The 72089-nt window shown below is 31.6% G+C and overlaps 2 protein-coding genes across 2 annotated transcripts in view; one reads left to right on the top strand and one right to left on the bottom strand.

Annotated features, from left to right (window-relative positions):
* LOC134708402 (caspase-3-like) overlaps nucleotides 1–2700 on the top strand; it is a 22291-nt gene extending 19591 nt beyond the window's left edge. The window contains exon 9 of the mRNA XM_063568903.1: nucleotides 1915–2700. Coding sequence (XP_063424973.1) covers nucleotides 1915–2046 — 132 coding nt within the window. The 3' untranslated portion in view covers nucleotides 2047–2700. The remainder of the gene's footprint in view (nucleotides 1–1914) is intronic.
* A 38805-nt stretch (nucleotides 2701–41505) lies between these two features.
* Nucleotides 41506–71795, bottom strand: LOC134708395 (universal stress protein YxiE-like). Its single transcript, XM_063568890.1, has 4 exons — nucleotides 71433–71795; nucleotides 44844–44939; nucleotides 42591–42697; nucleotides 41506–42069 (listed from the first exon to the last, which is right to left on the bottom strand). Exons 1-4 carry the CDS (start codon nucleotides 71518–71520, stop codon nucleotides 41863–41865), a joined length of 498 nt encoding a protein of 165 aa, XP_063424960.1. The 5' UTR covers nucleotides 71521–71795; the 3' UTR covers nucleotides 41506–41862.
* Between the last annotated feature and the right edge of the window lie 294 nt (nucleotides 71796–72089).

Below are 72089 nucleotides of genomic sequence, written 5' to 3'. Positions count from 1 at the left end.
ACTGCTGGTGGACGTTTCGTCCCCGAGGGTATCACCAACCCAGTAGTCAGCACTTCGGTGTTGACATGAATATCAATTGTGTGGTCATTTTTATAAATTTCCTGAATATGAAACTTTGAATTTTTGAAAAACTAAGGATTTTCTTATCCCAGGAATAGACTACCTTAGCCGTATTTGGCACAACGTTTTTGGAATTTTGGATCCTCAATGCTCTTCAACTTTGTATTTGTTTGGCTTTATAAATATTTTGATATGAGCGTCACTGATGAGTCTTATGTAGACGAAACGCGCGTCTGGCGTACTAAATTATAATCCTGGTACCTTTGATAACTATTTACACCACTGGGTCGATGCCACTGCTGGTAGACGTTTGGTCCCCGAGGGTATCACCAGCCCAGTAGTCAGCACTTCGGCGTTGACATGAATATCAATTATGTGGTCATTTTTATAAATTTCCTGAATATAAAACTTTGAATTTTCGAAAAACTAACGATTTTCTTATCCATGGAATAGATTACCTTAGCCGTTTTTGGCACAACATTTTTGGAATTTTGGATCCTCAATGCTCTTCAACTTCGTATTTGTTTGGCTTTATAAATATTTTGATATGAGCGTCACTGATGAGTCTTATGTAGACGAAACGCGCGTCTGGCGTAATAAATTATAATCCTGGTACCTGTGATAACTATTTACACCACTAGGTCGATGCCACTGCTGGTGGACGTTTCGTCCCCGAGGGTATCACCAGCCCAGTAGTCAGCACTTTGGTGTTGACTTGAATATCAATTATGTGGTCATTTTTATAAATTTCCTGAATATAAAACTTTGAATTTTCGAAAAACTTAGGATTTTCTTATCCCAGGAATAGATTACCTTAGCCGTATTTGGCACAACTGTTTTGGAATTTTGGATCCTCAATGCTCTTCAACTTCGTATTTGTTTGGCTATATAAATATTTTGATATGAGCGTCACTGATGAGTCTGATGTAGACGAAACGCGCGTCTGGTGTACTAAATTATAATCCTGGTACCTTTGATAACTATTAACCCCGCCGCATGTTTGCGCCTGTCCCAAGTCAGTTTTCACGATTATATCCAGTTATTATTGATGTTCAAACTACCCATTACACCTGTGTTATTTGTCACATATGTTTTGCCTTTAAAACCAAAGATGTAGATTTGAACGGACATGTTCTTTTTGTCCAATTGCAATAATCACAATCTCGTCGTTTTTATACAATTATGACATTCAAAATATAAAAGTTTCCAGCTTAATTTATAAAATTTAAACTTGAGAAAGGAAATGGGGAATGTGTCAAAGCGACAACAACCCGACCATAGTAAATTACTTTACAAATGTTTTTAAAAACATTTCCAAACAGTGTTTATTATGTTGACTTTTGTTATCGTCAATATAAAACTATAGCATGCTGCTGTATTATCTCTCCCTCTGTTGAGGCATATGTTAAAAGATTTCATATCGGATGTGCTACATTTTGCGTCCGACATCCGTAAACTTTTCACTTTTGAACTTCTACGTGAGAACCACTAAAATGGATCAATATATTTAACTGCTATTTTTCTCTTTTGTTGAAGAATATGATAAAAAGATCATAGCAGATGTATTATCAGCCCTATGAAAAGATGATGTTTTGATATCCCGTATTAAGCTTGTTAAGAAATCTGCGATACATTCTATGTTATAGAACATTTCTATATAAAAATGCAAATTATAGAATGTTTATAATTGTTTATGATTTGACACAATTGCTAAAACTATTTTCTATTCACTCAATTAGTTGCCTTATAGACATGATAAACTAAATTAATGATATAAGGGATTTAACAAGGATTTTGCTGTAAATTTATTAATATCTGTATTTTTGGATTAAATGTCTTTATTTTTGTAAAAAGGTAAACCGATTAGTTGGAAAGGGATCTACACTAAAGAAAGAAATGACTGTTGCTGAAGTGAAATCCAATCTCAGGAAAAAGTTCTTCTTTTTCCCAGGAATACATAGCAAAGAGCCAACACTTTTTCAATAGAAAACTAAGTATTTAATGCTTTCAGATTGTGATTGTGACGTCAACAATACGTTTATGCAATGAAAATAAATATCATATCTTGAAAACAATATATTTTGTAAAATATCACAATGAACAGGTTCTTCCTTATAGAGATTGTTGTTGATGACAACGTATGACTGTGATTATTTGGTCATAAAGCTTCTCATATACATGAGTAATCAATTATCAATTGCTTTAAAATATTTGGTTTTGCGATTTTCTGACAAATGTAAATACAGTAAAGCGCTCATTTTTGCTAATGTGCTTCGTCTTTGTGCCTTGTTGTGTTTCTTTGATACATATGACGTGGCTCTGTACTTCTACATCCCGTTGTTGTGCTAATATATAACAGTTTTGTATTCTTATCTTTCGTTTTGATAATGTGCTTTGTCTATATAAAATTGAGAAAGGAAATTGGGAATGTGTCAAAGCGACAACAACCCGACCATAGAGTATACAACAGCCATGCCTTTTTATGTTTCTTTGATACATACATGACGTGGCTCTATACTGGTACATCCCGTCATTGTGTTTTTGTAATGTAATCAATTTGTTAATAATTTCTTTAATGTTTGCTAACATGCTTGGTTTATATACTATTTTGTGCTGCTTTGTTACATATTGTTTTGTTTTTATATTGATGAAGATTATTACTTATTGTTTTGTTTTATATTGATGAAGATAATTACACAATGTTGACTGGTTTACCCCTATTTTGGACATTTCTATGGAACTCCATGACTGCCTTATGTTAATGATCAGCATTATATGCAGTGCTCACAACATTATATGCAGGGCTCACACCATTATATGCAGTGCTCACACCATTATATGCAGTGCTCACAACATTATATTAAGTGCTCACAACATTATATTAAGTGCTCACAACATTATACGCAGTGGTCCAAACATTATATGCAGTGGTCACAACATTATATGAAGTGGTCACAATATTATATGAAGTGCTCACAACATTATATGAAGTGGTCACAACATTATACGTTTTTTGTTGTATGATGAGATTAGTGTATGATGAGATTGGTGTATGATGAGATCATTCGGTAAACTTCGTTTTTTAGCGGATATTACCGAATCCATAATTGGTAAATTACGGTAGTGCCCAGCAAACAAATTTAAACAGTTATTAAAGTCATGTTATCATAAGGCAGTATACAATATTTAAAACTGATTGAAATAAGTAAGGAAAAGATGAAACTAAGAGGTGAATGATTGAAGTAGTTCTGTTCGTCGTAGGAGATACGAATGGCAAAATGTAAGTTAAATAATAAAATGTTTATTTAATGAAATATCGAAGGAAAATTTGTATGATATATTCCTCGAGTTCATTTCCTACTGAAGAACTTTAGCAAGTAGGTGCCACTTTATAGTACGTACTCAGTTTTAATAAGCTTAATTACCTTTTAAATAAAACAGTCATCTTTCTATAACAAATAAGTGCCATATGACGCTAGCTTATATATGTCATGATAGAGTCATTTTTGGCATCGATTTTCAGAATTTGGCATTTTTACATGAATAAGTATCTAACAGATATGGCAAATGCAGTTTAAAGCATTTCATTGTGTGTTTAACATAACTTTACATCAATTATTCTATTTTTTTACAAACTTTTTAGCACGCCAAGTAGTTTGTCTTCTAAGTATGATCAGCAGTCTTATATAGAAATATAAACTTTCATAAGAAAAATTTACCCTTTCAAGACCCAGTTTAAAATCTTCATTTAAAGTTTATCATCTCTTATGAAAACTGAGTTTGTGGGGATGAATAAAACGTTTACTACGTTTGTTCGTCAGTTTGCACGGTTAATATATATAAAAAAAAAAGTGGTATGCTTGCCAATGAAACAACTTTCCACAAGAGACAAACTGACATCACAGAAATTAACAACTAAACGGCCACAGTACGGCCTTCAACAATGAGCAAAGCCCATACCGCATAGTCAGCTATAGAAGGCCCCGGAATGATAAACGTAAAACATTCCTAATTTATGTACAAACAAACGATAAAAAAACTAACAAGTATATAACACATTAACAAACGACAACCACTCAAATAAAGGCTCCTCCTGACTTGGGACAGCCACATATATACAGAATGTGCGGCGGGTTTTAACATGTTAGCGGGATACCAACCCTCCCTCTAACCTGGGACAGTGGCGCAAGAGAACAACATAAGAACGAACTATGAAAATCAGTTGTAAAAGGCTTAACTCATCAGATGGGTACAAATATAAATACATCTAACAAAAAAATAGAGTGGACGTGGGCCGGTATTTGTATATCCCAACAACAAAAAGACACTATAAGTACTGATCTGAGAGTACTCACAGTTACTGACAGCTAGTTCAAAGCCACTAACAACTAATAAAAAAAAACATGCATCTAAGTTATGCATTTAGGTAAAGATTGAAACAAACTGTGAGTAAAAAAGAATGATTTACTTTTATTGGATAATAACGATTGTCCATGAAAAGTAAATCATTTTCAATGCTCTTCAACTTTGTACTTGTTTGGATTTATAAATATTTTGATATGAGCGTCACTGATGAGTCTTATGTAGACGAAACGAGTATCTGGCGTACTAAATTATAATCCTGGTACCTTTGATAACTACTTGACCTAAATTAATTCTTGTTAAGGTACATTAAGATACAAATATAATCAACTACAAGTCATAGAAGAATAATATCTTTTAGATCGCACTTCTTTGATAACAATGGACCTCGAAAAAAGATTCAAATTTTTGTTAAGGTCCAGATGATAGCAGCAACACATAAAAGAGGAATGCTATTTGTTGCTGAGCACTTCTTTGATTTTATTTTAAGTCCACACAATTTATTTTGTAACAGAAGCACAAAAAAAAACGATACTCGTTATTATGTCAATATATAATTGTAATATAATTATATTAATGGAAAACTTTTAGTATTGTTTTACTGTGAATTCTTCTCGGTAAGGGATATAAGCCGATAACAGTCCATTCTGTAAAATATTGGACAGGTCTGAGGCCGCAGGCCGAAGACCTGTTCAATATTTTACAGAATGGACTGTTAGAGGCTTATATCTTACTTAAAACATTGTTTAACACGTCGATAAAAGGTAAAATAAAAACTAAAAGCAAGCAAAGATTTTTTTTCATCAAGTATGAAAATTGTTTTGTGAATAAACTTTCTTTAAATTACATAAAAATATATCCTAAATGTTGGCCCCTTTAAACAATAACTTAACGTAAAACAAATAGACAAAAAGAAAGTACAGCTGAAGGTAAACAACATGTATTGCTACATGAAGAATAAGACACAGGGTATGCGTATCATGATTTTTGCGTGCGCAAGGACTACTCACATTTTCTGCTCATAGTTTTCGTGAATATCTTTACATACGGTTTGTGTTTCTAAATGGATAAAGTGATGAAAGTCTATTAATTTAAATGCAAATACGAAGAAAAAGATGTCGTTGCATGTATTAGTGAATGTGTTGTTTCAAACTTTGGATTAAAATCAAATGTGTATTCAGAATCTATTCAGATACATTATTTCAGTGTGGATTACAAAGAGGATATAGTCAAAGCAGCTAATAATGGTAAGTTATATATATATTATATTTCATAATGCAGTGCTCTTCTATTAGTTTCTTGTTTCTTCTTGGGTTTTATTTTAACGAAGTGATTGAGAAAATAAAAATAATAGGATATGAAAACAGGTTCTTGTCGAACCATATCGAGTGCACCGCAGTCGATTTTATTACAGTAAATATTAACAAATGATAAAATAGCAACATGCAATCAGTTATATTCTTTTGTCGGAATTTTCAAGAGACTGTACCCAAACGGTACCACCTAATACCCCCCCCCCCCCCCCCACCCACCCTATTTCTTTTTTTTTCTTTCTGCAAGATCGTGTCGCTCTTTTTTCATTTAATTGTTTATTGAGTCCCTTGTGGTTTATAAATGTTACCGAAATATATTCTTATCTCGATTTTCTTTTGAACAAAAATCTCTCATAAAACGATCACTGCAAAAAAGTGCGAATCGGAAACACGATTGGTTTGTTTGACAGATAAAATGCGGTAATGTTTTCCTATAAAATTCTTCTTCCCATATTCATCGTCGTTCATGAGCGAAGTGTAGCATTATATTCATATTTAAGCAATAATACCAGACTTACAAAAACAAGAACCTCTAAATCAATTTAGAAACTTGAAAATTATAAAAACTATTATAGTCCCCTAGTTCATGAAGGAAGTTCAAGATTCGCACTTTGTACACAGGAGATAAGGTTTATGTTGTTCATTGCCCTTGTTTTGTTGCATGATCAATCAAATTTAAGGAGGATTACTTCATTGCTTTTTTTCATTTTAATTCTAGTTGAAAATGATGTTAGAAAGAATAAGAGCAACACCAGAGGTCAATTTTGATAGTCTAAAGACGGATGAGGATAAAGTTACTCTTTTGAAAAAAGAAATTCATAAAAGCCAAAAAACAAGACTTACAACGAGCATAATCAACTTATTGAATTAGTTTTAAAAGAGACAACCCCAAAACATGAGAAAATGGCTGTGATATAAGTATTGGATGTATTAAAAATCAATTTAAAAGTGATTTTTTCCTCAAGAAACCGTTTTGATGAGTGACAAGTTATTGTATTTAAAAGTGACTTCAATAAAAATGTTGTTTTTTAATTGTCATTTGTTTTTTGTTTGTATTTTTGTTTACATGATGAAACAATTGGGGTAATTAATATTTTTATTTATTTCAGTGATTTAACTATCATTTACCTGTAAGAATCAGTTATGCTACCTTTAGCTATCCAATATTTTTAAAAAAGAGGAGGGCTATTCTTAAAAATATTGGACAGCTAAAGGTGACATAATGGTTTCTTACAGGTGAATGGTAGTCCAATCACTATAATAAAAAAACAGGTAAAACAATAGAATGACGTCACAACAATGTTTTAATTGTTGTTATTGGCGTTCTAATTCTTCTCACATACAAGCTTGTCTATAGTCTGGGGATTTCTCTTATTTTTGCTACTAATTTTTTTTCCATATCCCATGTTAGGATCAATGTAAAAGGTTGAAAATTTCATATCTGAATATTTTTTTCGTTATCTGGAAAGTTACTTTTGACGGCAGATCTTGATTGTTTCTGTGGGGCTTCTTTCTCATGGATATGGATCACTCACGGCGGAAAAAATGGAAAATTGTCGAAACTAATTTGACTTTTATGTATAGCATAGTCCGAATTATATTCTTAAAAGAATTTAAATTCACAAACTTGTTATTTTGCACCAAACATTGCTGTGACATGCCTTTTTAAAATATGATGGAAAATCGTAAATGTTTAAGTAAAATTCTATTTGCAATTGCTGACCAACATTGATAAAAAAAAATGCAATGAACAGTATACTTCTGACAGATATTTGGTTCTCCTTGAAAATACTGGGTCATAACATATCTTAATTACAATCCCGAGTAATCTGAATATATTTATTCAGAAATGAACAATATATGTGTATAAATCTACATGTTTAAATACGACTGCAAGAATAAATGAAAAAAAGAATTGGTCGTATACTGCTATCAGGTCGTCGTCGTCAGCGTCGCCGAAGACAGATGTTTTCCGGATAATAACTTTTGTTTAGGTAAATAGAAATCAATCAAATTTTAACACAAGGTTTATAACCACTAAAGAAAGGTTGGGATTGATTTGGGGGGGGGGGGGGTATTGTCTTAACTGTTTAGGTATTAGGAGCCAAAAAGGGGGTCGAAATAAACATTTTTGTAGTTTCCAGTCATTAAGTGTATGAATCTCTCTGAAATTATACCACAAGTTTCCAAACTACAAAAGGGATGGTTATGATTTGCTCGGAGGGGTAGGTGGGGGGAGGTGTTATGGCTCAAATCGTTTAGGAATTAGAGGCAAAAAAGAGTGGAAAACAAGGGTTTCTTAGTTAATGGTCAATTAAGACGATTTGAAACCAGTGTAAGGAAGGTAATCCAAATATATTAAGGTAATCCAGACATGTTTGATTACCTCCCTTACACTGCTTTAAAATTATGTGTAAAGATTTTTTTTCCCATATCAGATTTCAGAAATTAAAAAGAAAAAAAGTGGGGGATCCATTTTTTTTTCTTGAGGTTGGGGTCAGTATGCAACAGCATAATATATTGCACAAAACAACCAAAAAAGGAGGGTATTTTTTAAATTTTTGGAGGAGGTGTGGTAATTTGCAACAGCGTAGTGCAAAAGCAAAAAATTAAGTATAAATTCAAATTATGTAACCATTTTTTAGTTCTTTGACTACAGTTATTCTGTGTCAGAAACCTATAATGTGTCAAATATTTAATTACATTCCAAATTCAGACCTGAATCAAGAGTGAATAGTGTGTCCATTTTTGTCCGAATGGTTCAGGGTTGGACCTCTGCGGTCGTATCCAGCTGCGTTCGGCGAAGCAATTTAATAAAGACTTAAATATAATTTTATATACATATGAAGTTGTAAATATGGTGAAACTGATCCTCAAAATAAGTTTAAATTGCCTCGGTGTGGAACAAATTTGTGTTAAATTGATCATACTTCTTAATTTACTTATTTCAATCAGTTTTAAATATTGTATACTGCCTTAATGATAACATATATAATAATAACTGTTGAAATTTGTTTGCTGGGCATTAATTTACCGTAATTTACCAATTATGGATTCGGTAATTTCCGCTAAAAAACGAAGTTTACCGAATGATCTCATCATACATCAATCTCATCATACAACAAAAAACGTATAATGTTGTGAGCACTTCATATAATGTTTTGACCACTTCATATAATGTTGTGACCACTGCATATAATGTTTTGACCACTGCGTATAATGTTGTGAGCACTTAATATAATGTTGTGAGCACTTAATATAATGTTGTGAGCACTGCTTATAATGGTGTGAGCACTGCATATAATGGTGTGAGCACTGCATATAATGGTGTGAGCACTTAATATAATGTTGTGAGCACTTAATATAATGTTGTGAGCACTGCATATAATGTCGTGAGCACTGCATATAATGATGTGAGCACTGCATATAATGATGTTAGCACTGCATATAATGTTGTGAGCACTTAATATAATGTTGTGAGCACTTAATATAATGTTGTGAGCACTTTATATAATGTTGTGAGCACTGCATATAATGGTATGAGCACTGCATAAAGTGTTGTGAGCACTGAATATAATGCTGATCATTAACATAAGGCAGTCATGGCGTTCCATACATTTCACCTGATAGTATTATGTCTGTTTGTTTTGTTCACATATCGTCAACATAATAGAATTTGATGCGACTGTCATACAAGTGAGAGGTTGAGCTAACTCTAAAACCAGGTTTAATCCACCATTTGCAACATAACAAAATACTTGTACCAAGTGAGGAATATGTCAGTTGTTGTTGAATCGTTTGATGTGTTTGAACTTTTGATTTTGCCATTTGATTAGGGACTTTCCTTTTTTAATTTTCCTCGGAGTTCAGTATTTTTGTGATTTTTTTTTTAGCGTTCCTTACAAAGAAAAATACAGAGAGCACATCGGACGCACAAAATTTATTAAGAGTTATTTTCATTTTTAATCCCTTTACTTTCATCTAGATTTGTCCTCGAATTTGGACTATCAAATAAGACGTATCACGTGGATTGTATTTAAATAGGCTATACGACGACTTTCATGTTAACAGCAAGCTTTGTATATCATTGAGGACAACCTGATCTTACTCCAGGTTTTTGGTTTGGTTCGTGATGCCCAGGTTTTCAATGTTTAAGCTTTGGAAACTGATTTTGTATTTTTTGTATTTTTTTTTTGTCATGGTTTTTGTCATGGTATTGTTGGATTGATTTTGCCCTATTTGCGTGAATATTTATTTGGTTTCTTTCGCCTCTCAGTTATATAATTACATAGCGTTCATAAATAATCATAACTTTGACCTTGTTTACAGTTGTTGAATAAATGATGGAGTTAAACGCTGGATGTATAGTATAACAGATTTGCATTCTCATATGAGAGCAACACTGAAATCAATTGTAAAGGTGTAACATGGAATCTATAAAACATCCAAACAAACTCAATACTCTTTACATGATAGGGAGACTTATAATGTTTTATTCTTTTTCAAACTAAGTAATATCCAATGTATTTGTGTTCTATTTCTTTTCTTTGAATAAAATGCTTACGATTTAAACACTGTTACCAAGCTTTCTTTTGCAGACATAAATTATTTTACCTCTAAATGCCGTTATTAGGATGGGTTACGTTTGATTTGAGCTATTACAAGTTAACTAAGCGAAAATAATAATGATGTTCCTGACATTATGTATCTACACGAGTAGAAACCAAAAAAATCAGACACATCAGTATCAGTTAGTGAGAGAATAACTGAGCTTGTAACCTAATACAAAACTGTCAAACTCAATCTATTTAGTTTAAAACGTTGCATACTACTCGGAATTCAAAACGCAAAATCATTAAATTGATAGGAAAAAATCAAGCATGGTCCTTTTTGGGACAACGCATGGGAATGCAGGGCGAATCAATATCGAACAACGATTGCTGTGTCTATGATGTTTGTTGGTTTATCTTGGTAAATATAATATACCTATAAATGTTTCTACGGAAGTTCGTAGCAGAATTGTGGAATATTTATCTATGCATCGCTATTAAATAATGAGATTTGCAAATTAAACAACTCTCTACCAAAGATCAAAGTACAAAGATTAAACAATTTAAAGTCACATGTATCACATTTATCAAGGATAACAAATATTTGATTTAACATTTTGATCAGATATCATCTTCAGGAGGTTTATAAATACCAAAAATAAATAACAGTCAGGTTTATAAATACCAAAAATAAATATCGGTCAAGACCAGATAAAATGTCCTGAATCGTCACGCACGTTGACAACTATCCACCCTAGGCTCTGTTTATGATTAGAATTTGTGAAGTTAAGTTAAACATTCGAATATGAATATCAGTCCCACTTAAAAAAAAATGGAATAATATGAATACAATCTATCTGAAAAGGGGGAAATGCATGAACAATATATTACATATTAACCAATTAAAGTCGAAGACACTTATAAAAGACGTAAAAAACATACAATGGTACTAGTCCGATGATATAAGAACTTCGCTTATCTCTACACAATAAACCAATATCACGTGATCATCATGTCGATGTACATGGCTTGCGTACCCTGTAAATAAATGTGTCAAATATAGAATAAAACTAAATTGATATTGGCAAATAAAAATCAACAGAATAAAAAAAAAAAATTCCCTTGTAATAATTTGAGAGTATATAAGGCTATACAAACTAAACTGTTTTCCTCGATATTTTTAAAAAGCGTTTCAATTATTCGACATTTTAACATGATCGTATATTTATTTATTTTCACACTGTGCACTAAACGACGCAAGATAGTTGCTGTACTTACTTACGTATGTAATGATTGTATTGACGTTTAATAGAGTCAATAATCATATGAATATTATGAATGGTCAAGTATGACGTTAAGAACATTCATATGACATCACGGTGATATCACATACGACATTACTGCAATCAAATTCCCAGACTAATCAACTATCATCAATCATCAATTGAAAGCTAGATTATTACATACTGGTTTTAAGCATTACTATGATATTCAATGAGTATTGTTGCTTATGAAAACATTTCTACAGTAGCTTTCGAAAGAGTAGATATATTTAACCGGTTTTTTTTGGCTTCTAATAAATTATCTAGTTCAAATATCGATATTTAATAAAGCAGATAACGTATGTTTTTAAAATAATTTGGTAGCATGTCTTTGCACTATTAATGACTTGATTGCTTTAAACTTCATCATAACAATGAAAACTCTGATATCATGAAAGAGCTTAGTGTTAATACTGCTTAAGACCAAGAAAGATTAGTAAACAAATCAGTATGAACGCTACTTTAAAGCAACTTTATTTTAGCTTATGAAAATTGAAATCAGTGCAAAAATCAAAACTGTTTGGAATTAGGGTTAATACAGAAATAAATCAACAGAATTTACAAATATATGAGTCATCTTGCATACTGCGTTCGTGGTGAGGACATTTTATTTTAGAATCATATTCAAAACAGTGTAGCTGTAGCCATTGATTGACGAGCTTACATTATCCCGTTGACTGTTACAGATTATGTGAAAGTTTGTTTGTAACGACCACTGCTCACTACTTACTTATTATATAATTTAAACTGTGGGGTCACCAAAGGTTACTTAACGCCTTTGATTAAAAATAATTCGAAAAATTAATCAGGAATAACCTTTATGTTTTGATTTATATAATTGATATAAAACAAAACATCGTGGTATTCCTGATTAATTTTTCGAATTACTTTATTTAGGTGTTAAGAACCTTTGGTGACCCCACAGTTTAAGTGTCTTTAACAAGTACTGAGCAGCGGTCGTTACAGACAAACGTTCACATAATCTGTCCCAGTCAATGAGATAATTTAGGTCGTCAATCAATGGCCACAGCTACACTGTTTTGAATATGATTCTAAACTGATATCATCACATTTCATTTTGGCTCTTCATTGTGGTAAATTTAAGCCATATCTTAATCAATAAAATACAACTCTTTGAAAAAATAAGATATAATGATATCACATACTAAAGTGTCATGATTATAACATTAATATATGCATTTTGTCAAAAACTATAAATAAGGGCAACAATAGTAAACCGCTGTTCGAAAGTCATAAATCGATTGCGACAAAAACAAATCCGGGTTACAAACTAGAACCGAGGGAAACACATCAACTATAAGAGAAAAACAACGAAGCAACAGGCACACTGAAGTGAACGAAAAAAACAAACGATAATGCAACACACTCAGATAACAACTGCCATTTTCCTGACTTGGTACAGATCATTTAAAGAAAAAAGGGTGGTTTGGTGTTGTTGCTAACCAAACCTCGCACTTTTATTGCAATGTTAAATATAACACTTAAATGACACCATTTCATAACAGATATACAAAATGTGTTTGTACTCGTTTTAAAGCACGAAAAAAAGATATTCCTGTTTAACGAAGACTGTTGTTATATAGCAACGACAACTAGACGAGGGTACAAACATCTATGTGTCACTGTACGGATCTCTCCGATGAGCAAAACTTATACCGTTATATTAATTTCATGCAAGAAAACTAACGGTTTGGTATATACTAAAACAATGCACGAACAATAAACGAACAACAAATGTGACAGGCAGAAACCAACAACAACTACTCACTTACAGACTCCGGTATACAATGACGAAGCATATCGACAGGATGTTCATTTACAAGCATTGATAACTGTATAACAGTATAAAAAAAAATTGTTATCTTGTTTAAATCTAACATTTATCATTGTATCTAATTATTCATATTTACATATCAAATATTGGCTGAATAATGGATGACCGTCTGACAAATTGTTTAAGGTATTAACTACACAGTGTTCCAATAACAGAACAACCAACATGCTTATTAGAAATGAGTTAACCAACGTTGAATATAATTCAATATTTACTCTGTCTGAGGACAAATGAATGTTACGCAATATCTATTATTTGCAGTTGGATTGAAACTGCAGCTATATTTTGACGTCTTGATCATCTGATTATACAGAGAATAAAATGGTTGAGAGTGACAGATAAACAATTATTGATGACAGAAAACACGCTAGATAATACTTTGTTTTATTTATAACTTGTAATTGACAATGTGTATCAACGCGTATAATGCAATGATTTATTTCAAAGAAACAGATTATGAGAGACCGTGCTAAATAGCTTTTGATAAAATACATAGTAAAGATGTTTTAAAATAAATAAGACTTTTATAGAAGGAAAACGTTAAACTTTACGGTTTTGAGTATCAGATATCTCGAGCTTAAGAATCACTGGTAAGACATAAATTTTCTAATTGCGTTTCTTGTGCTGTATACAAAGCACCGTGTCAATGTTATAACTAAGGGCCGATTTATATACGACTTGTGAAGGGGACCACCAGCTCAGTATGGATATTTTGTTATTTTTAATTTCCAGGGTTAAAAAGTAAAATCACAAAAATACTGAACTCAGAGGAAAATCAATTTGGAAAGTCCATAATCACATGGCAAAATCAAAAAACAAAACGCATCAAAAACGAATGGACAAGAACTGTCATATTCCTGACTTGGTACAGGCATTTTCAAATGAAGAAAATGGTGGATTAAACCTGGTTCTATAGCGCTAACCCTCTCACTTTAATAACAGTCTCATCAAATTCCGTTACATTTACATGATGCGTTAAATAAACAGTCACAATCAATAAAATAGTCAAAATATGGGAACATCAGTCATCATCGTATAACAATTTAACAGGACACAACAACATCTACTATCTACGAACACATGGATTGATTTAAAAAAGCATACACTATAAATATTTGATTTTTTCTGGTTTGGCAATAATATGATCTTTTTCGTTTATTATTATAATCCCAGGATATTTGAGTACCTTTTTAATGTTTGAGATTTTTTTATTTTTAGATATTTAGTCCTTCAGCATCACGGAAGAGACATGATATGCGTTTCATTCCTTGTTACTGGCAAGAATAATAACAGTAATTTATTCAAGGAATTAGAATTCATAAACATAAAAACTGTATAAATTTATAATTTCTGATATTATGTACTTTCAAATTATATTTACTTTTTACTTTCAATAAAAATAGATCTTGTTATACAGCTTTGTACAGAATCCCTTATATATTAAGAAGTCTGGAACAAGCTACAATCCCCTTCCCTTTCATGAATGTAACCTACCGAATTTGACTATTTACCGGATTTGTTATCACATAAGCAGCACGACGGGTGCCACATGTGGAGCAGGATCTGCTTACCCTTCCGGAGCACCTGAGATCACCCCTAGTTTTTGCTGGGGTTCGTGTTGTTTATTCTTTAGTTTTCTATGTTGTGTTATGTGTACTATTGTTTGTCTCTTTCATTTTTAGCCATGGCGTTGTCAGTTAATTTTAGATTTATGAGTTTGCCTGTCCCTTTGGTATCTTTCGTCCCTCTTTTAAGAAGGTAGTTTTGCATCCGGTGAGAGATGTTAGATGTCTAAAACGTCTAGTTTGTATCCGTCAGATATTTGTATATATATATTGATAGACTGGAAAATTACCATAAATGCATATATAAGACTTCGAATGAGGCATTTTCATCCCTTTTTATGTCAATTATATGCATTTGATAGCAAAACGACAACTCTAATCCGAATAAAGATCATTATTGAAAATATACATTTATTTTTTTCTGGTGTGTATGTTTTTTAGCTCACCTGGCCCGAAGGGCCAAGTGAGCTTTTCCCATCACTTTGCGTCCGTCGTCCGTCGTCCGTCGTCTGTCGTCGTCCGTCGTCGTCCGTCGTCGTTAACTTTTACAAAAATCTTCTCTGAAACTACTGGGCCAAATCAAGCCAAACTTGGCCACAATCATCATTGGGGTATCTAGTTTAAAAAATGTGTGGCGTGACCCGGTCATCCAACCAAGATGGCCGCCACGGCTAAAAATAGAACATAGGGGTAAAATGCAGTTTTTGGCTTATAACTCAAAAACCAAAGCATTTAGAGGAAATCTGACAAGAGGTAAAAATGTTTATCAGGTCAAGATCTATCTGCCCTGAAATTTTCAGATGAATCAGTTAACCTGTTGTTGGGTTGCTGCCCCTGAATTGGTAATTTTGAGGAAATTTTGCTGTTTTTGGTTATTATCTTGAATATTATTATAGATAGAGATAAACTGTAAACAGTAATAATGTTCAGCAAAGTTAGATTTACAAATAAGTCAACATGACCGAAATGGTCAGTTGACCCATTTAGGAGTTATTGCCCTTTATAGTCAATTTTTAACCATTTTTCATAAATCGAAGTAATCTTTTACAAAAATCTTCTCCTCTGAAACTACTGAGCCAAATTAATCCAAACTTGGCCACAATCATCTTTGGGGTATCTAATTTAAAAATTGTGTGGCGTGACCCGGTCAACCAACCAAGATGGCTGCCATGGCTAAAAATAGAACATAGGGGTAAAATGCAGTTTTTGGCTTATAACTCAAAAACCAAAGCATTTTGAGGAAATTTGACATGGGATAAAAATGTTTATCAGGTCAATATATATCTGCCCTGCAATTTTCAGATGAATTGGACAATCGGTTGTTGGCTTGCTGCCCTCCAATTGGTAATTTTTAAAGAAATTTTGCCGTTTTTGGTTATTATCTTGAATACTATTATAGATAGAGATAAACTGTAAACAGCAATAATGTTCAGCAAAGTAAGATCTACAAATAAGTCAACATGACCTAAATGGTCAATTGACCCCTTAAGGAGTTATTGCCCTTTATAGTCAATTTTTTACAATTTTCATTAATTCGGTAAATTTATGTAAATTTTTACCAAATATTTTTCTCTGTTACTAATGGGCAAGGTTCATTATAGATATAATTGTAAGAAGCAAGAACGTTCAGAAAAGTAAGAACTTCCAACACATCACCATCACCAAAATACAATTTTGTCATGAATCCATTTGTGTCCTTTAATATGCACATAGACCAAGGTGAGCGACACAGGCTCTTTAGAGCCTCTAGTTTCTCTTTACTTTCGAAAATTTCCTTGACAACCAATGCGACAAAATTTGTAAGTTGACAAAAAACTTAAGTGTACATCAAATTATGCTCAATTATATAGTATCTTTTAAAATAGAACTGTCATGTTCATGTAAAGATCGTGTTGATGCCCTGTGAACACATTAATTAGTTTTTTAATAGATAAATTGACAGAGTGTCATCCATACCAGGTCTTCCATTTCCATGATTGAAATAATTAGGTAACAAACTTGCTTTGATAATTTTGACGAAGGAGAACCCTGACTGCATAACAATCTTTATCATCAGAAGACACAGGAAGAAAGTCATCAAGTTTCAAAATCGATATATACTATTGGATAAATGTTCGTAGCAAACACGAACATTTTTTTCAAAGACTTATTTCTATAAAAAGAAATTTGTATTGAACAATTTAGACCCATAAAAATACACGAAAAGACTCATTTTCTCCACTAAAGGTTAGCAGTTTCTTCTCCATAAACCATCTTGATAAACAGTATTTCCATTGTCATGAACGCGTAAGGAAGGTTTGGATTTATGCTTCGTTATGATGAATGTTGAAACATAAAAATTAGAAGTTTCCAATTTGAAATTGAAGGCATTTCTAGTTTTACTACAAGATCAAAATGATGCGCATGTACAAATTGTTCTTTTACACAAGCAAGACAAATACTTGTGTTTTGCGTGACTCTTATCGTGTATGTTAGTAAATAAACTCATTTTAGATACAAGGATCAACATTTTGTACGGTAAGCACACTTCGAATTTGGGTAATGACAAACTTTAAGTTTGAATATCGTGTTTGTTAGTAAATAAACTCATTTTAGATACCAGGATCAACATTGTGTACGGTAAGCACACTTCGAATTTGGGTAATAACAAACTATCAGTTTAAATATTGTGTATGTTAGTAAATAAACTCATTTTAGATACCAGAAGCAACATTTTGTACCTCAGACGCACGGTGTTGCCTTAAAAATGCTCATAAATGACGCTCGAATCAATTAAGTTAAAAAATAAATGAATAAAGTAGGCAGTTGAACTTAATTAATGACCAAAACTTCCTTTAAAGCCTTTTAAAATACAATATAAACTGCATTTTCAAAGACCCTTTTAATAAATTCCCGCCTATTAACTAATGAGACAGCATTTTTATTCTTATACTAGTAAGGTTAATCTTTGGGGGAATAATATTACGACAAATGTTTAGGGTACAAATATGTATGCATTTGCTGGAACATAAAATAGAGCCTTAGTCTTAGATAACTGATTTAGTTTTCATACATGCTGCATTAAATTATTTTTTTAAAACTGTCTAAATGGAAGATATTTAGTCTTGGAAAATTGAATGCCATTAACTAAGAATTTGATTAATGCAAATTTGACCCTCAGACATTGTAGTAACATTTTAGTTTCTATGAAATTCAAATGAACGTCAAATGTGGACCCATGGGACAACATAAGCATATTTCTTATATGTTTTAGACTTAAATATTTTCAAGGAAAACAGTTCACAAATTATCACGATTACCATTAGTACCGTTAAGCTTTTCCAAAACTTAATGACGTGACAATTTGACACGACTGTTTGTTATATGAGAAAACAAATAAAGATAAATTAAATTATGTCAACTCCCCCGAATGATTTGGAAGATTTATAAATATCAGTCAATGACCTCTTCATACAAATTTGACGAAACTTATTTAAAACATTATTCAAAATGTCATTTGAATGTACCTTCACTAGGTACGACCTAACCCAAGAAACTGAAAGCCAATCAGAAGGATGCTTAATCATATTCATCATTGAGAAATTTTCTTTCAACTGTAACCTTTACGAACCATCGTACATGAACATTACACGAGGGAGTTCTTGCCAAAGTTTCTTTGTAATCTTTAATTTCATCAACAAGAGATGACATCTGATTTTACCTTGAATGTGATATGGATATCTTTCCAATGTTTGTATAATTTATGGAATGAAAGAGCACTTTACAGTCAACGAGAAAACAACAAAAAGTAATTTGCGTTTCGAAGGAGCTCTTACGAATCAATCTTAATTTTAATGGGGAAACTATTCTGTTTCTTTAAATTACTAGTTTCTATTGACCCTGAAAAGGACGTTGAGTGTGTTGTCAAAACTAGTTGGCGTGACAATGAAAAAACATATACATAAACAATTGGAACACTTGACATTCAAATCGAAGGAGCGCTTAATTAATATAAAAAAATGACAAGAAGATAAAGAAAATCAAAGACGAAACATAGGAGAATGGAATTGTTTACATGTTTTGCTCCATTATTGCCAATTGTCGTATTCCCCTAAAAAAAATCAGTATGACATCTCATTTGAAACTCTTGAAGTTTGAATATCCCATCCGAATCCAAACCAAAATCACAACAAATATAGTCATTCACCATTCCTATTGAACTTGTCTAAATATCTTTCGATTTGAGTGGTATATTCAATCATGAAGAGGATTTACAGAAACGGAATATCAGTGTTCATGTTTAGAAAACATGTTAAGAAACGTTGTTCACTAAAGTTTATTTCATTATAATCATTGTTTGTTTGTCGTTTTTACTAAGGGACGATAAGTTATGTTAACCAACTCTTTAAAAAAAATCAAAGTTGAGTCATATCAGATTACAAAATTATAAATTCTAAAAGTGTTGCATGGGTTTTCGATATTTCATTATCGTTTCAATAATATTTCATGTCAGCATGTGTCAAATTCTACATGTTAAAGACGTCCGAGTTTCTCACTGTTGTTGGGTTTTTTCTGAAATGAAGTGTTTAGATTAAAAAATGCCATTCATAATTCATTAAAACGAACATAATAGTCCTATTTTTGCAATTTCTAGGATCAAGTATTTAGCCTTCCTATACATCTTTCTTAATGACGCTGATTCTTCTATGTAATGCATTCTTTTAAAAAGATAAATACAATAATTACTAATGACGGAAACATTAAATCAGTTCAGTACTTTTATATATTGCGTTATGTTCTAATTCGTAAACTCAACCGAACATAAAACATTTATCAATATAATACAAAACTCTCACATGGGAGTAGCCACCTGCAAAAGTCAAGTGCATTTTATTCAGGTAATAAGTACACGTAATTCATTTTATATCAATGAAAATTATGAAAATTGTCTGCCTCTAACTAGCACTGCAACATCAGTATTTGCGACTCTTCTTGGACTATCAACCTGTAAATCAATAATTTTCATAATTATTTATTTGGAAAAAAGCATCTACAGCACTTGACTGCAATGACTCGAATGACTTTAACTACTATCAAACCACCCGTGCATACATTTTTCCCCGCATACTTTATATATCCAATCAAACAGACCTTTCTATAAATAGCATAAACACATGTTCCTTACCAAACTAAACAAACTGTATCGATATATGTACAACTTTGATAAATATAATTATGTTCTAATTCGTAAACTCAACCGAACATAAAACATTTATCAATATAATACAAAACTCTCACATGGGAGTAGCCACTTGCAAAAGTCAAGTGCATTTTCGAAAAAACAAATATCGGGCATATGTATGATTAGTCTAATATAATTAAATACCTAAATTCTGAGATACAGAAAATTGAGTAATAATGTTTCCTTCACATATACATCTTTAGCATATTCGGATAAATCTATCTTTCATCATTTCACCATCTATGCGCCAAGCTTAGAAACCATAATTATAAAATAATTCATCCGTATAAAGAAGCCATATCCAAAATATTCTAGCTTAGTACTAAAGTGTGAAGTGTAAATCTTTTGAAGTAAATTAATGGCATATTATAGACATTCGACATGTAGCATTCAGGTACATTATATTGACATTGAACAAGCAGTGCCATGAAGCCCAGCGATATTGATTCAACGTACATGTTGTTTTTCTGTCCAAGTGGTATTTTTATTTTTGTATTATAATCAATCAACGTACCTTATAAACAATCAACATACCTTCAATGGTATTCTGGCTAGTGGTAATCCATATTATTATTCTAGCCTAGTGGCAACATGTATTGTTATTTTGCCAAGCGGCAATCTGCTTAGTTATTATAGCCCAGTGGCAATCTGTATATTGTTATTCTAGCTATGCGTCATCTCTTAAACGTTACTCTAGCCAAGCAACAAAGCGTTACTCTAGCCAAGCGACAAAGCGTTACTCTAGCCAAGCGACAAAGCGTTACTCTAGCCAAGCGACGAAGCGTTACTCTAGCCAAGCGACAAAGCGTTACTCTAGCCAAGCGACAAAGCGTTACTCTAGCCAAGCGGCAAAGCGTTACTCTAGCCAAGCGACAAAGCGTTACTCTAGCCAAGCGACAAAGCGTTCCTCTAGTCAAGCGGCAATCGGTATTATAATTTAAACCAAGCGGCAATCTATATAGTTATTATAGTCAAGCGGCATATCTTAAGCGTTACCCTGTCCAAGAGGCATTCTATATTGTTATTTAAGCCAAGCGGCAATCTATATATAGTTATCATAGCCAAACGGCAATCTGTATTGTTATTCTAGCCATGCGACATATCGTAAGCGTTACTTTAGTCAAGCAACAATCTGTATTGTTATTCTAACCATGCTGCATATCTAACTCTGGCCAGCGGTAATCTGTATTGTTTTTTAAGCCAAGTAACAATTTTAATTGTTATTCTAGCCATGCGGCATATCTCATAAAACGTTACTCTAGCCGAACGATAATCTGTTTTGTTATCCTAGCCATGCAGCATATCTTAAGCGTTACTCTTGCCAGGCGGCAATCTGTATTTGTATCTAAGCCAAACGACGATCGGTATTTATGTCTAAGCCAAGCGGCAATCTGTTTTTTATACTAGCCAAGCGGCATTCTGTATTGGTATTCTAGCCAATCGGCAATCTGTATTGTTATTCTAGCCAAGCGGCATTCTGTATTGTTATTCTAGCCAAGCGGCAATCTTTATTGTTATTCAAGCCAAGCGGCAATCTATATTGATATTTCAGCCAAGCGGCCACTTGTAAATATTGTCATTCTAGCCAAGCGGCAACCTGTAAATATTGTCATTCTAGCCAAGCGGCAACCTGTAAATATTGTCATTTTAGCCAAGCGGCAATCTGTTATGTTGTTCTAGCCAAGCGGCTATATATCTTGAATGTTATCTAAGCCAAGCAACAATTTATATTGTTATTTTAGCCAAGCGGCCACCCGTAAATATTGTCATTCCAGCCAAACGGCATATTTATAATGTTAATCTAGCCAACTGGCATCTCTATAATGTTATACTAGACAAGTAGAAAATACATAAACCATTACAAACTACACAAAGTAAAGAAGATTTATCATTTTTCAAAACCAATCAATTATATCAATATTAGATCACAATGGGTACAGCAATTACAGTGCCTTTCAAATCATTTGAACCAGACAATAATTTCTTTCAAGAACCATGAATAAAAATGAACAATAAATAAAACTGTCTTTAGTATCACTGAATTCAAGCATCTCGGCCACACAATGTTGGCATAACAAATTATTCTGATATGACAAGGGCAAAATTGTCGCAATATAATGTTTAATAACTATATACATACAAAATGTATAGGGGGAACAACCAAATGTTGTCATCCTTCCAGTCAAAGCAAAACTCAATCACACCTGATTAACTAGTGTATAACATCTAGAATAAAATAATTTAATTTTCTTGTTATCACTGTCAGCGGACCTATCAACTGAATGAGGTCCATACATATAATCTATAAATTTAAAAAGAAAACTCAACACTGACGCCCCAATCATCAAAATCAAAAAACCTTACTAATAGCATCTGCTTAGACATTTTTATCTCTAGGTATCCATTTATTATCTAAATTAATAGAATACTTTACACAACTAGAAAATATTGACATCGCAAACAATGTAGTTGCGTTTTTACCACTACCTAACTCCACTATATCCACACAATTCTGACTGTCGTAAACCACTTCAAGACATCCCCGCATGGATAACTGACCTTGAACAATATCTATACATTATTCTATAGCCTTCCTTTCTCTCCATATCAAACTTAATCCTGTCCCTCAACCAGTCAACATTTAAAAAAAAAATCTGATTCTCTAATAGACATATATAAGCTCCATAAGCAAAACTGCTAGCATCCGAATACACAATTTTAGAAGGAATCTTTATGCTAGAAAAATTATATCCCCTTGACCACTGACCCTTTCCTCGTGCATTTGAACTACTATTATTTATGTTTCTTTAATCACTCTGTAATGTTCTGCTCATATTGGGCCCTTTAATTTTAAAATAAAATATTGTATTGTATACTCTGAAAAACATTCCGAATTTTAAGGCAACATTTTATGTTTCCAAACTGTAACTCACTTATGACCTCTTGTTCCCTCAGTCAATATAAAACTATAGTGCCATGAAACACTTGACTCAATCAATCTTTACAATAACCGACATTTAGTTATTAATCTGGTTAACTTTAAATTACATGACATAGAAATTATTCAGCCGGCTACACCGGTTAAATGCATGCACTAATAAAAGGGAAAGCATATGTCGAAATTGTTAACGTATTTAAAACAGGAGGTCTGGTTTTAACTTCATCAATACAACCATTAACCAAAAGATCAGCAATAGCTCGAGATATAATTTTTGCATTATCAATAGCATTTTTTTTTTTTTTTTTTTTTTTTTTTTTTTTTTTTTACTGAAAGGAATAGGATATCCGTGTCAAATAATGTCTACCACATATGAATTTGGTTCTATCATTGTTCAATAATCGAAATATGTTTTCCGTCTACCTTGCACAGATTATGTACTAATTGATAATAGATTGCTCATATTCATGTGAATTCAGTTGTAAAGTGTTTAACTGCTCTCTTAAATAACGTTTATCACTGCCAACAAAATCAAAATAATACTTATCATTCATATCTTCGTCCGCAACTTGTTGGTTTGATAAACTTTGAACAGTTTCGTCTCCAGTGAGCCATCGTCTGGCAACCAAAAAAGAAGTCTGTAGATTTAAGACCATTGTTGTTTTTCTAGTAGACACCAAAACTACGATCAGTAGCACTAGTAGCAGTTGCATTGGTATTCTCTACGGGTATAAGGATTGGAATAGTCTCTTCATTTTCAGAATTTCCCATACTAAGTTGAATGTAGTACATTGTAAGAATTCGAAAAAAGCATCTAGAGCACTTGACTGAAATGACTCGAATGACTTTAACTACTATCAAACCACTCGTGCATAAATTTTTCCCCGCATACTTTATATATCCAAACAAACAGACCTTTCTATAAATAGCATAAACACATGTTCCTTACCAAACTAAACAAACTGTATCGATATATGTACAACTTTGATAAATATAATTAAATGGACACAGAAGGATGATAAAGAGTGATATGTAGTATGACACAAACAAGTATTCCGCAATGTAATAGTACTGTATCAATTTTTAATTAGCAATATAGCTATTTTGAACGACAAGCATACACATTTTTGAGTATCTTCTATGTAATACATGCTTTCAAAGATATAAATACAATAATAACGAATGACGAAAGTATTAAATCAAACAAATCGAAGTTCAGTTATTTTACATATTGCGGTTATAGGACACAGAATGATCATAAAGGGTCCTCTGTAGTATGACACAAACAAGTATTTTTCAATGTAATAGTACTGTATCAATTTTAATAAGCAGAATAGCTAATTTGTACGACAAGCATTCACATGTTTGAGTATCTTCTATGTAATAAATGCTTTCAAAGATATAAATACAATAATTACGAATGATGAAACTATAAAATCAAACAAATCGAAGTTCAGTTGTTTTATATATATTGCGGTAAGAGAACACAGAATGATCATCAAGGGTCCTCTGTAGTGTGACACAATCAAGTATTCTGCAATGTAATAGTACTTTATCAATTCTGTATAAGCAGTATAGCTATTTTGTACGACAAGGATACACATTTATGAGTATCTTCTATGTAATACATGCTTTTAAAGATATGAATACAAGAATTAGTATTGACGCAATTATCAAATCAAACAAATCTAAGTTAGTAATTTTCATATATTGCGTTAAGTGGTTGCAGATTGATCATTAAGGGTCCTCTGCAGTATGACACAAACAGGTTATTGCAATGTTTTTATTGTATCCATTTGTAGTAAGCGGTAAACCTATTATGTTCGACGGAACATAAATAGTTTAAGTAACTAATGGCTTTATATCGTATTTTCTGAAATGCTGAATATGATGGAAGTGAATTATTGGCCTTGATCTGTACATAATAAAGGAAATAATACCTCATTATGGTTCCAAGTGCTATTGTAGAGCCGTTTCACAGTTATTGGCCTGGTTTGAACGGGTTTGATCGACTTGGAGACTACAATGGGTTACGAACCCGAATGCTGTAGGCAAACAGATCAGTCTGAAAGTTAAACGACAACTGTTTACCGAGAATCATGTTTTGAATTGTTTTGTTTTACCTGCACCTAATCAAATGTCTTATATTCTTTATTACATTTGTTATGACTGATTAAATATCTATCGTTTGCCATGTTTTTTTAGCCTCTGTTCGACTTTTAATTGGATATCTCAGTCTTTAGTTTCTTCTTCTTCATTTTATACAGGTCATTGAATATCCAACATCTCCCATGGGCGTTTACTTAATTAGTCAATAATGTTTTATGCTGACTTGTTGCGAACAATGAAAGTTTTAAAAACACTGTGATGTAATATTTAAGATGGTGGTCATGTTAGTTGTACAAAAAAAACATATAATGCATTGTGTATGCTATTTTATTTCAGTCTCCTTTAAATGTTTGCATGGATACGTTTAACTAAGGACCAGAAAGACAGCTCTATGATAAGAAGTACAATGAACAGATGTGGTGGAATTCAAATCCAATCAAAGTTGATTTTAATAATGAATTGTGATAGAATCAATTAAAAGTAGTTGGTTTACTTACTCATAAATGTTGGCCCTAAAAATCTTAATATTTTGTCACTGAAGAAATATAGGGAAAATTTGAATAAAACGTTTGCTAAAATGTCCCATAGTTTCGCAGCTAACAAGGATCTTCACCAATTTTATCATTAGTGATGTATTTGTGACGTCATAGTATAGGTGAATTACGTAAAATCTTGATTGTTTGCAGAAAATTGCAAAATTTATGACAGGTTTTTTTTTTGAGAAAAAAAACCCACTTTGACGCCACCCTTCATTCCTAAATATTTCTTTATATACAATATTCTTTACTTTCCATAAAAAAAATAATGGAAGAGGAGTGGCGCCACAAGTAAAACCATTTATATATTATATGTGTCGAAAGTTAATTGCCCGGGCGAAGACAAGTTGCTATTGTTCTTGTGTACTTTGTGTACTTCATATGTACCTGCTTTACCATACCTGTCTTAACTAAATTGATAATCAATATATTTGAACAACTGGCGATTAACAAAAAAAAATTAATCTTTTTAAAAAAATGCATTACTTTTCCGTTTGTTCATTCTCATGTTCGGTAAACATGTGTTGATATATCTTCAAAGTATCCAAAATTTCAATAAGCTTCCATATTTCATTTCAACAATCAATTATTTGTGATAAAGTATAGGAATATGACACTTTGCCTGTTCGTGCCATAAAACAGCAATACCATTTACACAAATCGTTATATTTCCCTTGTGTGATATTTTTAATTTTCATTACGATGTTAAAATTAATGGTTAAGTATTATTACGAATAAACAACATATGCTAATATTTTCTCTGTCGTTATTTATTTTAAAACATTTGGTGAATTGTTAACAACAAACTTTGGTTATACTGTGATTGACCATGCATCAAAAGAACGGTAGCATTTAATTGACATGGTCTTTTTGTAATGGTTACCAGATAGTCTAAGAATTCGAACCTTATAAGTCTTCGAACAATTGTCATGGTTGTCCTTGATACAAACTCAATTCTTGAAGCAATATGTGTCATGTTATCAAGATGATACAAATAGCCAATATTACACAAACGAAATGTCGTAATGTCAGCAAATTTATCTTGTTGTTATGTTGCTAGTACAGACAAGCTTAATAGTACGGTGACCAAAGCCAATATTTTTTAGATTTAATCGTCAAACATACTGTATGGCTATATTATATGTCATTGGATTCGGGAAAATGAGTACTATTGAAATATCGATGTCGTCAAAAAGAAATGTGGTAACAGTTTTGCATAAAATGAGGTCAAAGATCAAATTCTGTTTTAATTTTTTTCTTCCATACTTTCAAAATTTGAAGAAATATATCGTAGCAATTTAGATTAAATTATAGATACAGACATTTTCTTATGTCAATTATCAATGAATTATCTCGAAAATGTAAAACAAATGAAAAAGAAATCGATTTTTTCTAGAAATTGGCGTTTTTCAAATACTTGTTCTATTACACAAGATCAACACATATTCTGTTAAAATAACAACAGTTACCTTGCCGGCTGACATTCAACCTCATCAATAAATGATACCTGCATCTCACTGTCCTGAAGGCATATTTTGCATAAGATCATTCATGAAATTCATTAAAACTAAAAAGCATTCAATACTTCGAAAATAGTTATAATTCAACATTCCAATCAAAGAGATTCACACAACAGAATTATATCTTCTGGTTAATTGTCAAGGAACATGGTTTGAAATTTTCTTCGTAATTTTGACCCTTTACAGGATCAAAGCCCCGGACATGTAAGGTTTTGTAGTGAACAAACACATGACTCTTTCACATGCAGATTTTCCTTTCAATGAAGACACAAGATCCTGCAAGAATTCTGCTGAAGTATGCCCTTTAAAATACACGGGGTGTAATGCATCATTTTATCCTCGCCAATCGTATTCTAAAGGTGACCGGATAGGGGTTTAGCAATGTGTAATGCGGTCCAAATTTTTAGTTTGAAACGAAGTACGTAAAACATACTGTTTCAGTGCCGTCTCGCAGGAAGGTAACCTGACTAAACTTACATCTTTACTAGTGGCAAACTTGAATAATTATAATGATGGAGTGGTTTCAAAGAGATAGTTCTGATCATAAACCTTTGAAATTATCTTTTATACCAAAACAAGGGCTTCATCATTGTCAATATTACCGAAACTCTAAAAACAACTGAAATAGTCGTGCGTGTCCTTCGAAGTCTTGTATACTCCAAACAAAGACGAAGTCGCGTCGCATCCGGTAAGTACATGTGCAGCAGGCAATAGTTTACAAATTGTTGGAGGAAGACAGATACATAGTTATTGAATGGGTGAAAATCTCCGCCCATCATTTACACTGCTAATGTTCCACATCTGCAACCACAACTCGCTTGTATGTGACCTATTTTTTATAGTAGCGAACACACAGAACAATTACAGTTGTATAAGAGGTCTGTATGATTGTTCTTCCACTCTTTCACATTTTCCTAAACTCAGTGTCAAAGTTTAAGGCATTGGGTGTAGGCCTTCTCTTGAGTGCTGAACAAGCTACGACAGCCATGAACAGTATTAGTATAAATAACTTTGACAATTTCGGAATTAACAAACGTTCTGACTATGTCAAGCTCACATCAGGTGGAATCTTATGGGATTTGTCAAAGTTTTCCAGTCAGGAATACTTCGCTCTATAATCTGATACACTTTGATGGAAGCTGCATGTAGTGTCTGTGCGGCGTTCCCTTTCGGCAGACTTTATAGAGTTGTTCGTGTCGTAGTGGTCAAAAACATGTGCTACTATGTGCGCCATAGAAATTCATTGGGACATATTTTTTTAATAGTAAGCTGCAAGGTCGCCGTATGTTTTACCTTTTTTAGCATTAATAAATTGAATCAATACCATACCATCTCTTATGTAAGTTGTGAGTGATGGTATAAAGGAAGGTAGGGAAAGTGCACAAGAGATTTAAGATTCGAATTGCTTCACAAAATCCGACTTGCATGATTTTCTCATGGTGCCGTCATTTTGAAAAGGGGATAATGGAATACCGCGGGTGCGACAACACATGTTCTATGATAACATCATCTCTACATTTTGCCGAAATCAGTGCACGTCTAATCACAAGTTATGGATTTATGCGACCTGAAAGTATTTCCCCCGATTTATATTTAAGGTTTGTGTTTGACTTTGATATTGGACTATAAAAACTCCTTGTGATCTTAAGAAAGAGCACTAGTGATAAAATGTTTAGACATGTTCAAGCCTTCTTCGACAATTGTGCGCAAAGAACCTCGAATATGTCTTGAAGCATGCATTTAAGAAGAGATATTGATAAGACATCGAGGGTGGGATTCCACACCAAAAGGGAACAGTCATGGATCATTTAGATGGTTCACAATGGCAATAACATGTTCTTCATCTCTTTTCATTGCTGTTGGCTTTGTTTCTGCTTGTGAATTTGCAGAATTTGCAGCAATTCCATCCCTTTTCAGCATTACACGACTAATGGATTCTATGAAATGTCTAGTAAGGGTCCATCTAACAAGCGCAGACTTTTAATTTGTTATGCCTACAGTGCCACCTAATCCCCTTGAGGCTTTTATAACGGTCTTTTCTGTTGCCATGTCATAGTACGGTTAAAATGTCCAGGAATCTGTCTAAAAAGCAAAGTAGCCATCTATAAAAGGTGATCGAATGTTAATTCTCAGAAAATTGAAGCATATCGAGTATTCACCTTCGTGCGGTACGGTTGGTTACAAAAATATAATGTTACATTTGAGATGACGATCTCAAGGAAGAGACCAATTTCCCTCTCGTTCTGCTCTAACATTTGACAGCTAAATGTCTACTGCTTCAAGGAACATATCCCAGTATGTAAATGTAAGTAATACGTCACATCCCAATTGCGTATATGTATCTATATGAGGCTGTATATGAGCTTCGAATAGCTCCGTCATATGAGCGTTATGAATTTTGTCTGGCTTGAGTTGCTGAAATAGTGCTCTGAGACAAATGAATTTGATATTATTGATTAATAAAGGTACAAATGTATGAAATATCATATAAATGTTAATTATTTTATATTTTGCGTTAAAAAAAATATGAAATTAAATTGCCACGTACTCTATTAAATGCAAAGTATTTGTAGTGTTAAACTTTTACAAAAACTCTTTAATAACGAATTAATTTTGCTAAACTTTATTTGAAATCGTTAAAATAACATGAATAAGGTTAACAACAATATATATAATAACAGAAATCGTATCACGGATGTTATTTTACAATGTTGACCTCAAACTTTTCTTAGTCGATTTTTCGTTCAAGGAAACTACCGTACTTCAAAGCCCATTTTACGAAAATTGCACCGAACGATTTTTTGACGACAAGTCAAAATGTTAAGTTTAACCTTTGAACTACCAAGACTGTGATTTATCGCCGTATAGTCCGAATGACAATTAAACTCCTTAAATAAGCGACTTTTCCTTACTCAGTCACCGTACTATAAATGAACTGTGGCCCTGTATTGTTTTAACTATTAAGTATAGGATAGAGTTCATTTACAGAAAAGAATAGCGAAATCCTATATTAAAAAAAAGATTTATTCCCTGGAACCCCTTAAATGAATCAACTCTCCATTTAAATAAGATTCTTTTCCCTGCAAATTAAATGACAAATGTTTTACTATATTCGACCTTATGAGATCCAAGGGAGCATGTTGGCAATATAGTAACTTACATATATATTACTGCCTCTAAATTGAAAGTTCATAAATGTTTAATTTTAAACTGACAAAAAGGATTTTCATGCTTATGTTTTCTTTAATTTTTGGTTAAATAAATGTCAATTGTTATCAACAAGTAAAAATTTTGCGTACGGTTTTTTGTTTTGCAAGTCGTTATTGAAATTACTTGAATGTATACTATCGGTCGTTTAGGGCAATGCAACGTTTTTCCATGCGTTACAACAAAATAAATGACACCACAGATCAAATTGATTATTTTACAAGCGTTGGCGCAATTTAAGTCAGATTATGATTTTGAAATTTCGAAACGGCAAAATTCGAAGCAAAAACCTCTGATTCATTCATTCCAGGATCTTCTTTCCTTCCCAATACCGATTTCTTCAATTTCAGAGATATGCATAATGTTGTTGCGTTAACGAATGAGTTTCGGTTTCCATTTAGTAGTTACATAAATTGGAGCTTTCTTGTTGTATTATTCATCCAATCTTGAAGTGCCTTGTGATTTTTGTATTTGAACTTCACAGTGGAAAATGGGGAAAATATGATCAACCTTGTCATGCAAACGATATGTCCTTATATAATTCCCATCAGTCCTGATATAAACATAAACATACATGTAACTATTGTAGCGACCTCGTGTAATTTGACTTATCTAGGTCTGTTTAATTTCATGTTATAGGTTTAAGAAATAAGTTGATCACCGTTTTTACATGTAGAAGAATGATTTATATCTATTCAGTCAACGAAACGTTTCATCTTTGTTTTAATTTCAATGATGGCATTATTTCACTTCTAATGGTTGAACACGACATGTGCATGCGATAAAATTGAAGGTCATAAGTAAGTGAATTATTTATCAGCGATGTTTCTTAGCTACTTTTGACAAAAGTCCATCTGATGAGTTAAGCCTTTTTCAACTGGTTTTTATATTTTGTTCTTATGTTGTACTATTTTACCACTGTCCCAGGTTCGGGGAAGGGTTGGGATCCCGCATACATGCTTAACCCCTCCAGATTCTCTATGTATGTGTCCTCCCAAGTCAGGAGACTGTTATTCATTGGTTATCGTTTGTTGATGTGTACCATATTTGGTTGTCGTTCATTTTTTGTACATAAATAAGGTCGTTAGTTTTCTCGTTTGAATTGTTTTACATTGTCATTTCGGGACCTTTTATAGCTGACTATGCGGTATGGGCTTTGTTAATTGTTGAAGGCAGTACGGTAACCTATAGTTGTTAATTTCTGTGTCATTTTTGTCGCTTGTGGAGAGTTGTCTCACTGGCAATCATACCATATCTTCTTTTCTTATATACACTGGCTGCTAAACGCGAATTATCAGTTCCATTAATGATTGCACCCAAAACAAATAATATTTATTCTTTTTTGTATCGTGTAGCTTATGCACCTTTTAGATTAATTTTCCTTATTTTGTTAGCTGATTGTTTGTAGAATGATTAAACACGATAAACTCCTTGAGGAATTATCAGTTTTGTTTGAACATAATGAATGGTGATATTGAATTAACTGGTCACAAAAATACTAGAATATAACGCGGCTAAGAATAGAATTATTGACACTACATGACTATAATCATTAAAAAAAGGTATGAATAAAACCATCTAGAATTCTTCAATTATTATCTCTTATACTGGCTTTATAGAAAAGATGTCCAATTACTTTCGGAACTTAAAGTCTTCAAATCAAATGAATAAAAACTATGGTAACCAATGTGACAAATAACAACCATTGAAAATATATATAATTATCACTTTATAAAAAACATAATCTTTTTTCATCAAGTAATAAGAGTTGCTCGAGAACAACGATGATCATTTATACAGTTATTTGTAAATAAACTCATCATAGATACCTGGATTGAAAGCAAATACATTCATTCTATATCGTGATTATTCTCAGAACGAAAAACTGTCCAATTTTATCGAAATATGTGTAACATTTCTAAGACTTTATCGTATTTCATATCGTACAATGTTCAGTCAAAAATTAAAGAGACAAATATCATTGGTGACTCGTATATTCTCTCAATCATAGCTTACATTCAGCCTCGTTAACGTTTTGATATGCCGAGAAGAAGAACATCCATCTAAATGACTGTTAATAAGACAGAATAAAATTGTACTGGATGTTTGTCAATTAACCATACAAATGTATATCATGTGTTGTATTTTTGTTTTTTTTTGTTTTGCTTTTTTGGTGGGGGCGGGGGGGGGGGGGGGAGGTATGAAAAGCAACTGCTTTCGGATGTCTTGCCCTTATAATTGAGAGAATTTGTTACCTTGAATATTATTGTTAAGACATCTGTTTGTTGATAGTGTTCATTTGATAGATATTCATTGATAAATATTTATGCATATTCAGGACGATAGTGATCAAGCGAACAATTATATACCAACATAACAATTAACACTGTACATTCATCGTAGCCGCAGCACATTTTATACTCTTTTGACAATTACCTTTTAAGTTGAAATATTAGCCGTTATTTTCTGTCATTGAAGTTTTTTTCACTCTCTTCCTTTTTTAGCTCACCTTGCCCACAGGGCCAAGTGAGTTTTTCTCATCGCTTGGCGTCCGACGTCCGTCGTCCGTCGTCGTCGTCGTTAACTTTTACAAAAATCTTCTCCTCTGAAACTACTGGGCCAAATTTAACCAAACTTGGCCACAATCATCATTGGAGTATCTAGTTTAAAAATGTGTCCGGTGACCCGTCCAACCAATCAAGATGGCTGCCATGGCTAAAAATAGAACATAGGAGTAAAATGTAGATTTTGGCTTATAACTCTGAAACCAAAGCATTTAGAGCAAATCTGACAATGGGTTGAATTGTTTATCAAGTCAATATTTATTTGCCCTGAAATTTTCAGATAAATTGGACAACGGGTTGTTGGGTTGCTGCCTCATTGGTAATTTTTAAAGAAATTTTGCTGTTTTTGGTTATTATCTTGAATACTATTATAGATAGAGATAAACTGTAAACAGCAATAATGTTCAGCAAAGTAAGATCTACAAATAAAAATGGTCAGTTGAACCCTTAAGGAGTTATTGCCCTTTATAGTCAATTTTTAACAATTTTCATTAATTTGGTATATTTTTGTAAATTTTTACAAAATATTTTCCTCTGTAACTAAAGGGCCAAGTTTATTATAGATAGAGAAAATTGTAAGTAGCAAGAATGTTCAGTAAAGTAAGATCTACAAACACATCACCATCATCAAACACAATTTTGTCATGAACCCATCTATTTCCTTTGTTTAATACATGTATGCACATAGATCAAGGTGAGCGACACAGGCTCTTAAGAGCCTCTAGTTGAATTTTGTATTTACCCATTCAAATTTAATGTTGGTATCATTGGTCAGATCTTTTTCCTTGATTAATGGTAGAAGTTCACTTGACATTATTAGAGGAAATACTAATTTTGTAATTAGTTAATATGTAGTTTCTTTAAAGTAAGTCTTAGGGATGAAGGTCAGAAATAATAAACTACATCCTTAGAATAGTGATGAGAATGCATTGTTCGTTGCTGGTAACAATTCACCCTTTATAATTTTAGTATGCAGAGATTCTCTCTTAGCACAGGGAGATACCATTATAGTTTGCATCATAACCTTGTTATCATTTTAGATGTTCGACATGTCTGGAAGAAGCCAGTTATTCAGTGATTTTGTCCTCGGTTACTGTCTTGTATAAAAATTTTCGTTTACTGTTTTGTAAAAAATAGGTCCTTAGCATATCTGCCCATTACTTCATAGTTAGCCCAGGCTTTTTATAGCTGATAATACGGTGTGGGTTTTGTTTATTATTGAAGGCAGTATATAAAATTCTTTAAATCAACACTATTTCTGCTTTGTTAGATAAGTGTCAATCCTACATAAACAATAGAGGCAGCCTTATATATTGTACATTAGTACTTGTATTTAAAGGTTGTTACTCAAATATTGATAACATGCTAACCGCGCATGTATCAATAAAACCTGCCTTTTATTTTGCAATGTCGGCATGAGTTATAGCGTTACCAGCAAGAATTGAAACCTTTATGTCAATCCTTCAAAACTCATATAATTAATGATCCATAGAATAAAAGAGACTGAATGCGTTGTCATCTAATAATACAAATTGCAAATTATACACAAGGGAAATGTCAGGATTCGTACTTAATCAAATAGTTAAGTCATTGCCAAAACAAGTAAGGTATTATATTTTGTTATAAATCAATTTTATGATGTGTAATTATTAATAATGTTTTAATGTTTCAATGTTTTGCTAGCCGGTGTTAAAATTACAGTATGTCCGATTCTACATAGCATAATGGAACGTGTGTCAATTTTATGTAATATAAAAATTTAAAAAAAACTTGGATCCTGAAATGGGATATAGACAATCAGAGATTTTCCATAATTACCATTACCTTTCATGGGCATAATGTTGAAAGAAATAATGTTGTTTGCAGAGGTTATTGGTAAGCACACTCTGAGTGCTCTCTTACAAATTGAATATACAATGCATTAATGTCACCTTACGTATGTTTTGCAAAACTGCATTGTTCCACTTAGGAGTGATTGGTTTCCTTGCAGATATCAATCTCTATTCATACCATAAGTTTGATTTGAGTGATTTTATCTCATTTAAACTTATCTATAAGCCAGTTTGAACTTGTGGAGGGGGGTACATTAACTCATAAGACTTTTTCTGTTATCGCTAAACAAATGAATATAATTTGTATTTTAAATATTTGTTTTCTCTTTCATTCTCAAACACTGCGTATTGTAATTTTAGTATGAAGAATAAAGGGGCGTTGGGTGAATTATATTTGGGATTGAAAATAATTGCTTTATTTATTAATGAATGGCCATTTATATTCTGAGGAGTTGGTGCATATAAACAATACAATACAAATATATACAAATATATATATAAGGGAAATGGCATGATTCCTTTTTATTATATAGCTATGTAATTGCTTAAACATGCAAGGTGTCATATTTTGTTATAAAACCAAAAAGTAGTATATAATATATATGTTTCAAAAATATGATTAAAATCATAGGTAGCCGAGAATTTTCTCAAGATTCAGGTTGTGACAAAATGACACATTATATATTAAACTACAGGAAAAAACATCCTTATGTGATTAGAAGCTTATCTAAATCATATAATTGTAAAAAAAAAAGTACGAGAAAATATTTTTTAGAAAATGCTTTAAATGAAAATTCACATTTGTTATGTGCATTCCTCAACAAATTTTGCTAATTCGATAAAAAAAAAATCTGGACCTAAGGTTATTTACAATCCAGGAGAGGGAAAGATCCTTGGCACTTGTCTCAATTATTTTCCTCTATATCCCTTAATATAACACGAGTTATAATAAGGTATATTGGTAAAAACAAATCTGAAACAATTGCCTCTGTGATAGACACCCATACTACTTTAATTAATGTAAAATGATGGATACAGTACCATTAATAACAATTTGTGTAGAACTTATCGATTAATGGAGGAAGATCGATATATTTCTATCATTAAATCTATCTTAATTTACTAATAAGTTAAAAGAGATTATAGAATCTATAGACCTTTGATAAGAAAAAGTCATGTAAGGATCATAATTACATGTAATCTTAAATAAAAGTAGAGACATTCAAGGTTGCCTTCGAAACAACCACGACAGTATCTTCCTTGTATCACATTGAAATTCTATACTGATTAGATTTGACATCCGTAGAGCCATACAGTGTTAAAAAAATAATATAATACACTTTATGTAAGAAATAATCAATTGTGTTTGAATACGGTCAACTTTCAACAAAATACAAGTATCGGCCACACCAAACGAAAAGTTAACTAAATTATGAACGTAAACGTTTTTTGGATAGAATTCGAAAATAATATACTATGGATTCCGTATTATTCGTTGGATACCAATTTTCGTGATTTGTGTGGGTATGGACGAACCAAAAATTCAAATGATCAACTAATTGCAAAATAACTATAGGCTCTTTATGCAAAGATTGGCAAAACCACGAAATAAAATGGCCACTGTACATGTAATACATTTCTTCCTGATTGTTATTCTTTAATAATTACATTAGATGTTTGTTTCATTATAATACCGTATAGCGGGTTATTTTCATTGAATAAGGTATACGAAAAATTTTGGCGGTTATTATTTTGGTTGATTCAACATTTTTAGCATTACCTTTGCATGTACACTTTTAAATTGGCGGAATTTATTTTTGCGATTTTATTCTTTCCGCGAAAATAAGCGAAAATAACCCGCTATACGGTACTGTATTCTGATTGGCTAACTGTACATCACGTGTTATTCCATAAGCAATTGCATTACTCAATAAAAACTTTTCATTCATGATAACACGTGGTCCCACAATAAGGTGCACAGGTGAATTAAATAAAAAAAAATTACGTGTTTTCATGATCATATCTACAAAATGTAATTATAAGTATTGAATGCTTCTTGTTGTTACTTATACTTTATAAAAGCGTTGACCGTGCGCACATTTTTAGAATGAAGCGCTTCCGCGCTTCATACAAAATGTACTTCGGTCAACGCTTTTACACCCCAAAGAAGTTACAAAAAGAAGCATTCAATTCTTAAATACAGGCTTACAATTTCATTGAACACGTGTCTATAAAATATAAACTACCGTTACAAAACTTATTACACACGAAAGGGTCTCTCTCTTTGTGACATAAATCATATTAGTAGATTTGTTATTGAATAGTTTATCTATCGTTGATTTGTGCATTTTTATTTAAAGATCGTTTAAGGTTCTTTTTTATGAAAACTCCAATTCTAAAGGTATAGTATATTACAACTATTTGATTTTATGTTTTGACTGCTCTCTGGAAAAAAAAGTTGTTTAATTGAGTAAAACCATGTTCAACGTTTCTAGTGCTTGACGTATATTTTATTCCTTAGACATACTCAATCTATTAAGGCAAATGACCTTGGTATCAAAGCTAACATTCAAGCTCATTAAGGTTTCTTTGGGATAAAAAAAAACAACCTCCGTCTGCAATAATGTATGTATTTAACTAGCACTGATTAAAATCGAACAGGTCCTTTGTTAAAAGCAAAATAAGAGTAATTGGTATGTTTTGTAAAAGGTAATAGTTTCATATTTAAGTGTAATTACATACATGTATAGTTGATTGAAGGAATAAGGTGTTGACGAACAGTGTTGTAAGATTTCTGCTTGTATGGTGGTTATTCTATTGATTTCAATTAGAAATATTTCATTCATATCCAGGAATTTAAAAAATCAAGCAAATCACTAGGTTCAAAAAGAGCAGGTAACGCGTCTGCGTCAACGTGTCTTCTTTACTTTTAACATTTTCTGTAATCATTAACCATGTAACCACATACCTGTTATGTCCAAATATTGGTCCGCATTTTTGATGTGTTTTGTCATTTGATTTTGCCATGTGATTAGAACTTTCCAATTTGATTTTACTCTGAGTTCAGTATTTTTGTGATTTTGTTTTTTGTATAGTTTATTCTTATGTTTTGATATTTTGACTTTCTAATGTCGTTGCTTGATTTATAATAGATATTGATTGTTTACAAGTATTTGGATAGCTACTATTACTATAAAGTAATACGATTAAGATAAAACAAAAAAAGTGTGTGTTGTCTGCAACAGTGTCAGCAGTGTGTACTCGGCGAATTTTATTTTACTCTAGCTAGATCGAACTTATCCAGTCATTTCAAAGTTCATGTATATTTATATTGATCTTATACCTTTAGTTATTATGAATATCTAGTTTACCTTATGCAAAAACTCAGATATGCATACCAATTTTTTAAGACAGTAGTATTTAAAGAAAAAAAGAAGCAGTGGTTAACATTTAACGCTTTGTTCAACTTTTTCGTCGTTTATAGTGGGGTTTTTTTCTTCAAAAAACGTTATTCTTAGCAAAAGCTTCCGATTTTGTTTTTTTTCTAAATGCTCTTCAACTGTTTACGATATTTATAGCCTCTTCTACTTTTTTATTCGAGCGTAATTAATGAGTCTTTTGTAGACATAACGCATATCTGACGTACAAGGTCTTAATCCTGGTATCTTTAATGAAGATATTAACTACTCCGGGTGTAAAAATTAATGTACAAAATATGAACATTTATCTTAAAGGTTGTTCGAAAAATTAGAAAGCGTTCATCAGTAACAGATTTTTTGGAAATCTTAATAATCAACTATTTGTGGATATTTTTGTAAAGAAAGTATGCAGCAGATTCATGAAACAAAACGACTTTATCTAGTGCATAATAACCTACAAGAAACGTTCAGAAATTCACAATACTTTAAAATTGTAGTTGCTTTTTTATTATCATAATCCTTTTTTAACAAAGGACAGCAATAGTAGTGTAAAGCATTTTACGTTTCGGGTTTCGTGTCTTTCTACGAAATGGCAGCTTAAATTTTGATACAATAACGTTCTCGTTCATTATGCTGAAGGATAGATTTGACATATATATGATACATTTACGACTGCAGTTCCAATCGCATCTGATTAGTCTTATGTGATACAGCTCATAATTATAAATTAAATGCAACAACGAGGAGTGTCACTTCCTTTTTTATAGGATACCACGGATTTTGGTTTTGTTTTTCTTTGTTATAGCATTGTTCTTACAAAACTTGATATTTACAAATGCTAGGGATCATTATGGGGCCCTTTGCCTCAGTTGCACTATTATTTGTATCGACTATTTGTTTTCATTTACAACATTTTTAAGATAACATATACACCAAGCTCAATATGTTCAAGATTTTTCTAAATTTAGTACAATATATTTAGTAAATCTGTGTTGCATAAAGTATAACTTTTTCTTTAATGTTTCAAACTCATAAGATGTAGTGTTTTGGTATTTTAGAACAGCACATTACAGTTAGGTAATATGCTAAACAATGTATGTATTCACCAATTTAAACACGTATTATTACGATAATTTCTAGATAGTAAGATAATCGTACGAATTGATAACAACAGATGATGTTTATCTAGCAGCAGATAAAATATGAACTTTCTCAAATGTCTGCAAACAAATAAAACTATTATAATGTTCAATAGCACATATTATAACAAATAAACTCGTGCATATTTCGTGTAACAATGTAGAATTCACAGTGAGAAAGCTTATATATGATAATTGAGTAATACTGTTTTTCTTGAAACGCTCCAATACTCAATCTGTTTCTATTGGATTGAACGCGTGTGTTCTTGCAAAAAACAGTCCATATTGTATAACTTATTCTCATACCGTCACCAATTATTCTCCGAGCTATCAGAGCAGTCTTGGCAAAGAGGCAAAATATTATGATTTTAAAGTCGTTCACTAAGCTGGACTGGTTAATTGAAGCAAGGCGAGAAGTAACCATATGTTTTTGGTATTTTAAAGTAAACTTCCAAACAAAAAATGGTTTAAGACTGAACATATTTTATAGAATTGAAATAATGTGAAATAATTTCCTATACACAATCTTGATTAGAAAAATACTATGGACATTTTCGCTTTTAATTTTGATTCACCTGCATTAAATTGAACGGAGATTTGCGCTTTTTATCTATAGTCGTCTACCTTTAATTTTAATTTTGATGTAATCATACAGTATTTAAATAATTTCAACTTTTATTTGTCGTTAGTTAGTTCACATGTTCACAGTCTTAGACAAGGAATTTAAAGTTATAGAAACAAGAAAAGGAAAGCTTTGTACCCGGCATATGCCATGGAGGATTTTTATATCGTTTTGATCAAACCCTTAAAAGTGAAGACCTTTTATGAGAGTTGTACCGTGACAAATTGTAATGCTAGAATTAAAATGATCTACTAAAAAAATATATTTTGAGTCAGAAAATGAACATTATCACTCACAATGTGATGACAGAAAGATTGAGCGCCATCAGCTACGAGTGTATGCAAACGAAAGGCTGCCGACGACCTTACAAAAAGACCATCACAATTAATTCATGCTGGATTGAAAGATATTGTTGAGGATTCTTTACATCTTAAAGATTTACAGTCTGTATCAAAGGCCCAAGGCCGGATAAAAGAGGAGTTAAGTCATAAAAAAATGCAAAATGGCAAATGTCCTATGTAAGAAGCGTAAATGTCCCATGATTTGAAGTGCAAGTGTTCAACGAAATAAGCGCAAATATCCTATGAAAAAGTGCAAACGTCCCGCGCCGATATTTTTGGATATACAAGACGATTTCTTTCATTGTTTTATCATTTAATTTGCAAGTTTGAAGGCAGATTGGAACTTAATGACCTTTTTAAATATAGAAAAGAAGTGATTTATCACATTATTCAGATTGTTCTAATAAGCACCAAATATGTACTTGTGTTTGATTAAATTTTCAACTAGCCATTTAAGAGGAGATCAAAGTTTGTATCAAGATATTCAATATTCTTGATTTGTTTTCCTGTAGCATGTAAACAAGTTCTGTGACACCATTCTATCTTTTTCACTTTCTTAGAGCAATTAAATAAAACATTTCTATTTTTCAAAACTTTATCACAAAGATTTCTTGTCATTCCCGAAATGTTTTTTTTGTGAATAATCTAATATGCAAAATCAGGTATTTTTCAAAATTGCACCTTGGCCTATACCTTTTATTATATTTTTAAAAATAAAAGCATGATAAAACACCTTTTGCCAATTATGTGAGAATATATAGAGATGATCCACCTTAAGTGATTGAATTATTAAATTTATAAATGAATATTTAAAATATCTTAAAGTTGAATACAGGATGTTTCTTGAATATCACAATGAAAAGGTTTTTTTAGGTATATTGTTGTTAATGACAAGGAATGAATAGTGACTCTTTAGATCTTGCTTTCAATATTCGGTATAGCGAATTTCTGGTAAAAGCTAATACAGAAAAGCTCTCCTTGGAGCGTTCCGAATAAAGATAAATCTAGAAAGAACATCGGACGCACACAATTTGAGTGTTATTTTCAGTTTTAATTCCTTTACTTTCAGCTAGATACAGATTGTTTTCAACTTTTTTGTATAAATATTATTCTTTTGGTTTATTTCGCCTTTCAATAATTAGATTCATAACTGTTATTGCTTATCATACCCTTATCCTTGCGTACAGTTGTGAAATAAACGATACAGTTCATCACTAGATCTATAGTGTAACGGATTTGCATTCCTATGTGAACTCAACAATAAAATGTATATGTGTTACATGAACTCTATTAAACTCCCAATCACACTTGATACGTTTAACATGATAGTGAGACTTGTAATATTTTACTTTTTATCAAATAAAGTTATTTTAAATGTATTTGGTTTCTATTTCTTTTCTTTGAATCTGCAAACGAGGACAGGAACAGGAGAATGGTGAACTAAATAATCACTGACACTTCCCAATAATGTTCTTCGTATTTTACCAAGACCTCTTGTTCCAGTAACGATCATAGAAGCATTTTCCTCTTTAGCAACACGAAGGATTCCTTCTCCGGGTTTTGGGGCTTGTGCACTTTTTACAACTCCGTTTAGCTGAAATATGGATACGAATATCTTTTGTTATTAATAAATTTTTTTAATTTTGTTATCGTTCTTGAACTACACTGTCAGGTTGCATTTTATCAGTGATTAAATCAAATTTGCATTATAGTGTTTTTTCTGCTGTTCATGTCTCTTGTGTTCTGGTACTATTTAAAGTTTAGAATTGTTCTCCCAAAACTATTGATGTCGGTTTGAAACAACCACAATTTATCTATTATGGAATTGAGTTTTTTTTTTTAACTCTCCATGATAATGTAAATAAAAAGTATTTAAGTCATCGAAATTATATATCTGTAGATTTATAAACTTTTAAACAACTTTACTACAGATTAATGTATCTTGAAATTTTTTACTGGCTTATAAGTTAATCTGCATTCCAATGTTGTCTTGAATCCATTATAAATTGTCCTATTTATAGTACATTCGAAATAAGACCCAAATATGCACAAAAACAATTTAGTAAACAAAACCTGTTAATACTTATAGATTTGTAATAGATACATCGGGTTTACCTTCAACCTCTTCAGTAATTCTCCAAATTCTTCCAACCTACTTTGGACCTTTTTAACTTCGTGATCTAGAATAGTTTTGAACGCATCTACGTCACCCGGGTTTGGAGCTTGAAAATAAAATGACATTTTTTTTAACAAGAAGGTTGATACATGTATTCATTATAAAAAAAAAACCGTTTTTGCAAAACGAATAATTGTTATTGAGATGTGCTTTTTTTTTAAATCCACAAAAGGGATGCCTTTAAGCAAGAAAAAAAAAAAAAAAAATCATATGTTTAAATGGTCAAAATGGTTGCCGAGATTCATCATCATGAAACATAATTAACGGTCCAAAAGGTATCGTATATAAGTAAATTGTTATATTTTTAAAAGTACAAACGTCATCACTCTAGTTTGCAATGATATTTCATTTTGTTCCTTGTATCAAGAAGTTTATTCAACATTAGTACTGAGCTCGTTTTGAATGTTATCTAGTGTTAAATACATAAATCTTGACATGACCTATTTCTGACACGTAATTTACAGATAAAAAAAAAATGAAAAGGACATACACTAGGTTTATGAGGTGATAATCATTGTGTCACTTCATTCTTGCACGACAATATGTAAAATACAAATTGTACCAAAACAATTTTTTAGAATCATTTAAATGAACGATCTGTGAATCATATGAACAATTTCAATGCTTCTGATTTAAGATTGTAATCAATCTTTCTTATCCAGACATTACTTATTTTACCTCTTCTACATGATGTTATTTAAATGAGTTAAGTTGTGATTTGAAAATTACAAGTTCTCATCGAAGGTTATAATTATTATGATAAATATTATGTTCCTGACATTATGATGTATCTACATAAGTAGAAAAACAACCATTCCGATACATCAGTATTAGTTAGTAAGAGAAGACTGAACATGTAACCTAATACAAAACTGTCAAATGCAATTTATTAGTATAAAGGGTTGCATACTACTTAATTGATTCTAAATTATTTATATATTAAAAAAAAAACATCACGCATGGTCATTGTTTTAACAAACAGCAAGGGAATACTGGGCGAATACAGACAGATTGTTGTAAATATAACGGATTTTTTTTTGCGATTGTCATATAAGTGAGAGGTTTAGCGCTTTAAAACCAGGTTCAATCCACCCTTTCTACATAAGGAAGTGCCTGTACCAAGTCAGGAATATTACAGTTGTTATCCATTTGTTTGATGTGTTTGAACTTTCGATTTTGCCATTTGATTATGACCTTTATCTAGAAATTGACTATGAAGGTCGGTTGATAACAATAACTTACGACAAAAGGAATGATTTCAGCTTCCCAATTGTTACCTTTTCATTTCTTAACCAAGAGATACAAATTGTGGAGTTGTAATCATCACTTCATAAATATTACGGACGCCATCATCAGTTGGTTGAACGTTATGGAATATTCGTTATACAGATGATATCGGATATGATATGTTCCTTATGTCATAATAACAATCCCCTCCCCTTTTCACGAATGTGACATACCGAATTAGAATATTCACCGGCTTTGTAACAACATGAGCAACACGACGGATGCCATATTTAGAGCAGGATCTGCTTCCCCTTCCGTAGCCACTGAAATCAACCCTAGTTTTTGGTGGGGTCCGTGTTGTTTTGTACCCCTATTTGTGACAATTTGTTCATGCATCACTGCAATATAGTAGAAATTGATGCGACTGTCGTACAAGTGAGAGGTTTAGCGCTATAAAACCATGTACAATCCACAATTTTCTTCATGTGAAAATGCCAGTACCAAATCAGGATTATGACAGTTGTTGTCCACTCGTTTGATGTGTTTTGTCATTTGATTTTGCCATTTGATTATGGACTTTACGATTGAATTTTCCTATTTTTCTGATTTTACTTATTGCTGTGTCGATGATGTTTGTTAGGTTTTTATCATACCTTTAGATATTTCTATGAAAGTTCGTAGCAGAAGAATGACATATTTATAAAAGCAAATTATAACAGCCTGCATCGCTATAAAATAAGGAGTTTTGTAAATGATACAACTATCCACCAAATACAAACGGACAAGAATGTCTTTCAACAATTAGAACAAATATCTTACTTTATCATTTTGAACAGATATATCATTTTGAGGAGGGTAATTACCGAAAAATACCAGTCAATAGCAGATCCGTCAGGAAAATTCATGAAAAACATAAATCAACCAATAAAAATTAAAGATACTTATACTAGGTGGAAAGTACATACAATGGTACCAGTCTGACGATGTAAGAACTTCGCTCATCTCTACACAATAAACCAATATCACGTGATCATCATGTCTGTGTACATGGCTTGCGTACCCTGCAAATGAATGTCTTAAATTTAGATAATATTCAATTAATATTAGCAATTATTAAATGATATGAGCAAATAAGCCCTAATACGGATAAATCAGCATGTGCAATACTGAAAACGTTCCACTGTCGATATAAATCAATATTTAATATTGCTCTTCGGTCAGGGCCAATACGGAAGAAAAAGGGCCAATACAGAAAAAAGCGGGAAAAAAGTCGTTTTAGCCATAGGGCTAATACAGAACGTCCACTTCCGGTTTTAAATTTTCCCACGCCATTACTTAACTTTGGAAGTATCGTTATGCATAAAAACATTTGTATAATATTTTTAAAGCTAAGATCATAAAACAAAAAGGTTAAATGATGTGCAATGTTTTGTAACGTCTTAAAGTTTTGAAACTGAAAAAAACAGGGCCAATACAAAAAAAAGCGGGGGAAAAGCCGTATTTGCCCTAGGACAAAATACGGGACGTTCATTTCCGGTTTTTAATTTTCTTATAATCTTTTAATAACAGTGTTATGAACTGGCCGATTCTGTATTGGCACTGGTATAGATTCTCGGTCAGCTGTATTGGCCCTCGACCTTAACGGGTCTCGAGGCCAATACAGCAAACCTTGGATCTAATTCAACAAAACAAAAAAAAATGTTTTTTTCTTTTAATAATTTGGCAGTAGACGAGGCTACAAAAAACTAGATTTTTTTTCTTAATATCTTTAAAAATGCCCATTTCAATTATGCGAAATTTTTACATGATCGTGAATTTAATTGTTTTCACACAGTACATTAAAAGACGAAAGTCAGTTACTGCTTTTATTTAATTATATAGGGATTTTATTCACATTTGATTGAGTCAATAATTATATGAAAACTATGAATGGTCAAGTATGACGTTACGAACATTCTTAAGACATCACGATGATATTACAAACGACATTACTGCACTCAAATTCCAAGACTATTTAAACTATCATCAATCAAAATAGTGAAAGGTAGATTATTACATACTGGTTCTTAAAATTAATATGATATTCAACCAAAATTGTTGCTACTGAAAACATTTCTATAATAGCTTTCGAAAGAGAAGATATATTAATCCGGCATTCTGGAGATGATCTTTTAAATATCGGGTTGTAACAAACTTTCGAATATCGATATTTAATTGAGCATGTTAACCTATAGTTTTAGATTTACTTGGTGGCATATTTGTGCACTATACATTACTGGATTTACTTCGAACTTCATTATAACACCATGAAAACTATGAGCTTTATGTTAGTACTACTGTTTAAGACAAAGAAAGATTAGTAAGCAAATCAACATGAACGCTACTTTATAGCAACTTTAGTTTATCTTATGAAAATTGAACTCAGTGCAAAAAATATCGTTTTAAAATGAGTTAATACAGAAATAAATCTATCACATACTAAAGTGACAAGATTATAAAATCAATATATGCATTTTATCGAAAACTATAAAATATGTTTGTACTCTATTTAAAACACGAGAAAAAAGTAGTCCTGCTTAAAAAAGATTGTTGTTTTATAGCAACGACCACATGACAAGGATACAAGCAATTATGTTTCGCTGTACGGACCTTCCGATCTTCCTGATGAGCAATAACGTTATATTAAGCTCATACAAAAACAAATTGCCTGATATATGCCAAAACAATGCACGAACAATGCACAAAAACAATTGTGACAGACAGAAACCAATAATAACTACTCACATACAGACCTATTGCTCTAGTTAAACAATGACGATCAAAACATAATTATCGCTATTTTACGAAATGTTCCTATGATCCTGCTGCCTGATAATTTTCTTTTTCAGCGGAGTAGAGTGATATGAAAAATCATCGCTTGAAATTAGCGGACACGTGGCGTTGTCAATGAAATTGACATGAAATTGACAACGTCGTCATAGGAAAAATAGAGATAAACAGATTATCATTGGTCACAGTGTCTCAATAACGGAAGAACCAATATTCTTATCAACGTTGACTATAAATAGATATTTACTCTGCCTGATGACAAATGGGTGTCATGTAATATAAAAATCTATCATTTGCAGTTGGATTGAAACCGCAGCTATATTTTGACGTAATGATCAACTGATTACACAGAGAATAAAATGATTGGATGAGGCAGATAAACAATTATTGATGACAGAAAACACGTAAGATAACAACTTGTTTTATTTATAAAGTATAACTGACAATGTCTATCAACGCGAATAAAACATTGATTAAATTAATAGAAACCGATTATTGAGAGACCGATCTGTATAGCTTTTGATAATAAACACAGTATACAGGTATTAAACAAAATGAAAACTTTGGAACGTTTAACGTTTACTGTTTTTGATTTTCAGATGTTTCGACCTGGAAAGACATCAATTTCCAAATGCGCATCTAATATATATTGTACTGTTAGTTTTGTTACAGGATTGGAACCTTTTCGTCTAGACAAGGGCTCAGTATGGATATTATGTTAATGTCAATTAATATCATAATGATTTTAAATCAAAGTAAAGAAAGGTATATTTCATAAAATTTAGATTTTGTTGTTCGAATTAGGCAATTCTTTAGATCTTTTACGTCTGGTATGGTAATTCAAGAACATTCAATGATCTTTTTAATGTTTAAGATTTGATATTTTTAATAATTCAACCTCCAGCACCACAGAGACATTGTGCAATGATATGCGTCTTAACTTTTGTAACTGGCAAGCATGATAACAATTATTCATTCCAGGATATTAATATAAACTATAACTATTAAAGGAAAATTTATATATTTATAATTTCTTATTATGTACTTTCAAATTATATTTCATTTTTACTGTCAATAAAATAAATCTTGTAATAAAGTCTCCCTTTAATATCAAATAGTTTGGAACACGTACGTAGTTTTGATTCCGGTTAAAGATGTAAAATGTCTTAAACGTCTAGTTTTCATCCGTCAGTTATCTGTATACATATATTGGTAGACTGGAAAATTACCATAAATGCATACAGACGACTTCAAATGAGGCATTTTCATCCCTTTTCATGGCAATTATTTGCATTTGATAGCAACTCTAATCCGAATAAAAAACATTATTGAAGTTTCACATTTAGAAAAAAAACGAAATATACAGATAGATTTTTTTTTGTGGTTTATTTAATTGTTTTATTTACTTTTGAAAATACCCCTTGACAACCAATTAGACAAAATTGGTATGCTGACCCAAAAAAAGGACTTCAAATGATGCCCTAAAGCTAGTAGAACTTTTATAATAGAACTGTCATGTAAAGATCTTGTTGTTGCCATGTGGACACATTTATTGGTTTTTAATAGATAAATTGACAGAGTGTCATCACTACCAGGTTTTCAAATTTCATGATTGAAATAATAAGGTTGCATGATTGCTAATATAATTTAGACGAAGGAGAATACTGACTGCATAACAAGCTTTATCATCAGAATACACAGGAAGAGAGAAATCAAGTTTTAAAATCAACATAATTCAAACACTTACTTCTATAAAAAGAAATCTGTAACGTACTAAATTGATTTAGCAAAAGATTGAAGATTCAGACACATACTCATGCTCTCCGAAAAAAAGTAAGCAGTTCCTGCTACATACACCATCTTGATAAACAGTATTTACAAATGTCAAAAACACAAAAGGAAGGTTGGGATCTTTGCTTCGTTATGATGATCCTGGAATTTTGAATCATACAAATAAGATGTTCTCAATGAGTAATTGATGCACTTCTAATTTTAGCTTTTTACTACACGATCAAAATGTTATGCATATTCAGGCAAGTGAAATACTTTTGTTTTGCGTGACTCTTATCGTGTATGTTAGTAAATAAACTCATTTCAGAAACCGGAATCAACATTTTGTTAGCCAGACGTACATATTGCCTTAAAACGCCTCATTAATGACGCTCGAATCAATAAAGTTAAAAAAATTAAAAAAAAATAAGAGAGGCAATTGAACTTAGTTTTCGACCAAATCTTCCTATAAAGCCTTTTAAAATGCAATATAAACTGCATATTGAATGACCCTTCCAATGACTTCCCGCCTTTTAACTAATGAGACAGCACTCATTTTCTTAGACTAGTATGTTAATCTTTGAGGGATAAATACTACGACAAATGTGTATAGTATAGATATGCATGCATTGTTAGAACATACAATAGAGCCTTTTCCTTTGATAACAAATTGACTTTTTATACCCGCTGCATTATATTGTGGGTTCATTATTATTCCTGGGAAACCAATGTTCGAAGAATTCGTGGTTACATGTGAACCACGAACTTAAATGTTTAACGAAGTAAAACATTTTAATTGGCTTGTGTGCAGACTTTAGAAAAACGAAGAAATCAAATATCCACAAAAATTACATATTTTTCTCAAACCACGAAAATTGGTACTAACGAAAATAAATGAATCAACAGTATTGGTGTTTTTTAAATCTGTCTTAATGAGAAGATATTTCGTCTTGAAAGTTGAACCTTATTATCTAGAGATTTGATTAATGCAAAAATTCGAAATATGAACCTTAAACATGGAAGTTACATTTTTACTTCTATAAAATTCAAATAAATATCCAATGTGGAACAATGGACAACATGAGCATTTTGCTAATACCGGTATGTTGTTGACTTCGTTTTTTAACAAAGAAATCAATTCACAAAATATGACGATAACTATTAGTAAAGTAAAGATGTTAGTATTCGAAAGAATTGACTACTTGACACTACTATATGTTATATGAGAAAATAAATACAGATAACTTATAGTATGTTTACTACGCCGAATGAAAAGGATTGAAAAGGGCTGCATTGCAATATAGTAGTTGGTGCATATAATGTATTCGACCGCCGTGCTATATTGTGCATGTACAAATGATTTGACAGATTTATAAATATCAATCAATTACCCTTTTTACAGATTTGACGCAACCTAGACAAAAAATTATCCAAAATGTTATTTGAATATACCTTCGTTAAGAATGTCTAAACCCAAAAAAACTGAAAGCCAATCAGAAAGATGCTTTATCATATGCATAAATGAGAAACTTGATTTCAACTGGAACCTTTGAAAAATAACCAAAAACAATTTTACATGAACATTATATCAGGAAGTTCTAGCTAAAAATTCTTTATAATTTTTGATTTCATCAACTAGAAATTTAATCTTGAATGTGATATGAATATCTTTCCAATGTTCGTATGAAATAAGGAATGAAAGAGCACTTTTTTACAGTTAACAAAAAGAACTCTGCCTTTCTAATGAACTCTTTTACTGGGGAAAATATTATGTTTCTTTACATTACTAGTATCTATTGATCCTTAAAAGGATGTTAAGTGTGTGGTCAAAACAAGTTGGCATGACAATGAAAAACATAAACATAAACATTGGAACACTTGACATTCAAATCGAAGAAAATGCTAAGAAACGTTGTTCACATAAGTTTATTTCATTATAATCAGTGTTTGTTTGTCGTTTCTACTAAGGGACGATAAAGTTATATTAACCAACTCTTTAAAAAAATCAATGTTGAGTCACATCAGATTACAAAATTATAAATTTTAAAAGTGTTGCATGGGTTTTCACTTTAATATTTTACTATCGTTTCAATAACATTTCATGTCAGCATGTGTCAAAATCAACATGTTAAAGATGTCAGAGTTTGTCACTGTTGATTTATTTCTGAAAGAAGTGTTCAAATTAAAAAATTCCATTCATTAATCAGTAAAACGAACATAATTTTAAAATAATAGTCCGATTTTTGCATTTTCTTGGATCAAGTATTTAGCCTAACTATACATCTTTCTTAATGACGCTGATGCTTCTGTGTTATGCATTCTTTTATAGAGATAAATGCAATAATTACTAATGATGGAAATATTAAATCAAACAAATCGAAGTTCAGCTGTTTTATATATAATGCGTTAAGTGGACACAGAATGATCATAAAGAGTGATATGTGGTACATTGTAGTATGACACAAACAAGTATTCCGCAATGTTATAGTACTGTATCAAGTTTTAATAAGCAGTATAGCTATTTTGTACAACAAGCATACACATTTTTGAGTATCTTCTATGTTATACATGCTTTTAAAGGGATAAATACAAGAATTAATATTGACGAAAATATTAAATCAAACAAATCGAAGTTCAGTTGTTTTATATATTGCGGTAAGAGGACTCATAATGATCATAAAGGGTTCTCTGCAGTATGACACAAACAAGTATTCTACAATATCATAGTACTGTATCAATTTTGATATGCAGAATAACTATTTTGTACGACAAACATACACATTTTTGAGATAAATACAAGAATTACTATTGAGGCAAATATTAAATCAAACAAATCGAACTTAGTATTTTTCATATATTGCATTTAGTGGTTACAGATTGATCATTAAGGGTCCTCTGTAGTATAACACAAACAGGTCTTACTGCAATGTTTATATTGCATCCATTTGTTATAAGCAGTATAGCAATTATGTTCGACGGAACATAAATAATTTAAGTAACTAATGGCTTTATATCGCATTTTCTGAAATGCTGAATATGATGGAAGTGATTTATTGGCTTTAATTAGTGCATACTAAATAATAATACCAAAGCATGGTTTCAAGTGCTATTGTATATTAACCAAGAGTTCCAAATAGTGAAGTTGAAATCATCCCTTCGTAAATTTTACGGACGCCATCACGAGTTGGTTGACCGTTATGGAATAACCGTTTCACAAATGATATCGGATATGTTCCTTACGTCGTAACTACAATCCCCTTCCCTTTCATGAATTTGACCTACCGATTTAGACTATTTACCGGATTTGTAATCACATAAGCAACACGACGGGTGCCGCATGTGGAGCAGGATCTGCTTACCCTTCCGGAGCACCTGAGATCACCCCTAGTTTTTGGTGGGGTTCGTGTTGTTTATTCTTTAGTTTTCTATGTTGTGTCATGAGTACTATTGTTTTTCTGTTTGTCTTTTTCATTTTTAGCCATGGCGTTGTCAGTTTGTTTTAGATTTACGAGTTTGACTGTCCCTTTGGTGTCTTTCGTCCCTCTTTTGTATAGCAGTTGAACAGTTAATGGCTTTGTTTGATATGGTTTGATCGACTTGGAGACTGCAATGGGTCACGCAATGGGTCTGATAGTGAACAGCAGCTATTTACCGAGAATCATGTTTTTAATTGTTTTGTTATACCTAATCAATTGTCTTATATTCCATATTACATTTGTTATGATTAACTGCATATCTATCGTTTGCCATAGTTTTTAGCCTCTCTTTGACGTACTATGGGATTTCTCAGTCTTTGGTATCTTCTTCTTCTTCTTTTTATACAGGTCATTAAATATCCAACATCTGCCAAAGGCGTTTTCTTAATCAGTCAATGATCTTTTATGCTGAACTGTTGCGAACAATGAAAGTTTTTTAGACACTGTGATGTAATATTTTAAAGAAGATTTCATGTGAATCAAACATCAAAAACAAACTGACAATGCATTGTGTAAGTTATTTTATTTCAGTCTCCTTTAAATGTTTGCCTGGATACGTTTAACTAAGGTTCATTAAGTCAGCTCTATGATATGAGGTGTAGTACAGATATGGTTTAATTTTATTTCAAAAGCTATCAAAGATTTTGATAGTATCAATTGAAAACAGTTGGTTTACTTACATGTACTCATAATTTTGACCCTTAAAAAGTCAGAGTGGGAACATGTCCCATAGTTTCGCAGCTTAACAGGATTTTCATCAATGTTATCATTAGTGAGGTATTTGTGACGTCATTATAGAGGTGAATTTCTTGTTTGATTGTAGAAAAGTGCAAAATTTATGACAGTATTTTGGAGAAAAAAAACGCTTGTGACGCAAGCATTCGTTCACAAATAGTTTTGCTGAAATATTCTTGACATACAATATTCTTTACTTTACATCAAAACATTCAATGAACGATGGGTGGCGCCACGTGTAAAATCGTTTATATTTTATATGTGTTCATAATTGACCGGGCATATTGTTCTTCGTGTACTTCTTGGACTTGCTTTACCAAACCTGTATTAACAAAATTGGTAATTAATATTTTTTTACAAACTAGTGATTAACTTTCTAAACAATTATGTTTCTTTTGCGGTTGTTCATTCTCATGTTCGCTAAAATGTGTTAACTTCAAAGTATCCAAAATTTCAATACGCTTCCATATTTCATTTCAACAATCAATTATTTGTGATTAAGTACAGTTATATGACATTTTGCCTGTTCCTGCCATAAAGCAGCAATACCATTAACACAAATCGTTATAATTTCCTTGAGTGATATTTTTAATTTTCATTACCATATTAAAATTAATGATTGAGTATTATTACGAATAAACAACATAATAATGCTAATATTTTCTCTGTCGTTATTTATTTCAAAACATTTGGTGCAATGTTAACAACAACTTTGGTTTTACTCTAATATATAGACCATGCATCAAAAGAACGGCAGCATTTAATTGACATAGTTTTTATCTGACAGTTATCAGATAGTCTAAGAATTCAAACCTTATAAGTCTTCGAACAAATGTCATGGTTGTCCTTGATACAAACTCAATTCTTGAAGCAATATGTGTCATGTTATCAAGATGATACCAATAGTCAATATTTCACAAACAAAATATCGTAATGTCCGTAAATTTATCTTGCTGTTATGTTACTAGTACAGACAAGCTTAATTGAACGGTAGCCCTGTATTTTTATTTATTTTTCTATGAAGTATAGGATAAAGTTCATTTACCGAAAAGATTAACAAAATCCTATATTTCAAAACGAAAGATTTATACCCTGGAGCCCCCTCATAAGAATCAACTCTCAAGGTAAATAAGATTATTTTTCCTGCAAATTAAATGACATATGTTTTACTATGTTCAGCCTTACGATATACAAGGGAGCATGTTGGCAATATAGTACATTACATATATATTACTTCCTCTGAATTGGAATAAAATTGAGAATGGAAATGGGGAATGTGTCAAAGAGACAACAACCCGACCAAATAAAAAAACAACAGCAGAAGGTCACCAACAGGTCTTCAATGTAGCGAGAAATTCCCGCACCCGGAGGCGTCCTTCAGCTGGCCCCTAAACAAATATATACTAGTCCAGTGATAATGTTCATAAATGTTTAATTTTTAAACTGATAATAAGGGCTTTCATGTTTAGGTTTTTTTAGGTTTTTGTTTTGCAAGTGGTTTTTGAATTACTTGAATGTATACTATCGCTCGTTTAGGGCAATGCAACGTTTTGCATACATTACAACAAGATAAATGACTCCACAGATCAAATTGATTATTTTACAAACGTTGGCGCAATTTAAGTCAGATTATGATATTGAAATTTCGAAACTGCAACTTTCAAGGCAAAAACCTCTGGTTATGATTCATTTCTTTCTAGATCTTCTTTCCTTCCCAATACCGATTTCGTCAATTTCAGAGATATGAATAATGTTGTTGTGTTAACGAGTTTCGGTTTCCTTTTGGTAGTTACATAAATTGTAGTTTTCTTGTATTTCTCTTGTTGTATTATTCATCTTATCTTGTTGTACCTTGTGATTTTTGAATTTGAACTTCACAGCGGAAAATGGGGAAAATATTATCAACTTTGTCGTGCAAACGACACTCCTTAGATATTTATCACGTTCCCGATAAAAACATAAACATAACTATAGTAGCGACCTCGTGTAATTAGACTATTTGGTCTATTTGATATTATGTTATAGGTTTAAGAAATAAGTTAATTGTCGTTTTTACCTGTAGAAGAATAATTTGTTGTATATCTAATCAGTCAACGAAATGGTTCATCGTTGTTGTATTTTCAATGTTGACATTATTTCCTTTTTAATGGTTGAACACGACTTGTGTATGCGTTACCAGTCTCTTGCTAACAGATTAAATTGAAGGTCAGATGTAAGTGAATTATTTATCAGCGATGTTTTGTAGCTAATTTTGACAAACATGGTTTGGTTTCTAAAACCTAATTGTTATTTCACTATTTCACTTTCATTAATGATTGCACCCAAATACAAATCATATTTTATCCTTTTTTATATCTTGTAGCTTATGCTCCTTTTAGATTCATTCTCCTTATTTTGTTAGCTGATTGTGTAAAGAATGATTAAACACGATAAAATTCTTGAGGAATAATCAGTTTTGTTTGAACATACTAAAAGGTGATGTTGAATATACTCGTCACAAAAATACTAGAATATAAAGCGACTTAGAATAGAATCATCGACACTACATGACCGTAATCTTTTGTTTTCACAAATGTCCAAGGTATGAATAAAATGATGTTGAATTCTTCAATTATTATTTCTAATACTGGCTTTATAGAAACGATGTCCAATTATTTTCGGAACTTGAAGCCTTCAAATCAAATGAAAAAAAAAATATGGTAACCGATGTGACAAATAACAGTCATTGAAAATAATTATCACTTTAAAAAAATATATAATTTTTTTATCAAGTAATAAAAGAGGAACGAAAGATACCAGAGAGACAGTCAAACTCATATCTTAATAAAAGTTGCTCGAGAACAACGATGATCATTCATACAGTTTTTTGTAAATAAACTCATCATAGATACCAAGGATTGAAAAATTACATTAATTTCATATCATGATTATTCTCGGAACGAAGATACTATCAATGTTATCGAAATCTGAGAAATATATAAGACTTTATCGTTTTTCATATTGTAGAATGTTCAGTTTATCGCTTTTATTCCATCAGTTAGAGCTTACATACAATCTCAATAACGTTTTGATATACCGAGAAAGAACAGCCATCTAAATAACTGTTAATAAGACAGAATAAAATTGAGATGTACGCTTGTCAATCAACAATATATCATGTTTCTTTGTGTTTATTTTTAATAAAAAATCAACTGCTTTCTGATGTCATTGCACTTATAAATGAGATAATGGGTTACCTTGAATATTCTGGTCAAGACATCTGTTTGTTTATCGTGTTTATTTGATAGATATTCATTGATATAAATTTATGTATATTCAGAACGATAGTGAATGAACCGAAAAAATATATACAAATTAACACTTTACATTCATCGTAGCCGCAGAATATTTTATTATCTATTAGGAAACTTTTGACAATTACCTTTTAATTTTAAAAATATTGGCCGTGATTTTCGGTCATTGAAGTTTTTTTCACTCTCTTTTTTTTTTTAATTTTGTATTTACCCTTTCACATTTAATGTTGGTATCATTGGTCAGATCTTTTTCCTTGATTAATGGTATAAGTTCGCTTGACATTATTAGAGGAAATACTAATTTTGTAATTAGTTAATATGAAGTTTCTTTAAAGTAAGTCTTAGGGATGAAGGTCAGAAATAATAAACTATATCCTTAGATTGGTGATGGGAATACATTGTACGTCGCTAGTAACAATTCACCTTTTATAATTTTAGTATACAGAGATTCTCTCTTAGCATCGGGAGATACTTTTATAGTTTGCATCATAACCTTGTTATCATTTTAGATGTTTTACATGTCTGGAAGAAGCCAGTTATTCCGTGATTTTATCCTCGGTTACTGTCTGGTTTATAAATTTTCGTTTACTGTTTTGTAAAAAATAGGTTCTTAGTATATCTGCCCATTACTTCATAGTTTGCCCAGGCTTTTTATAGCTGATAATACGGTGTGGGTTTTGTTTATTATTGAAGGCAGTAAATAAAATTTCTTAAATCAACATTATGTCTGCTCTGTTGGATAAGTGTCAATCCTACATAAACAATAGAGGCAGCCTAATATATTGTACATTAGTACTTGTATTTGAAGGTTGTCAAATATTGATAATATGACTTAGGTTAACCGCACATGTATCAATGAAACCTGCCTTTCATTTTGCAACGTCGGCTTGAGTTATAGAGTTACCAGCAATGATTGAAACCTTAAGGTGAAGCCTTCGAACAAATGACATAAGTATCCATAGAATAAAAAAGACTGAATGGATTGTCATCTAATAATACATATTGCAAATTGTACACAAGGGAAATATCATGATTCGCACTTAATCAAATAGTTATGTTATTTCCAAAACAAACAAGGAGTTATATTTTGTTATTAATCAATTTTATAATTTGTAATTATTTATAATGTTTTATGTCTCAAGATTTTGCTGGCCGATGTTAACATTGTATTGTGCCCAATTATACATAGCATAATGGAACGTATGTCTATTTTATGTAATATTTAAAAAAAACATAGGATCCTGACGTGAGAGATTTTGCATTATTATCATTATTTTTCATGTGTATAATGTTGAAATAAATAAGGTTTTTGCAGAGGTTATAGGTAAGCACACTCTGAGGGCTCTATTACAAATTGAATATACAATGCATTAACGACACCTTAATAATTATGCTTTTCAAAACTTAACTGTTCCACTAATGGGTGATTGGTTTCCTAGTAGATTTGTTATTAGGTATTTCATTTATAGTTAATGAATATCAATATGGGTTTTATGCTATATCAATCTCTATTCATACCATAAGATTGATTTGAGTGCTTTTGTCTCATTTTAACTGATTTATAAAACACTTTGAACTTGTAGAGGGGTACATTTACAAATAAGACTTTTGTCTGTTATCGCTAAACAAATGAATATAATTTGTGTTTTGAATATTTCTTTTCTACTTCATTCTCAAACACTGCGTATTGTAATTTTAGTATGAAGAATAAAGGGGCGTGCTGTTGGGTGAATGAGATTTGTGTTTGAAAATAATTGCTTTATTTATTAATGAATTGTCCATTTATATCCCGAGGGGTTGGTGCATATAAACAATACAATACAAATATATACACAAGGGAAATATCATGATTTATTTGTATTATATAACTATGCCATTGCTTAAACATGCAAGGTGTCATATTTTGTTATAAAACCAAAACGTAGTATATATATGTTTCAAAAATATAATTAAAATCATAGGTCACCGAGAATTTTCCCAAGCTACAGGTTGTGACAAAATGACACATTTTATATGGAATGTACAGGAAAAAAACATCATTATGTGATTAGAAGCTTATCTAAATGATAGAATTGTAAAATAAAAATACGAGAAGATAGCTTTTTAGAAAATGCTTTAAATGAAAATTCACATTTGTTATCTGAATTCCTCAAAAAAATTTGCTTATTCGATAAAAAATCTGGACCTTAGGTCTTTTTACAATCCACGCACTTGTCTTAATTTTTTCCCTCTATAAACCTTAATAGAACACGTGTTATAGTAAGGTATAATGGATAAAATAATTCTAAGACAAGTGCCCGTGTGTGATAGACACCCATACTACTTTAATTAATATAAGGTGATGGATACAGTACCATTAATAACAATTTATGTAGTACTTATCGATTAATGGAGGAAGATTGATATATTTCTATCATTGTATCTATCTTACTTTATTAAAAAGTTAAAGGAGATTGTAGAATCTATATTCCTTTTATAAGAAAAACGTCAGTCGTGTAAGGACCGTAATTACATATGATCTTAAATGAAAGTAGAGACATTCCAGAATGCCTTCGAAACCACCGTGACAGCATCATGTGTGTTTCACAATGAAGTTCTATAATAATAATATTTTACATCCGTATAGTCATACTGTGAAAACAATCTTCATATAATATATGTAAGCATTAACATTTTCGTTATATTTGTGGGTACGGATGAACCACAAATTCAAATGATCAACGAATTACACAATTACGATAGGCTCTTTATGTAGAGATTGGCAAAACCACGAAATCAAATGGCCACAGTACTACATTTCTTCCTGATTGTTATTCTTTAATACAGGCTTACAATTTCATTGAACACGTGTCTAAATATAAAACCACCGTTACAAAACTTATACACATGAAAGGGTCTCTCTCCTAGATTTGTTATATTTATAGTTTATCTATCATTGCATTTTTATTCAATGATCGTTTTATTTTTGGAAAAATCCAATTCTAAAGGTATCGTATATTACAATTATTGATTTTATTTTTTGGCTGCTCTCTGAAAAAGATGTTGTTTAATTGAATAAAACCATGTAAAACATTTCTAGTGCTTGACGTATATTTTATTCCTTATAGACATCCTCAAACTATTAAGGCATCTTGGTATCTGAGCTAACATTTACAGATGGGTGCGGTCCTAACCTTGACAAAAGTTAACTTAGAGTTAACTTGTTGACTGCTTTCTAAGTTAACTTGAGAATTTTTAAGCAGTCAAGCAAGTTAACTTCGTCGTCGGTGGACCAGACCTATGGTCTGCTTTTTTAGGACTGGTGCAGACCTATTGGCAAGTCTGCTTTTGACCAGTCCTGAGGACAGGTCTGCCCCAGACCAGACCTGTGGACAAGTCTGCTTTTGACCAGTCCTGAGGACAGGTCTGCCTCAGACCAGACCTTTGGACAGGTCTGCTCCTGACCAGACCTGAGGACAGGTCTGCTTTTGACCAGACCTGTGGACAAGTCTGCTATTGACCAGACCTGAGGACAGGTCTGCTTATGGCAGATTATCGTTATAAGAATTTTCTTATCAGACTTGAGCTTTCATTAAAATATGTAAACAACATTCGCATGGTTTATCCACAGCTATCATTTATTATTTACTCACTAGACTCTACTAGATATTATACAAATGCTCTCTTTTATTTGATATACATGTATTCTTATATAAATAAAAAATGGCTATACGATCACACAGAGTTTTTTTTATTAGAAGGCGGATAGAAAGGTTATCCAACGCATCGGAACAATATTCTTATATCACGGGATATCGGCAACATTGTCTACGTTACTTCGTTCCCCGTTGTTTACCTGTCCCTTCCTAAATTTTACTTTATGCATAAATTTATACTTGCATGGATATTTCATTGATATTCACCTTGTTTGCATTGGATTTACTATTCTATTTCCCGCAGAATATTCTAACAGAAATTGTACAGTGTCCGTAAGCATACGGTGTGGTAAAAACTATCAACAATCTCGTCAAATTCGTCAGATTTGTCATTGCCGATATTTATATGGGACGTCCTAAAATTATACTCAATGCGCATTTTAATGAAATAGTTTCCACTTGTCGTTTAACTATAAACAAAATCAATCAACCGACATAATAGATTACAAGAAGAGAACCTCGTATAATTTTTACTACGTTGATGGAGTACCCAGGTCGGCAACGACCTGTTCAGAGTAAATAGTACCAGAGACATATATATGTCTCTGATAGTACAAATGAATTCAGACATGTCAGTGTTGGTACGGATTCGTTGGTACTTTGATGATGTGGCATAATAGTTTTGTTTTACACGTACACCATCATGAACTCCTATATATGATATGTGACTGTTATTATGAATAAAGAGATGAAATTCTGACATTCTCAATTTATTCAGAATATTTTTTGCATTAATAGTTTTCCAATATTATTGATTACGTGTACATTTACGGTCCTACTAAAATGTGAACAGGAGCACCAGGAGAAGACATTAAGGCGCTCGGTACAATACTATGCGGGTATATAGATTTGCAAATAAAAGTGCACATATGATCAGTTTTGGTCAAATAGTTTTGTTTTCCAAGTCAGCATGAGGTATTAAAACTACTGAAATTTTGTTACGTATCAATATTTTGAATAAAAGGAGAACACGCTGGTATCCTAAATTTATGCGAACATTTGTTGTTATCAAATTGCAATATTGCTGTCCATTGTCTTGATTATATTATACATTGATTCCTGACATAAAAAATATGGCTGATTAATACTATGCGGGTACGTCATGGTGTATATAGATTTACAAATTAATTGCACAAATGGTCAGTTTTGGTAATGCGGTCAAATAATTTTGTGGTAAAAGTCAACTGGAGGTATCAAAACTACTGAAATTTTGTTACGTATCAATATTTTGAATAAAATGAGGACATGCTGGTATCCTAAATTTAGGCGAACAAAAATTTGTTGTTATTATATTGCAATATTGCTGTCCATTGTCATGATTGTATTATACATTGAATCCTGACATAAAAAATATGGCTGATTTACTATGCTGGTATATAGATTTACAAATTAAAGTGCATATATGGTCAGTTTTGGTGGATGCGGTCAAATAATTTTGTTGTACAAGTCAACTGGAGGCATCAAAACTACTGAAATTTTGTTACGTGTCAGTATTTTAAGTAAAAAGAGGACATGCTGGCACCCTTTATTTAGGCGAACAAAAATTTGTTGTTATTATATTGCAATATTGCTGTCCATTGTCATGATTGTATTATACATTAAATCCTGACATAAAAAAATGACTGATTTACTGTCTTTGTATATAGATTTTCAAATTAAAGTGCACATATGGTCAGTTTTGGTAATGCGGTCAAATAATGTTGTTGTACAAGTCAACTGGAGGTATCAAAACTACTGAAATTTTGTTACGTATCAATATTTTGAATAAAATGAGGACATGCTGGTATCCTAAATTGATGTGAACAAAAATTTGTTGTTATTATATTGCAATATTGCTGTTCATTGTGATGATTGTATTATACATTGATTCTGGCATAAAAAAAATATGGCTGATTAACTATGCAGGTATATAGATTTACAAATTAAAGTGCACATATGGTCAGTTTTGGTGGATACGGTCAAATAATTTTGTTGTACAAGTCAACTGGAGGTATCAAAACTACTGAAATTGTGTTATGTATCAATATTTTAAATAAAATGAGGACATGCTGGTATCCTAAATTTATGCGAACAAAAATTTGTTGTTATTATATTGCAATATTGCTGTCCATTGTCATGATAGTATTATACATTGAATCCTGACATAAAAAATATGGCTGATTTACTATGTCGGTATATAGATTTACAAATAAAAGTGCAGATATGCATGGTCAGTTTTGGTGGATGTGGTCAAATAATTTTGCTGTACAAGTCAACTGGAGGCACCAAAACTACTGAAATTTTGTTACGTATTAATATTTTGAATAAAATGAGGACATGCTGGTATCCTAAATTTATGCGAACAAAAATTTGTTGTTATTATATTGCAATATTGCTGTCCATTGTCATGATTGTATTATACATTGAATCCTGACATAAAAAATATGGCTGATTTACTATGCGGGTATATAGATTTACAAATTAAAGTGCACATATGATCAGTTTTGGTCAAATAGTTTTGTTTTCCAAGTCAGCATGAGGTATTAAAACTACTGAAATTTTGTTACGTATCAATATTTTGAATAAAAGGAGAACACGCTGGTATCCCAAATTTATGCGAACATTTGTTGTTATCAAATTGCAATATTGCTGTCCATTGTCCTGATTATATTATACATTGATTCCTGACATAAAAAATATGGCTGATTAATACTATGCGGGTACGTCATGGTGTATATAGATTTACAAATTAATTGCACAAATGGTCAGTTTTGGTAATGCGGTGAAATAATTTTGTTGTAAAAGTCAACTGGAGGTATCAAAACTACTGAAATTTTGTTACGTATCAATATTTTGAAAAAAATGAGGACATGCTGGTATCCTAAATTTATGCGAACAAAAATTTGTTGTTATTATATTGCAATATTGCTGTCCATTGTCATGATTGTATTATACATTGAATCCTGACATAAAAAATATGGCTGATTTACTATGCTGGTATATAGATTTACAAATTAAAGTGCATATATGGTCAGTTTTGGTGGATGCGGTCAAATAATTTTGTTGTACAAGTCAACTGGAGGCATCAAAACTACTGAAATTTTGTTACGTATCAGTATTTTAAGTAAAAAGAGGACATGCTGGCACCCTTAATTTAGGCGAACAAAAATTTGTTGTTATTATATTGCAATATTGCTGTCCATTGTCATGATTGTATTATACATTAAATCCTGACATAAAAAAATGACTGATTAACTGTCTTGGTATATAGATTTTCAAATTAAAGTGCACATATGGTCAGTTTTGGTAATGCGGTCAAATAATGTTGTTGTACAAGTCAACTGGAGGTATCAAAACTACTGAAATTTTGTTGTGTATCAATATTTTGAATAAAATGAGGACATGCTGGTATCCTAAATTGATGTGAACAAAAATTTGTTGTTATTATATTGCAATATTGCTGTTCATTGTCATGATTGTATTATACATTGATTCTGGCATAAAAAAATATGGCTGATTAACTATGCGGGTATATAGATTTACAAATTAAAGTGCACATATGGTCAGTTTTGGTGGATACGGTCAAATAATTTTGTTGTACAAGTCAACTGGAGGTATCAAAACTACTGAAATTGTGTTACGTATCAACATTTTGAATAAAATGAGGACATGCTGGTATCCTAAATTTATGCGAACAAAAATTTGTTGTTATTATATTGCAATATTGCTGTCCATTGTCATGATTGTATTATACATTGAATCCTGACATAAAAAATATGGCTGATTTACTATGCGGGTATATAGATTTACAAATTAAAGTGCACATATGGTCAGTTTTGGTGGATGCGGTCAATTAATTTTGTTGTACAAGTCAACTGGAGGTATCAAAACTACTGAAATTTTGTTACGTATCAATGTTTTGATTAAAATGAGGACATGCTGGTATCCTAAATTTATGCGAACAAAAATGTGTTGTTATTATATTGCAATATTGCTGTCCATTGTCATGATTGTATTATACATTAAATCCTGACATAAAAAAATGACTGATTTACTGTCTGGGTATATAGATTTTCAAATTAAAGTGCACATATGGTCAGTTTTGGTAATGCGGTCAAATAATGTTGTTGTACAAGTCAACTGGAGGTATCAAAACTACTGAAATTTGTTACGTATCAAAATTTTGAATAAAATGAGGACATGCTGGTATCCTAAATTGATGTGAACAAAAATTTGTTGTTACATGTATTATATTGCAAATTGCTGTCCATTGTCATGATTGTATTATACATTGAATCCTGACATAAAAATATGGCTGATTTACTATGCGGGTATATAGATTTACAAATTAAAGTGCACATATGGTCAGTTTTGGTGGATGCGGTCAATTAATTTTGTTGTACAAGTCAACTGGAGGTATCAAAACTACTGAAATTTTGTTACGTATCAATGTTTTGATTAAAATGAGGACATGCTGGTATCCTAAATTTATGCGAACAAAAATGTGTTGTTATTATATTGCAATATTGCTGTCCATTGTCATGATTGTATTATACATTAAATCCTGACATAAAAAAATGACTGATTTACTGTCTGGGTATATAGATTTTCAAATTAAAGTGCACATATGGTCAGTTTTGGTAATGCGGTCAAATAATGTTGTTGTACAAGTCAACTGGAGGTATCAAAACTACTGAAATTTGTTACGTATCAAAATTTTGAATAAAATGAGGACATGCTGGTATCCTAAATTGATGTGAACAAAAATTTGTTGTTACATGTATTATATTGCAAATTGCTGTCCATTGTCATGATTGTATTATACATTGAATCCTGACATAAAAATATGGCTGATTTACTATGCGGGTATATATATTTACAAATTAAAGTGCATATATGGTCAGTTTTGGTGGATGCGGTCAAATAATTTTGTTGTACAAGTCAACTGGAGGCATCAAAACTTCTGAAATTTTGTTACGTATCAGTATTTTAAGTAAAAAAAAGGACATGCTGGCACCCTTAATTTAGGCGAACAAAAATTTGTTGTTATTATATTGCAATATTGCTGTCCATTGTCATGATTGTATTATACATTGAATCCTGACATTAAAAATAAGACTGATTTACTATGCTAGTATATAGATTTACAATTTAAAGTTCACATATGGTCAGTTTTGGTAATGCGGTCAAATAATTTTGTTGTACACGTCAGCTGGAGGTATTAAAACTACTGAAATTTTGTTACGTATCAGTATTTTATGTAAAAAGAGGACATGCTGGTATCCTAAATTTATGCGAACAAAACTTTTTTGTTATTTTATTGCAATATTGCTGTTCATTGTCATGATTGTATTATACATTGAATCCTGACATGAAAAATAAGGCTGATTTACTATGCTGGTATATAGATTTACAATTTAAAGTTCACATATGGTCAGTTTTTGTAATGCGGTCAAATAATTTTGTTGTACACGTCAGCTGGAGGTATCAAAACTACTGAAATTTTGTTACGTATCAATATTTTGAATAAAATGAGGACATGCTGGTATCCTAAATTTATGCGAACAAAACTTTTTTGTTATTATATTGCAATTATGCTGTCCATTGTCATGATTGTATTATACATTGAATCCTGACATAAAAAATATGGCTTATTTACTATGCGGGTATATAGATTTACAAATTAAAGTGCATATATGGTCAGTTTTGGTGGATGCGGTCAAATAATTTTGTTGTACAGGTCAACTGGAGGCATCAAAACTACTGAAATTTTGTTAGTATCAGTATTTTGAATAAAAAGAGGACATGCTGGCACCCTTAATTTAGGCGAGCAAAAATTTGTAGTCATTATTTAAATGAAAACTATTGCTGATTGTGGCTGCATAGTTCAAGGATGTATAACTAACAAGGACGTATACACCCAACATCAAATATACTTCTTTTAAAAAATATACATAATATGATTGATTTTGATCTCGGAATATATATATATATTCAGTGCCTGTTATCATTGTAACCGATATCGTTTTTATAATAGATAGATTGTCAGATCACAGATAAATTTGTGTTACGTTCTGTGCGTACTTATTTTCAAATATTTGTATTTAATCCTGTTCATAAAACGGAAGTATTAATTTTCAAATTACTTTATTTTCGATGTTTATACTACGAAAAAAAGATATTATTTTTTTTTAAATCAACGAAGAGCGGTCCTGGTTACAAGTTAACTTAGTGTAGAACAGACCAGTCAAAAGTTAACTTGGGAACAGGTCTGGTTTTGATCGGATTTGTCCAAGCAGAAGTTAACTTTGTGGCAGGACCGGTTTCCAAGTTAACTTATGTTAACTTTATGACAGGACTGTTTCCGAAGTTAACTTATGTTAACTTATGACAGGACTGGTTCGAAGTTAACTTATATCAATAGCGGACCTGTTTCCAAGTTAACTTTTTGGCAGACATAAAAACAGTCCTAGGACCAAGTCCGCTTTTCAAGTTAACTAGATTTTGGTCCTAGGACTGGTCAGAGCAGTCCTATATTTGGTCACAGGTTAACTTTGACCAGTCCAAATGACTGGTTATCAAGTTAACTTGCTGTACAGGTTAGGAGTGCACCCATCTGTAAGCTTATTAAGGTTTCTTTAGGATAAAAGAAAAACATCCGTCTTCAATAATGTATGTAATTAACTAGCACTGATTACTTTGTCGAATGCAACATAATTATTAGTTGGTTTTGTAAAAGTTATTATTTTCTTATTTCAGTGTAATTGTATACATGTAAAGTTGATTGAATGAATTATGTGTTGAGGGATAGTATTGTAAGATTTCATGTACGATGGTTATTCTATTGACTTTAAATTACAAATATTTTGATGCTGGAATTTAAAGAATCAAGCAATCACTAGGTTCAAACATAGCAGTTAACGCTTCTTCGTCAACGTGTCTTCTTGACTTTTAACATTCTCTGCAATCATAAACCATGTACCTATTATGTCCAAATATTGGTCCGCATTTGTTTCTATAGTTTGTTCTTATATTTTGATATTTTGACCTTCTAATGTCGTTGCTTGTTATTAAGAACAGATATTGATTGTTTACTAGTATTTGGATAGCTACTTTTACTATAAAGTAATACGATTAAGATTTTTTTTAAATGTGTGTTGTCTGCAATAGTGCCAGCAGTGTGTACTCGGCGAATTTTATTATACTCTTATCCATTCATTTCAAATTTCATGTATAATTAAAATGATCTTATACTTTTTTTCAGGAGAGTAGTATTTAAAGAAAAAAGAGAAGCAGTGGTTAACATTTAACGCTTTGTTCAACTTCTTCGTCGTTTATAGTTTTTTTTCACAATACGTAATTCTTAGCAAAAGCTTCCGATTTTTTTTTTCTTAATGCTTTTCAACTGTTTACGTTATTTATAGCGTCTTCTACTTTTTTATTCGAGCGTCATTAATGAATCTTTTGAAGACATAACGCATCTCTGACGTACAAGGTCTTAATCCTGGTATCTTTAATGAAGATATTTACTACTCCGGGTGTAAAAATTAATGTACAAAACATAAACATTTATCTCAAAGGTTGTTTGAACAATTAGAAAGCGTCCATCAGTTACAGATCTTTTCGAAATGTTTATAATCAACTATTTCTGGATATTTTGTAGAGAAAGTATGCAGCAGTTTCATTGAACAAAACGACTTTGTGTAGTGCATAATAACTGACAAGAAACGTTCAGAAATTCACAATACTTTAAGATTGTAGTTGTTTTTTTTATTATCATAATTCTTTTTTAACAAAAGACGGCAATAGTGGTGTAAAGCATTTTACATTTCGAGTTTCGTGTTTTCTACGAAGTAGCAGCTTAAATTTTGATACAATAACGTTCTCGTTCATCATACTGAAGGATAGATTTGACATATGTATGATACATTTACGACTGCAGTTTCAATCGCATCTGATTAGTCTTATGTGATACAGCTCATAATTATAAATTAAATGCAACAACGAGGAGGTTCACTTCCGTTTTTATAGGATACCAAGGATTTTAGTTTTGTTTTTCTTTGTTATAGCACGTTGATTTTAAATAATGCCAGGGATCATCATGGGGCCCTTTGCACTATTATTGGGATCGACTATTTATTTTCATTTACAACATTTTTAAGATTACATATAAACCAAGCTCAATATGTTCCAGATCTTTCTAAATTTCAAAAGTACAATATAGGTATTAAATCTGGGTTGACTAAAGTATAACATTTTTCTTTAATGTCTCAAACGCATAAGATGAAGTGTGTCTTGGTATTTTAGAACAGCATATTACAGTTAGGTAAAATGCTAACCAAATATATGTATTTACCAATTTAAAACACGTAATATTAATATAATTTCTAGATATTTAGATAATCGTACGAATTCATAACAACAGATGCTGTTTATCTAGTAGAAGATAAGATATGAACTTTATCAAATGTCTGCAAACAACTGAAACTTGTATTATGTTTAATAACAAACATAGATTATAACAAATAAACTCGCGCTTATTTCGTGTAACTTTGTAGACTTCACAGTGAGAAAGCTTAAATATGATAACTGAGTAATATTGTTTATCTTGAAACGCTTCAATACTCAATCTGTTACTATTAGAATGAACGCGTGTGTTCTTGCAAAAAACAGTCCATATTGTATAACATGTCCTCATACCTTTACCAAGTATTATGTCCCCGAGCTGACAGAGCAGTCTATGCTCCTGAAAGCGCTTGCTTGGCGAAGAGGCAAAATATTATGATTTCAAAGTCTTTCATTAGTCCTATCTGTTAATTAAAACTTGACGAGAAGTTACCATTATGGTTATTGGTAATTTATAGTCAACTTTTAAATAAAGAATGGTTTACGACTTAACACATTTTATAAAACTGAAATAATGTGAATTAATTTCCTATTTATAATCTTGATTAGAATACTTGTCTATATGGATATTCACCCTTACATATTTTTGGACATAAAAGACGAATTTTTGACTGGTCTAATATATATTTATGTAAAGATGTTTATTTGATTCTACAACTCTTACCCTCTCAATCGCTGTACATTTAAAGATTAATTAACCGTCAAAATGACAAATGAACCTAAATTGAAGAGAGAAAACAAAATTCTAAGAAATCAAACGAGTTACATTTGAGAATGCACAGCAACATCGGTGTTTTAAAAATGTGTAGTGGAAGCTCATCATAACAATTTTTCAGTCGCATTCCCCAGTATATAAATATGTTAAAGGACGCTTGTTAAGAAATTAATTCGTTACCTTGGTGCAATCAAGGGTGTACGGAGTTGTACACTGGTGTAAAAGTATGTACAAGCGAGATTACATCAAGATAACTAACAACATTTAACTCATTATATTTCGAAGGCCAACATACATGTCATGTTAAATGACGAAATGTAATTTAGGTTGTTTGATTTTTTTAATGACAATCTGAATGCTCAACAAATATTATCATTAAGGTGTCAGTATCGTCTGTAATTCGAACTATTAGTTTGTCGATTGCTGAATGAGTAATAGGCTTGTTTAGAAAAAATACGGTTTTCTCATTTGAGTGCAATTACATATAGTTGATTGGAGGAATGAGTTGTTTAGGAATATTCTTGTAAAATATCTACTTGTTAGTTTGTTGTTATTTTACTTAAATCAAGTTAAGAATATTCCATGCATACTAAGGTATACATATTGTGAATCAAGCAATAAACTAGGCTGAAAAATAGTTGGCAACACGTTTTGTATTGAACATGATTAGTTACTTCAGGGTACTTTACCTTCGATGTAGATCTGAAATGTGTGAGCTGCAATTATTGAAGGAGTGTGTGCGTGAAGTTCTTGGACGGGGGTCTAAGATTATTTGTAATACGAATGTAAAAAGTAAAATCGCAAAAATTCTAAATTTCGAGGTAAATTCAAAACAGAAAGTCTCTAATCAACTGGCAAAATAAAAAGCTCAAACACATGAAATGTATTGACAACAACTGTCATATTCCTGACTTTGTGCAGGCTCTTTCTTCTTTTGAAAATGGTTTATCAAACTTGGTTTTAAAGCTAGACCCCTCACTTATATGGCAGTCGCATAAAATTCCATTATATTGACAACAATGTGTGACCAAAAGAAACAGACATAAGAAATAACGTTTACTAGTATTTAGAATTGTTTAGGGATGTTTAACTCCTACAGGTGTGACAAGTGATGTGAAAAACATAAATACTTATCTTTAAAGTGTTTTAAACAATTATCAGTTGTATATTTTTTCTAATTGTTGATAATCATCTATTTCTGGCTGTTATGTATAGATATTATGCAGCATCCTCATATAACAAAACTAGTTTATCTAGTGAAAGATATAGTTGCATAACTCAAAAAACGTTAAACTTCAGAAATTCTGAATTCTTTCAGATTGTATTTGTTTCTTTCAGATTGTATTTGTTTCTAGAAGATTGTATTTTTTCTCCAGAAAAACCTCGGTCAGTACACAGAAGGTTCTGGTATAAACTGAAACCTATGATATTTTACTTCTAAAACTAATATTTGATGCTTCTTCTCTAGGCACATGACAGTCAGGAGTACCAAAAGAATACAGAGATAAACAAAATAGGAGAATAAATGTGAACAAGTTGTGATTTTATGAACTTTTCATATTGTCATTTTCGTTTTTACTGAATTCTTATGGGGGAAATGTTTTGCGTTTTCCTAATACATTTGTGTGTTTGCATTGCTCCAATTAACTTTATATCGTAATATGTCAGAGGTAATTTTGATGCACTTCGCCTCATGTGCACTGTAAATTGGATCGATTATTTGTTTACATGTGCAAAATACAAAAGATAACATATAACCCTCAACATGTTTATAAATGTCAAATTTGCAATTAGTGAGAAAAAAAATATCACCTTTTCTTTGATGCCTGTAAATTTGCTTAACGTGAAGAGAATGTTGTTTATCGGGTCAACACATTTCATTCTTTAATACTTATCAATTTAAACATCTATTTAAAATATAGAATATAAATAATTATATAATCATACGAATTATTACACTGCAGGTGCTGTTTATCTAACAAGGGGATAAAATATGAATTATGCCAGATGTCTGCAAACATTTAAAAAAAAGATAATAATGAAACTATGATAATGTTTAGCAGGAACCATAACGTATTACGAATAACCTCGTAGTGAGGAAGTTTATATATGATAATTGAGTTTTATTGGTTATCTTGATATGCATAACAAATTAACTTGTAAGCTTCGGATATAAACGTTTATGCCTACAAGACAGTAGTTCGTATTATTATATTTCCCCATACCTTGACCCAGGCAGACCATGCAATGTATGCTTATAAATGTATTTGTTGTAAGCGTCATATTTAATATATATTCTTCGTTTATTGTCTTGTTATGATTCAGGTCTTTGCTGTTTAAATTTTAAATTGTTTAACATTTTTTGTCAATTCAGAGTCTTCTATAGTTGACTGCGGTATTGATTTTGCTCATTGACTAAGGTGATACGGCGATCGTTTGTCACTAATACCCAGTCTGCAAATTTTATGTTTATGTGAAAACATATGCATAAACAAAATAATGTTGTTTTTTATATAATATAAAGGAGTATACATAATACTTTTTAAAGCCAACATAGTTAGTGAATTGTCAAATATGACAGCGTTTTGATTGAAAATATAGTAATGTCAATACTTGACAATATCGTTTGTAATATATAAAAATACAAATCACTTACATTCAATTGCAAACAGTGAATTTTGGCTTCCATCAATGCCGATTACTACAGTTTTACCGGTTTGGGTTTTATCAGAACTCTCTGCCATCCTTTTGTCTGCTGAATATTTCAATATCCGTTAAATAAAAGAACTATAAAGCACGTTGATAGTTAATCGGTTCAATAAAACAAAGTGTTGCTCTTTAAGACAATACGCCAATCGTTGTATAAAATGCAATAGATTTGTTTGCACATTTATAAATCATGCTTAGCTTTCCAATTATCAGAGATCATTGATTATAAGAACAGAGCAGTATTTAATCAAAGCTCTATATTAAACGCAAGGGACGATAAATTTCTCAAGCGTAATTATTCCACAAGTACTTTACGATGTCTGTCTTTTATTATTGATTGTACCTTTGCTAAAGTATTAATATGAGATCAGAAGCTGCTTGTATCCGAAGCATTGAACAATTAACAGTAATGTGATCATGATCTACAAAATGTAATCAATTTTCACACTGATAAAATGTAAACAGAGTTGGAGAGTTGTCACATTGGCACTCGTACCACATCTTCTAATTTCTAGCAACAGTTATGACATGAAGATAGAAGATATCTCAGCTGCAACCGATGCCACTCCTACCTCAACGTAAACAAAAGAATCGGACAAAGCAC

Source organism: Mytilus trossulus, chromosome 1 (assembly GCF_036588685.1).
Source record: "Mytilus trossulus isolate FHL-02 chromosome 1, PNRI_Mtr1.1.1.hap1, whole genome shotgun sequence".
Taxonomy (NCBI): domain Eukaryota; kingdom Metazoa; phylum Mollusca; class Bivalvia; order Mytilida; family Mytilidae; genus Mytilus; species Mytilus trossulus.
Note: the sequence above shows the minus strand (reverse complement) of the source record. Positions and strands in the feature narration are given on the sequence as shown.

Bases quoted from the DNA above. Each gene is read 5' to 3' on its own strand.
- LOC134708395 (XM_063568890.1), bottom strand. From the start codon at position 71,520: ATGGCAGAGAGTTCTGATAAAACCCAAACCGGTAAAACTGTAGTAATC. The intron at 44,940-71,432 runs GTAAGTGATTTG...ATTCATTTGCAG, and splicing joins TTCACTGTTTGCAATTGAAT to GGTACGCAAGCCATGTACAC. The intron at 42,698-44,843 runs GTATGTACTTTC...TTTATTTTCAAG, and splicing joins ATCGTCAGACTGGTACCATT to CTCCAAACCCGGGTGACGTA.